A 72,089-nucleotide genomic window follows, 5' to 3' on the forward strand; every position below is an offset into this window, starting at 1 on the left:
AGGTAAGGGAGAATGTGCAATCCGTTTTCCTCTGCCTGAAGGACCACCTTTTTCTAGTTCCTTCTCTTTCTACATTCTGGAGGTTATGGTTTATGCCCAATGCTCTTGATCCTTTTGCTCTTCTTCTCTACCATTGATGGAGGCTGAGGGTGAAGGTAGAAAGAGAGTTTTAGGTGTTTAGAAGGTTGAAAGGCTAATAAGGATACTCTCTTAGGTTTTGAAAAGAGGTCTAAAATAGAATGTGAGAGATTTCCAGGTCTTGGCAAGCTTTAAAAAGAACAGGGGAGGTATTTTTTCAATTTCTGAAAAAAAAATTTAATGCCTGGTAATCGATTGCCTAAAGTGGTAATTGGCTATAGGTTCAGACAGAGAGTAAGGATTTTTGTCTTCACTAAAATAATCGATTTCCCAAGTTGGTAATCGATTGCAGATTTACCCAGAGAGCTTAGATATTGGCCTCACCTCGAAATAATCGATTACAGGAGATGCTAAATGATTATCATGCATGCTAAATCAAAATTTTCCAGAATTAAACATTCTAAAATGGTTTTTATGAATATTAAGTGCTCAAAAAATGCAAACCACATGCACAAACAAAAGATAAATGCATATGTACATGAATGAGTACTCCCTAATTGGCTTAAGTAAGATTAGACTCACTTAGAATGTCAAGTTCATTATGAAGGTGGAAGAACCTATCCCTTGATGAAGGTTTAGGGATGATATCAACTAGTTGTGAGTCCATATCAATAAACTTTATATCATGATCACCCTTGTGATTATGATCCCTAATGAAATGATGCCTAATCTCTATATGCTTTTTCTTAGAATGCATGATACGATTTTTGGTGAGACTAATGGCACTAGTGTTGTCGCATCTTAAAGGAATATGCTCTAAATGCAATCCAAAATCAAAAAGTTGTTTTTTAAGCCACAAAATTTGTGCACGACAACTCCCTTCAACATTCAGCCTCAGTCGTAGATAAGGCAACACATGCTTGCTTCTTGCTATTCCAAGATATTAGGCTATTTCCTAATAAGTGACAAGTTCCACTTGTACTCTTCCTATCTAGTTTGCATCCTGCAAAGTCTGAATCTGAGTATCCCACTAGAGAGATCTCAACACCTTTAAGGTACCATAAACCAATATCTAAGGTTCATCTAAGATATCTCACAACTCTCTTAACTGCTGAGAAATGTGACTCTTTAGGACATGATTGATTGCGAGCACTCATGCAACCACTAAACATAATATCAGGTCCACTAGCAGTCAAATAGTGTAAAGAACTAATGAAACCTCTATACTTTGTTTGGTTAATGAGTTTCCTTTTTTTCATTCACACTAAGGTAGCAATTTGTAGCTATAGGAGTTGCAACTTCCTTGCTCTTATCCATATCAAACTTCTTGAGAATTTCCTTGCAATACTTGGTTTGATGGAGAAAAGTTCCATGGTTCATTTGCTTCACTTGTAGATTGAGGAAATAATTCAACACTCCCATCATTGACATTTGAAACTCCCCCTGCATCTTATGCACAAAATCTTTACAGAGAGATTTATTAGTAGAGCCAAATATGATGTCATCTGCATAAACCTACATAAGCAAGATGTCATAAGAGGATTTCTTAATGAAAAACGGCTTATGAACTTGTTCTCTTTCAAATTTTTTATCAAGGAGAAAATTGGTAAGTATCACATAGCATTGTCTTGGTGCTTGTTTAAGTCCATAGAGAGCTTTCTTAAGCTTATACACATGAGTAGGATTTTTATGATTCTCAAAACTAGGAGGTTGAGAAACATATACTTCCTCTTCAATGTATTCATTTAGAAAAACACTTTTCACACCCGTTTGGTACATTCTAAAGTCCATAATACAAGCAAATGCAAGCAACAATCTTAGCTTCTAATCTAGCCATCAGAGCATAGGTTTCACCAAAGTCTATACCCTCTTGTTGGTTATAATCTTTGGCTACTAGCCTTGCTTTGTTCCTAGCTATTAAGCCATGTTCATCTAGCTTACTTTAGAAAACTCATTTTGTACCTATAATGTTTGTCTTACTAGGCCTAGGTACTAGTTCCCAAACTTCATTTTCTTTTAACTGATTAAGTTCATCATGCATAGCCATAACCTAATGTTCATCAACAAGCGCCTCTTCAATAATTGAAGGTTCTACCATAGACACAAATGCATTAAATTCACAAAATAGATTGAGTGAGTGTCGAGTAGAAACTCCCTTTGCAATATCACCTATGATGTTGTCAATAGATAGGTCTTTAGGTGCTTTCCACTTTTTAGGAAGATTTTTGTGTTGTAGTGGGTGCCTTTCTAGGGGTTATTGTTCATTACCTTTTTTCTTGTAGGAGAGGATTTTATAGGACTTCCTACGTCATCATCATTATCATCACCATAAAGAGGTATTTTTCCTAATCTTTGGAGGTTAGTTTCATCAAAAACTACATACGTAGAATCTTTTATTCTTAGTGTATGTTTATTAAAGACTCGATATGATTTTCTATTTGTAGAATAACCCAAGAATAAACCTTCATCATCCTTTGAATCAAACTTCCCAATTAACTCCTTACCATTATTCAAAATGAAACACTTACTACCAAAAAATTTTAGATGTGACACATTGGTTTTCTGCCCTTGTATATTTCATAAGGAGTTAATTTTAGAATGGGTCTAATCGTCGCCTTATGGAGTACATAACAGCTTGTGCCAATGGCATCGACCCAAAAGTATTTAGGAAAATTATTCTCATTAAGCATGGTCCTTGCTAGTTCCTCAAGGGACTTGTTTTTCCTCTCCACAATCTCATTTTGTTGTGGTGTTCTTGGAATGAAAAGTTATGATTAATGCCATTTTGTTCACTAAACAACTCAAAGTCATCATTTTGAAATTTTCCTCCATGGTCACTTGTCAAACTTTTAATTTTGAAATCCTTATCATTTTGAATAAGCATGGCAAGTTTTTGAAAAACTTTAAAAGCATTACTTTTAGAAGATAAGAATAAAGTGCAAGTATATCTAGAGTAATCATCTACAATAACTAAAGATAGTAATTCCCTCCAATGCTTATGGTTCTAGAAGGACCAAAAAGATCTAAATGTAAAAGCACTCTATAGGTAGAAACATCAGTTTTAGATTTGAAAGATGTTCTAGTTTGCTTTCCCTTTTGACAAGCATTACATAATCCATCCTTCTCAAATTTAAGCTTTCAGAGTCCTCTAACTAACTCCTAAGTGACTAGCTTATTTAGATGATTCATATGGATATGAGCTATTCTCCTATGCCATAGCCAAGAGAGATCATCATTACTTATTAAGCACGCCATGTTGGAATGAGATGCACTTTCTACATTAAGCCTTTAGGTATTGCCAATACTGCTACCAACAAACTTAATGTTGTTTGCCAATACGTCTTAAAAACAATTTTAAAACCCTTATCACATAGTTGGCTTATGCTTAACAGGTTATGTTTCAGCCCTTCCACATATAAGACATTCTTTATGGAAATAAGGAATTGGCACATTACCTACACCCATAATTCTCCCTTTGTTGTTATCACCATAGGATACAAAATCCTCCTTCCTTAGCTTTTAGAGACATGAAATTTGACTTTTCTCCTACCATATGCCTTCAACAGTCGCTATCAAGATGTCGTAGTGTTGGATTGAGTGGCCTCAAAATAATTAAGAAGGGGGGTTGAATTAATTATTCCTTGTAGAAGCAAAGCTTCATGGTGAATCAAAGGTGATTCAAAAGTGTTTTGATGATAACAATGATGATAACAAAAGGTGATGACAAAAAGCTCAAAGATCAAGCAAAGAACAACTCAAGTGAATCAAGAACAAGTCAAGAGTTCAAGATAAGAATCAAGAAGCATTCAAGACTCAAGAAGAAAGTCTAGAGTCAAGAATCAAGATTCAAGGTTCAAGATCTCAAGAATCAAGATCAAGATTCAAGACTCAAGATTCAAGAATAAAGAGAAGACTCAATCAAGATAAGTATTAAAAAGTTTTTCAAAACTTTGAATAGCACATGAGTTTTTGACAAAACCTTTTACCAAAGAGTTTTTACTCTCTAGTAATCGATTACCATATTGTTGTAATCGATTACCAGTAGCAAAATGAGTTTGAAAAAGTTTTCAAACTAAATTTACAACGTTCCAATTATTTTCAAAAAACTGTAATCGATTACAATGTTTTGGTAATCGATTACCAGTGCCTTTGAACGTTGAAATTCAAATTCAAATGTGAAGAGTCACATCCTTTCACTTAAAAGCCTTGTATAATCGATTACACTAATTGGTAATCGATTACCAGTGACTGTTTCTGAATAAATCAAAAGATGTAACTCTTCAAAAGGTTTTTTGACTTTTTCAAATTGGTTTTAAGTTTTTCTAAAAGTTATAACTCTTCTAAATGGTCTTCTTGACAAGACATGAAGAGTCTATAAAAGCAAGGCTTTGTTTTGCATTTCAAGAATTTTGAATACTTTTCCAATCATTTCATTACAATCCTTTACAAGCCTTGAATCTCTTTGAACTTCTTCTTCTTCTTTGTACCAAAAACTTTCTGAAGTTTTCTGGTTTTCTAAACCTTGAAAACTTGTGTTATTCATCTTTTCATTCTCTTCTCCCTTTGCCAAAAAGAATTCGCCAAGGACTAACCACCTGAATTCTTTTTGTGTCTCTCTTCTCCCTTTTCCAAAAGAACGAAGGACTAACCACCTGAATTCTTTTGTGTCTCCCTTCTCCCTTGTCAAAGAATTCAAAATGACACAGTCTGAGAATTCTTTTGATTCTTCCCATTCCCTAATACAAAAGTGTTCAAAGGACTATCCGCCTGAGAATTCTTTTGTATCCCCATTCACAAAGTATCAAAGGTTTAACAGCTTGAGATCTTTGTCTCAACACATTGGAGGGTACATCCTTTGTGGTACAAGTAGAGGGTACATCTACTTGGGTTTGACTGAGAACAAGAGAGGGTACATCTCTTGTGAATCAGTTCTAGTGGAGGGTACATCCACTAGGTTCAAAGAGAACAAGGGAGGGTACATCCCTTGTGGATCTTTGCTTATAAAAGGATTTTTACAAGGTTGAAAGAAATCTCAAGGACCGCAGGTCGCTTGGGGACTGCATGTAGGCACGGGTTGTTGTCGAACCAGTATAAAAACTCTTGTGTGTTTGTTTCCTTCTTCCCTACTCTTTTACTTTCCGTTGTGCATTTAATCTCCGCTTTTACTTTCTATGAAGTTTCTCTTCTACTCCATATTCTCTTAACAACATAAGTAAAAGCCTTAGAAGAGTAATTTTTTAATTAGTAAAGGTATAGGAATAATTAATTCAACCCCCCTTCTTAATTATTCTGAGGTCACTCGATCCAACATTCCTAAACCTTTACTAATTAAAATTACTCTTCTAAGGCTTTTACTAAATTGTTAAGAGAATAAGGAGTAGAAGAGAAACTTAACAGAAAGTAAAAGCGGAAATTAAATGCACAGCGGAAAGTAAAAGAGTAGGGAAGAAGGAAACAAACACACAAGAGTTTTTATATTGGTTCGGCAACAACTCGTGCCTACATCCAGTCCCCAAGCGACCTGCGGTCCTTGAGATTTATTTCAACCTTGTAAAAATCCTTTTACAAGCAAAGATCCACAAGGGATGTACCCTCCCTTGTTCTCTTTGAACCTAGTGGATGTACCCTCCACTAGAGCTGATCCACAAGAGATGTACCCTCTCTTGTTCTCAGTCAAACCCATGTAGATGTACCCTCTACTTGTACCACAAAGGATGTACCCTCCAATGTGATAAGACAAAGATCTCAGGCGGTTAAACCTTTGATACTTTGTGAATGGGGATACAAAAGAATTCTTAGGCGGTTAGTCCTTTGAACACTTTTGTATTAGGGAAAGGGAAGAATCAAAAGAATTCTCAGACTGTGTCGTTTTAAATTCTTTGACAAGGGAGAAAGGAGACACAAAAGAATTTAGGCGGTTAGTCCTTTGTTCTTTTGGAAAAGGGAGAAGAGAGACACAAAAAGAATTCAGACGGTTAGTCCTTGGCGAATTCTTTTTGGCAAAGGGAGAAGAGAATTAAAAGATGAATAGCACAAGTTTTCAAGGTTTAGAAAACCAGAAAACTTCAGAAAGCTTTTGGTACAAAGAAGAAGAAAAAGTTCAAAGAGATTCAAGGCTTGTAAAAGATTGATTGAATAAGTGTAAAAGTGTATTGAAAAGCAAATCAAAGCCTTGCTTTTATAGACTCTTCATGTCTGGCCAAGAGGACCATTTAGAAGAGTTATAACTTTTAGAAAAAACTTAAAACCAATTTGAAAAAGTCAAAAACCTTTTGAAGAGTTACATCTTTTGATTTATTCAGAAACAATCACTGGTAATCGATTACCAAATCAGTGTAATCGATTACACAAAGCTTTTATGTGGAAAGATATGACTCTTCACATTTGAATTTGAATTTCAACGTTCAAAGGCACTGGTAATCGATTACCAAAACATTGTAATTGATTAAGCTTTTTGAAAATAATTGGAACGTTGTAAATTCAATTTGAAAACTTTTTCTAATCCATTTTGCTACTGGTAATCGATTACAACAATATGTTAATCGATTACTAAAGAGTAAAAACTCTTTGGTAAACATGTATTGAGAAAAACCATGTGCTATTCAATTTTTGAGAAAACCTTTTCATACTTATCTTGATTAAGCCTTCTCTTGATTCTTGAATCTTGAGTCTTGAATATTGATCTTGATTCTTGAGATCTTGAATCTTGAATCTTAATTCTTGAATCTAAACTTTCTTCTGGAGTCTTGAATTCTTCTTGATTCTTATCTTGAACTCTTGAACTGTTCTTGATTCACTTGAGTTGTTCTTTGATTAATCTTTGAGCTTTTTGTCATCTCCTTTGTCATGATCTTTTGTTATCATCAAAACACCTTTGAATCACCTTTGAATCACCTTTGATTCACCTTGAAGCTTTTCTTCTACACGTAGTTGTGTATCCACTACTAGGCACACCTATAAAAGAGATTTAGAAGGTAAATTTAGGTACCTAACTTGTGTTGGGCCCTTTTTGGTTAGTAACCTTTTTAGTTCCCTTGGGAACCCACTTATATTTCTCACTTGGAACTCCATGCCTTTTTTATCATGCACATAAAAAAAGAATATCCCATGTTCATACAATAATGGCATATCGTGAAGGATGAGCTAGAAGCTTTGGTAAAGTTTATGATTTTTTTAAAGCTTTTGGCTTCTTATTGTGTGTGTAACCCAATCCAGCCTTTTCGATAGCACATTTTTGTTGTACAAGTAATGCTTCCCAATTGTCTCTCCCCATACAGAAGTTGGATAAAGTTTTCAACAAGTATTCTACCTTGAGTCCTTGACTTCTAAAACTTTACATCCTTCACAAGGGGAAGTGACATTAGTGGTGTTAGCGCAATTGCAAGAAGAGTTGTTCTTTTCTATTTCTAAAATATCATTTTTTGCTATTTCTTCCAACGACTCTTTTTAAATTTCGACTAGCTTATCTACATGCCACCTTAGTTTTCCTTTTAGAAGATTATTTGCAATGGATAACTTTTGTGCTTCTTGATGCATTTCATTGAAAGCATCTAGTAACTGATCATAGTTATCATCAACTTTTGAATCAAAAATGCACTCTTAGCTTCATTGTTTGCCATCAAGCAAAAATTTGCTTCTTCCTCTTCACTATTATCGCTGGAAGTTGTTGATTCATTATCATCCCAAGCAATATATGCCTTCTTCTTTTAGAATGAACCCTGATTCTTTTTCTCTCCTTGTTGCTTTTTTTGGTAGATGGGGTAGTCTACCTTGATGTGTCATGTCTTTCTGCACTTGAAGCAAGTTAATTTTGAGGAGGATGGTTCAACATTTTTTAGATGCTTCTTTGGCTAAAAGGTTCTGTTTCCATAGTTTTTTTTTCTTGAGGAACTTGTTGAACCTTATCAAAAGCAAGTTCAAATTTTCAGCATCTAACCCTTCCGCATTGTCATCCTCACTTTCGTCACTTGATGGAATGTTAGTCTTTGATGCTAAACCTCTGTTCTTCTTATCTATATCTTATTCTTCAGCCATTCTTGTCAGGTCCATTTCATATTCCCTCAACTTCCCAAACAATTCAGCATGTGTCATAGTAGTAAGGTCCTTTAATTCAGAAGTAGTTGTGACCTTTGGCTACCAAGTCCTATTGAGGGATTTTAGCACCTTGACACTGATCTCCTCTTCTTCAAAAGTATTTCCAAGACCCTTGAGATGGTTTTAAATATGCGTAAATCTTTTGAGCACATCCCTTATAGTTTCCTCTTACTTCATTCTAGGCGAATTCTTTTGAGCTCTCCTTACTTCTAGTGTGACTTGGATTAAATCCCACATCTCTCCGGACACCATGAAAAAATCATCAGAATTTTATAAGGAATGTATAATGTTCATTGCCTTGGAATGTATAGTGTGACCAAGATTCGTAAGGTTTCTCTACAAATTTATTATCAACTACATGGGTTGGAATAATATATCCATTGACCATTGCACTCAAAATGCCTCTATTAACATATTCCATGAAGATTTTCATTCAAACTTTACAAAAAGAGTAATTCCTACCACAAAACAATGATGGTCTGTTAATGGATGCACCTTTAGAAAATAACAATTGATTCCCAGCCATAATCTGAAACTTTTGACAAAATCTTGATTAACTTTCAAGATCCTAGCTCTAATACCAATTGTTGGATCAGGCTGGAATCTATAAAGGGGGGGGGGGTTGAATAGATTCTTTCAAAATATTTGCCAATTCGTTCTTAATATAGATTAAAAACACCCCTTTGAATCAATCAAAGTTTCTTCAAAAGATCTTTATAAAAGAAAAACTTCAGTGATTAAAACATGTGTAAAAATAGAATCTATTATGAAGACCCTTGAGATCGATTCCACTACTAAGATGAATACATGACTCAGAGTTTTAGTGAATAAGAGAATCACAAGAGTTTATACTCGTTCAGTCCAATTTGGACCTAAATCCAGTTGTTCCAAGTCCTCTTAGAACTTCCACTATATAGAGAACACAAGTACAAACACTATGCACACACAATTCTCTTATAGAAATCAAATCTTTCTCTTGAACCCTACAAGAAAAGACTCAGAATTGAAACTCTATAAATTCTCTAACATCCCAGGTAACCTTAACCAAGAACCACAATCTAAAAGAGTGAAAGATAAAGGATTGAATACACTTGAAATGTGTAGACCTTTAATATTCAACATTTCTTCACAACATGATCAATTCATAATGGTAGAATGAATGATTCTGTGATCAACTTCAATCTTCAGAATAAATGCAATGCTATTCTTTTAGAAGAATCTCTTGAAATGTTTTTCTCTAAGACTGAATGTATCAAAAGTCTCTCATAAAGAAGACACATATGGGTATTTATAATTTTTTACAGTTAAAACAGATCTAATTGATTATAAAATCCGGTAATCAATTAATTCATCAAAATCCCCTTTGTTCTACATTTTCAAAACTGGTTAATCAATTATCAAAAGGGTATTTGATTAATTCATTTACTTCGAAAATTTTGTTCCTTTTCTGTTGTCTTCATAATCAATTATCAAGTGTGGTAATCGATTATAGGATCACACAGAGAACTTTTTTTGTTTCCAAGAGCTGGGTAATCGATATCAAATGGGATAATCGATTATCTTAAGCTGCACATCCTTTCTTCTTCTGAAACTAGCTTGGGCATTCAATTACCAAGTGCGATAATCAATTAATTCGATGTTGCTAGCCAAATTTCAAGTAGAAGTAAGTTTTTAAGAAACTTAGAGAATAAGAATACTTTATTCACTTCATATTTGATCAGACTTAGACTATATCACACATATGCCTAGTCTAAAATATTCAATACAAATGCCTCATCTATTAAATATGTTGGGCATTACAAAATTATCAAACCAAAACTAAAAACTAAGGTCTTCAAGCTTTGATCTAACATTTTTTCCTATATTTTTTTTTACATTTAGTACTTGCCAATAAAAATTACTAACGATGGCTGATGTGGCTAACACTTGCTAATGTCAACAAGTGATGAGCATATAATGATGATAGCCACGATTAGTTTAGCAAAAATGTCATGTCACAAGAGCCATACCAGTACGGACTAAAATAAAAAAAATTAAATACTAACATATTTTGCATGACGAAACAATTAAATATTAAATTAAGTATTAATATAAATAAATACTTAAACATGTTATATCATTTTTAAAGTTACAAAAGTTCAACAATGATTTGTTTTCTTGTTATAGGCTAATTTTTAAGACCTAGTTTGTCTTGTTGGGGTTCTAGCTTATTCTAAAAGGTTTTTCAAGAACAAGAAATAGGACATCTTATACAAAACATGGTGAGTCGCATAAGGATAAGGAGAAACTATTTTGAAGGTTTGACTTTGCCTAATTAGAAGCCAATATACATGACATGCCTGATATAAAGGCTTTATGATGGTGACACCATGATTTATTGTTTCTCCGAATTGGAAGGTTGGTCATTTTTCTTTAATGTGTTTATCATGAACAAGGAGGAAGAAACCATGGTCCAAAATGACATGCAACAATAAAAAATTACTTAAAAGAAACTTAGTCATTTCTCCTTAGTAAATTTCTTCTATTTGCATGTCATTTTGTGTGTATTGAATTAGGGTTTTAAAAGATCTTTTTTTATATAAAAAAAGTCTTGAGCTATTCAATCAAGACTTTTAAATGGCATAAATAAGTATTGTAGTATTCAACTAGGATTTTTTTAAGGAGTGCAATGAAATATAGTGGTATTCAATTAAGATTGTTTATAACTTAAAAAAAGTTCTCCAATATTCAAAAATATAAAAAATTTGATGGATTCTTTTTTAGTATGGATTTAAATGGATTTCTAGGGATTTTTCAATAGAAAATATACATAAAAAACTCCCACAAAAAACCTTAAGACTTTCCTGGATTATTTCTTTTTCTTTTTCTCTCATTACTCATAATTCATTCTCTCTTTCCTGAAGGCAATATAGACATTCATGTGCAACCCTTCATAACCTTCAATACCCTGATAACCTTTGATAACCACATACCACTGCCTTTTTTTATTTTGCTTCGTAAAATAAATGATTATATAATAAAAAGGTACAAAGTGTACCTTTGACATTTTACATACTACAATATATCGGTTATCTACAATTGGAACTATTTGAGATTTTGGTACCCATATCTTTTTGGGTCCAACAGAGTTAGTACCCTTAGACATTTGTTTCTTCTTATGGATGCATTTGAACTTAGAATGTCCAGATTTACTATGGATGTCACACTTGTTTGAGTTAGACTGTGACTTGGATGATGATGCTCCTTTTTCCAAACCCAGGCTAGACTTATCATATGGGTGTTGATGGAATTTCAAAAGCGAGGTAAGAATGCTTAAACTTTCTAAAAATTTCCTAAAGTCTTTAGTGAAACAGGCTACTTCTTCTCTTAGTTTTTCAATTGTAGAGGATTAATCTATCTTACTTGCATGACTTAGACTCTTTTCTAAAGTCTGGATTTTCATTTTTAAATCTTCATTTGATTTTCTTAGTTCAATATTTTCACTAACATGCTTTAATTTTTTAAAACCTTTTGCACTAAAGGGAAATCATACGACAGTTCTGTAGAAGAACATCATAAGGCATATCCTCTTCATCATCTGATGAAGCACAAGAAGAAGTATCAAATTGAAAGCATGTTTTTACCTCAGTCGTATCGTCTACATCTGCCATGAGATAAATGTTGGCTTGTTGATCGTTTGAGTCATGTGACCATCAAAATTTTCTTTTTCTTGTCTCCATAGTATCTTTTATTCTTTAACTGGGGATATTCATCCTTCATGTGTCCAATTTTTCTACACTCAAAGTAGATTATCTCTTTATTCTCCTCTTTGTTTTTCTTTTTGAATCTTGAATCTTTTCTTCTGGAGGAGTGTTGGAACTTTCCTTTCTTCTTCATCATTTGTTTGAACTTTCTGGACATGAGGGCTACCTCATCATTTGTGGATCCATCAAATTCATGCAAATGCACTTTAAGAGCTTTGGATAGGCTCTTCCTTTCTTCTCTTCTGAATTTGTTTTATCGGACTTGAGAGCATCAAAATTCTTCTTTAGCAAATGATTCCTATTCTGAAGGTGAACTTCATGGACTCTTAGAATACCAACCACATCATCTCATGCAAGATTTTTTAGGTCTCTTGCTTCTTGGGTGACTATGATCTTTGGTTCCCACGCCTTGGGAAAGTTGTCACTATTACAAAAATCGCTTTCAAAGATAAGTTCTTTGAGGCTTTCCTCAAAAATTTTCAACCATCTTTGAATTTATCATCATGGTAAGTCAACACTTTCCACAACGATTTTTAAACCGTCTTAAAATCATAGTTTCTACATCAGTTCTTTTCAAAACCATCTTAGAATGAGTTTTTTTTTGTTTTGAAAATGTTAAAAAACCTCTTAGAAAGTACAAATTCTAAGACATTTTTTCTAAACTGATGTTGTTTAATTTTTTTAATGTTTATTTTGTTTTAGCCCAAACCCAACCTGCAATTTCAGGTGTGTGTGCTCAAATAACTATCAGTAAATTATTAAGTGATTATAATGCGGTGCAAGCAGACCACATTTAACTAAATTTCTATTGTGCAAGAGGCTAAGCATCCGAGCTTCTACAAAGAATTCACGGTCCTCTCTTTTGAGAATTTTCATTGCCACATCCTAGCCATCATCTAGGTTGCCTTTATAAACAAGTCCGAAGCCTCCTTTTCCTAATATTCTTGAAGAATTAAAGTTATTTGTTGCTTTCTCTATTTCATTCAAAGTAAATATTTTAGCTGATCCTGTGTATATTATTGTTCCTAAGATATCTACTCCCAAATGCTTCACATTTGTCATTCTCTGCATAAACATACGAAGAATCATATATCAAATTTACAACGAACTAAGCAAAAGAAAGACCAAATTAAATATTCAATATCAGTTAAAACAAGATAAAACATATAACAAAAGTTTGCTTCAATCATCAAAAGATAATGCAAAATAGTAAACTGAGTAAACAAGAAATTAACAATGTGATCAAAACAGAAATTATATATGGGCATATTTTTGGAGGCTCCAATAATAATTGATGGCTTGCTCCTTAGTTTTGCTATCTTTGCTTTGGCTTGCTGAAGATGATCTTCTGCATAATTAACAAATTCAAATGCATTCATAATCATAAAAATATCAAACACAACAAGACATAGAAGATAAACCTGAACCCAAAATTGGACCATGAATTAAATAAGGTCAAAGAACCTTTTCTTTATTTTCTTGTATTCTTGCATACGATATGGAGACAATCAAGTTTCTTATTCTCTGCAAACAGATTAGAAGAATTAATTATATATCAAACTTACAAATGAACTAACAAAAAAATTTGCAAGTTAAAAGACAAGTGTCATTGAATAATAAGTTATCTAAGAGAAGATAAACATAACAAATATATGTATCAATCATCTTAATTAAGAAGATACAAAAATACTAAACTTAGAGTAAACAAGAATTAATGTGTTATAAACAGTAACTATAATCAGTAATGGTTCAATATGCACGCCCAATTATAATGCTATCTACTTTTTTATGCTTAAGAGTCAAAATTACAAACTATTAGGCCACTTTGAAATGATAGGAGGATCAACATTATTTTAACTGATAGTTGTAGGTCTGTTTGGAGGTTTTAATCCAAAAAGAGAGAAATCATGTGGCATTGGTTCTGACTCATTCTTGCCCATATTATCAAGCATAATTTTCCACTTTGTTTTATTAAAAAAAACATTTTTTTGTAAGGTAGCACTCTTTTTTCATTTTTAGATTTTTTTATCATTATTTACCTTCTTTCTTTTATTTTTATTGTTTTATTGATTGGAAGATAATAAGAATAACTCAAAACTTTTCTTTTGTTTCTCCTAATTTTACATTAAATAGGATGAATGATTTTTCATTATTATATTTTTCTTACTCTATTACAATATTGCTCTCTTTTCAAAATCTAAGGAAATATTGTTTTGTGATAAATTGATATTTGATGAATGTATCTGCATGTTTGTTGGAGATATTGCAATAAAAAATACATGAAAATATTGAAACCTTGGAATATTAGATAGAGATTATCATAAACTTTATTTTGCATATTTTATTTTGTAAATATTATTTTTATTCGAATTTCAATGTATTTTGAAGGAAACAATAGCAAAATGATTACAATTAACCTAAGCATGAAAACACTAGAAATGGTATCCCATATACAAGGAAAGAAAATCCAAGGTTGGTATATGGAAGCCTAGCGTCCCACGCAAGAATTAACATTAGAAGTAAAGCATCAGCTGTAGGAGTACCAACATTCATTACCAGAAAAAATTTCTACACTTTTTGTTAAATCGACAGTACAATTATAATGATAATATTAAGTGCTTAATGCAGTTGTAATCTCAGTCCTCATATATGATCTAGCTCTGCCCCCGGGGCATGTAACATTACTCTATTTCCAGGCAAAAAACAGAGACATCTACCCCAAAGGGTGCTAGAAGAGAAACTTTATTAAAGTTGCTAGAATTGTTCAGTCCTGTTAACTGCCTTAGATGTATGGGCTAATCTATAAACTAATAAAGAACTAGAGCAATCATGTTTGACTAACCACCTCAATCCAGTGCTGCAGAGCCAGCTTTTGAGCTTTATCATCTTTCAACTTCTAAGGAATTTTAACTTCACAACTGCACAAATAAATTAGGTGGATTCTGAACCTGCAATAGAGTTTCTATTATTCTGAACCTACACAAAATTTGACTCTGCACATGCATTATGTTTCTTGCGTTATTTCTTTATTTAATTAAGATTTGTAGTCTTACTGTATTAGGGAGTTTGGAGTTTGGGCTTGTACTAGTAATACTACACTATGACTTGATCCAATTATGAGTAAAACTATAAGCACCAGAGTAGTATTTTATATCATATCATAACAAACTATATATCAATCACACATCCTATTATTCATAATCTGTATTCTTAGCTTCATATTCTTCGAGAAATGGCTTATACATTGAGTAGAATAGATCAAACTACCCAGTAACAATCTTTTTCACTTGGACAGATTATGAAAAAAGGAACCTCAGTAAAAACATAAAGCAATAGGACACATATATGATCAATCTAGCTTCCTTCACAAAGAATATGCCACAAAGACAAAAGACTTTCCAACAGGTGTCTGCCATTCCCTAAGGGAACAAAAGGAATACAAGGAAGAAAGGAATATATGCAAATTTTTTTTGGCTAGTTTCAGCATGAGCCAGAATTTGTGACCAAACTGACATAAAACCTCTAAAGACATATGCTCCTCACATGGGAATCAAGTAAACACGGAGAATTTATATGTATCACAATTTAAAAGACATTAACATCTCCACACCACATCCTACTTAAGTAATAACCAAGGAATACCTTGTTTTTTCAACTATCTCTCTTTCTCCCCTCAAACACAGCCACCTCCCCTTCCATCCCCTTCTTTGTAATTGCAATGCCTTTCTGTTTTCTTTTTTCTGTCCTCCTCTAAATTAAATGCTCGGGAAGGTGAGTTTGCTAAAACTAAACTAAGGGTCTGATTCACACACTACACCACTGAGTCATAAGGCTATCAAATATCAATACCTTTCCATTCCAAGTAACAAAAGGGTTGAAATGCACTCCCACACCAATTCTATCAGCAACTCTAGTGATCTTACATGTCACATCAAAATACAGTATGAGATATGATCATCATCTAGTAAAACATCAGAGACCAAAAAACCAAAGGAAAAAAAACTAAATTTGAGCAAGTACTAGGCTTTTGCGACCAAGGTGCACCATCCATGACACATATTGATGCTTGTTCGATTTCAGATTCTTGATTGAAGCCATTGCAACTGCAAAATTACAGAATAAAGAGCAAAACAAAAAAAATCCTTCAAACTAAAAAGGAAAAATGAACCTGAGAAAAGAGGAACGCCCATCTCAACTCCCATCTGGACAAGTACATTCTGAATTTCACTCTAGCTGATTTAGGTTGGCACTGCCATCTTCTCCATTGACTACAAAAATTCCACTACTAGTTATCTCCTTCATCTTATAATCCAAACAAGGATTTGTGGAAATTCCTCACTAGATGATTTCAGATGCCACAGAATATATAGACAAAGCAAAATTGAAAGATAACTGACCGGCTTTGACAGACGCATCAGCCTGAGCGACATTCCTGGCCATGGCTGCAAGGAGCATCATTATGTGCTTGGCAACATCGATGGTGTTTGAGGTGGGTGTATTGACAACCAAGCAGTTGTGCTTGGTGGTGGCGGGAAGATCCACTTTATTGATTCCGACGATGCAGAGCTCCTCGATGCTGAGATTTTTGCAGGTTGGAAAGGGGCCATCGCCGTCTCTTTCCAACAAATTTGGGCTTCGTTCAAATATGCACTTCAACAGTTCCATCATCACCCCACCATTCTGTGAATGTATGTATATAGGTTTTGATGATGCCAAAGTATTTCACTTGATAAGCTTCGATTGATTGAAGGTCAAGCAAACAAGATCAAAAAAAGATAAGGCCTTAGTCAATTAGTTAAAAGAATCTCATATTGATTGTTATAAGTTTTGGCCTCAAAGTTTGTTTTTAAACTATTTTCACTAAATATTGATCAGTTCAAAATAAGTATTTTTTTGAACTAGTAATCGATTATCAAATTATGTAATCGATTACCAGAGACAAAATGCACATGGCTTTTCGAAATTTTGAATTTTGAATTTTTGAATCCTGTGATCAATTACCAAGTTTTCAATAATCGATTACCAGCAATGAGACTTTAGAAAATCCTTTGAAAAGTCATGACTCTTCAAAATATAACTGTGTAATCGATTGCCAGAATGCTGTAATCGATTACCAGTAGAAAAAATTTTAAAAATATTTTGAAAAGACACATCTCTTCAAATTGTTTTTGAACAGCCACCAAAGGGCCTATATATATGTGTATCTTTACTTCGAAAACATTAAGAGATTTTACAAAAACAGAACCTAATTGTCAAATTCTCTCAAAACTACAATTTGGCCAAACACTTGCTAAAGGAGAGAAATCTTTTTGTGCATTTCATCAACACAATTGTTATCAAGAGACTGTTCGTCTCTTGGCTTGTGATGATTTTGAACACGGGTGAGAAATCCCAAGGTGTGTTCAAAGGTTGTAAAGAATTTACAAGGATAGTGAAAAATCTCAAGTGGGTTGCTTAAGGACTGAACGTAGGCACAAGAAATGGTCGAACTAGTATAAACCGACTTTGCAATTCTCTCCTCCCTTATCTCATTTATTTATTGCAATTTATTTTGTCTTGCACGTTTAAAGAACATTGATTAATTTAATTGTTGCTTCTTCTTCTTCTACATTCTGAATCTATCACAAAAACGATGTTGAAAATCTTTTTCTAAGATGGTTTTTCAAAAACCGTCTTAAAAGAGTATGCATTATTTTCAAAAATGTCACCGCATTTTTTTCTATGATGGTTTTGGTATAAATGACATGGAAATGACATTGTTAAAACACTTTTTTGTAGTAGTTTGTCCAACACCTTCAAGTATATCTAAACCTTGGAATATGTCTATCCAAGGGCTTCCAGATTGTTCATAAGAACTTGAAGTCTGCCAAATGTGTCGTCCATAGACTCTTCATCCATTATGGTGAAGCTTTCTTAGTCTAATATCCCGAGTGCCTTCGTAGTTTATGCTTAATGAGTCTCATATCCCTTTGGCAATTTTTAATATGCAAATCTTGTTGTACTCATTTTTTTGATAAAGCACATGTCAGGGTGTATCTAGCTTTTGTATTAAGCTTCATAATGATTAGATCATTATGATGCAATCCTATCCCCCAAGGGCATTGGATAGAAGACTCCAAGAAGATTGGGCCAGAGATGTAGGAGAAGGCCCTAGGGTTCTCAAGAGCCTTAGGATAGATTTTGGGCCCATGGGTTTAGTATGAGACCACTTATCTTTGTACATATTAGATTAAGGTTTCATTATTTTTGGGCCTTGTATTTAGGGTTCCATAGTGTAGGGAGGCTACCCTGGTAATATAGGATTTTTTAGCCCTTGTAATTTAGGGCACCTAGACTAGTTTTTGTATTAGGGGTAGTTTTGTAATTTTACATGCATTAAGTGCACTATTTGATGTGTGTGTGTTGGGAGATAAATTTAATTGAATTGGGAGAAGCCCAATCCAATTAAATTTTGGACCATCTTAAGAGGGAGGTGAGCATTTGTTTGCTACACCACATTGTCACATCATATAGTCACACTTTGTGCATGTCCTTCATACTTTACATGTCTCATGACACCTAAGCACACTTAGTGGAGAATCTTGGACTTGATCTTGGATTAGTGGGCTGAACCATAACTAAAATTGACTAATCATAATTAGTGAAATTTTTTCTCCAAATTCGGCTCCACCAATTCAAATTCAAGTGAAATTTGAATAAAAATTCAATTTTTCCTCCAATTTTGTGTGACACTTAGGCTATAAATAGATGCCTTATGTGGGCATTTCAGACCTCATTTGAGGCATAAATTTTGTGCCCCTTCTCTCCCTCTCCCTCCACTCATCTTCTCCTACCTTCAAGCTCTTATCCATGGCTTCCTATGGTGGTGAACTTGTTCTTGACTCATCTTCTCCTTGAAGTGGCATCTCCAATCACCTTTCCTCCTTCTCCATTCCGCTGCCATTGCTCTTCAAGAAGCAAAGGACTCCATTGGTGAAGAAGATCCAATGCCCACAAGCTCTACTTGGAGCTACATCACGTGGTATCAAGAGCATCTTCATCTAGGTGATGTTATTTTGCTTCCTATATCTTTTTGTTTGGTCAATTCACTTTAATTCCTTGTTCTTCTTCTTCTTCTCCATGTATCTCCTCCATTGTCTTGTGGTTTGGTGTTGTTTAGAGTAGATTCAAAAAATAAACCGATTAAATCTTAGATCTACACTTGTTCTTGCATTTCTATGGTTCAAATTTTATAGATCTACTCTTCAATCATGTTTTTGTATTGATTTTAGGTTCTATCATTTTTCAGTCATAATCTTCTTGTGCTAAACCTTTAGATCTCATTTTTTTGTAAAATATTGATTAGAAAAGAAAACAAAAAAAATCTTAGTGTAAATCACTTCATTCATGTTGTCTTAGAGTCATGTTTAGTCATAATAATTGTCACATTATGTTCTAAGTTTGTGTTGAATTTAAATTTGTTGATTGAATTCTAGATACATTAGTTCATGTATTCTTGCAATTCTTAGCCTATCATTTGAATTTTGAGTCAAATCTTGCATGTTAATTGTTGCAAGGAAGGAAAACGGTTGCGAAGGGCGATGCGAAGGCTCACGGGTGCGTCTTCCAAGGAAGGAAAACGTGCGAAGTCGCCATCAACGTTTATTTGAGGAAAACGTTAGACAAACCAAAAGTGGGTCTACAAACTTTAAGTATGAGAGGTTTGGGAGTTGTTTACGCACGATGAAGGTATTTGCACCCCATGCGTCTGTCACAAGGGATGACAGCCTCTAATCAAATATGCAAATCATGACTTCAATATTACTTATTTTCCCTTTTATCTTTGTGTTTTTTTTTTATGTTTTCTTACTTTTTTGTGGTCGACAAGGGTGTTTTCCTCGCTCCTACGTATCCTCAATTGCGATGAGAAAATCATACCTACATAGTTCTTTGTAAGAACTTAACGTTGGCTAAGTTGTGTTGATCTTTTTTTGCAAGATTGATTTTAACCGCACAAAAGTTATTTAAGGAGTTGGACCTTTAAACGATCTTTTGATTTTGGAAAAAAGAGAATCGTTTAAGGCACTGGCCCTTTTGAAGGATCTCTTGATTTTTGGAACGAGAGAAACGTTAAGGCGTTGGACCTTTAACGATCTCATGGGGTCGACAAAAGTGGGGCTTTTGCTCCTACGTATCCTCAATTGTGATGAGGAAATCAGACCTACGTAGTTCTTCGCGACCGTTTAAGGCATTGGACCTTGAAACGGTTTTTAAATGACCTTGAAACGGGAAAAGCTTGATTTGTGAGTTGATTTTAGCCTTAGTTTCACTTGATTATTATCAACTCATTTAAAGGAACTTTCAAAGTAAAATGTCCGATTGAGGCTTTTTTATTATTTTATTATTTTTTTTAGATATTTTGATTATTTTATTATTATTTTGGTTTTTTTTTATTTAACTGAGGTTACGACATGAACGATCGGTTGGATTTTGTTTTAATAGAGATAAAACGAGATTATAACACAAATGATCGGTTGAAATTCATTTTATCAATTATTAAACGAGATAACGGCTTAAATGATCGGTCAAAACTCGTTAAAAACGAAAGAAAAGAATACCGAAAGTAAACGAAGTAAGAATGAAAGCATATAAAGCAAGAATGGACCACTAGGGGTGCATAGAATGAATTGAAAGCTTTGAAATTGAGAACTTTCCGGTTGAAGATTGAAGAACGAATGAAGAACGACGAAGAACTTCCACGGAATCACTTAAGGAAACGTCTCGAAAGCGATACGGAAGCACCTCAGCTTGGATTTTTTTCCCTTCTTTCTCTTATCCTCACTAATTCAAGTGAAAACTCAGTGCAAGAAATGTTGAACCCCTTAAACTCAGCCCCCCTCCCCTATTTATAGCGAAAAAATAGGGTTGCTTAGTGATGAAGTTTTCCTGAGCGCACCCCAATTGATAAGTTCACCCCCCCCTCTAGAGTGTTCTAGATGAAGTTTCCTGATTTTGATAAGTGCAGCTCCATTTTTATGTTTTAGGCTGATTTCTTTCCGAAATATCGTGAAACTTTACGGATTACACGGTGATGGTTGTTAAGCGTCTCAAAGTGATCAACCAAGGTCCGCACACCGACAACAATTTTCCCCGGACGAAATTACGAATGCCAGTTGCCCTTCTTTACTTATCTTTTATTGGAGATAAAAGGAAAGTAAAGATAAGACACTAATTTCGTTCGAGCTAAATCTTCACCCGACCGACTAATAGCTCAATTAGTGAAACCTGTCAATCAGAAAGAGCATAAAAGACATCAGGTGCACAACAAAAAGCCTTGGTGCTTTAAGTGATAAAAAAACAAATAATCATAACGGTCTCTGCATGCTATTGGACTCGTGAATCTCTAGATAGCAAAAGAGAATCTTTGTGCGTCATAGGACTTGACTGTCTCTGGATGACAAAGGAACTCCAACAATCTCAAAAACAATTAGAAACGGACGACCATCATTGTCCCCACATACCACCAGACTCGTTTGTCTCTGGATGGAAAAGGGACTTTGATAGTCTCAAAACAACGAAAGCAAGTGACATCGGACTTGCCGTCTCTGGACAACAAGGTTTGGATAACCGTAATATACTACCAGACTCTCGGGTTGCTGGATAGCAAAAGGTGAGACTAGATATTCTCAACTGGAAGACGCTGACATCTCTAGGAAGGGTGCAGATGACCACACTGGTCTCTGCGTGTCATCAGACTTGGGGTCTCTGAATGACGAGGTGCGGATAATTGTAAGGTGTCTTCGAATGCCACTGGATTCTCGGGTCGCTAGATAGCAAAAAGTGAGAGTAAATAGTCTTAGCTGGAAGATGCTGACATTTGCGGGAAGGGTGCAGATGACCACATTGGTCTCTGCGTGTCATCAGACTTGGGGTCTCCGAATGACAAGGTGCAGATAATCGTAAGGTGTCTTTGCATGCTACCAGACTCTCGGGTTGTTGGATAGCAAAAGGTGAGACTAAATAGTCTCGACCGGAAGACACTGACATCTCTGGGAAGGGTGCAGATGACTACATTGGTCTCTGCATGTCATCAGACTCAGGGTCTCCGAATGACGAGGTGCGGATAACCGTAAGGTGCCTTCGCATGCCACCGGACTCTCGGGTCGCTGGATAACAAAAAGTGAGACTAAATAGTCTCAGTCGGAACATTCTGACATCTTCGGGAAGGGTGCAGATGACCACATTGGTCTCTACGTGTCATCGGACTTGGGGTCTCCGAATAATGAGGTATGGATAACCGTAAGGTGTCTCCGCATGTCATCGGATTTGTCATCACTGGATGACTAGGTGCAGATAACCGTAAGGTGTCTCCACATGTCATCGGACTTGTCGTCTCCGGATGATAAGGGTGCGGATAACCGTGAGGTGTCTCTGTGTGTCATCAGACTTGCCGTCTCCGGATGACAAAGGTGTGGATAACCGTCAGGTGTCTCCACATGTCATCGGACTTGTCATCTCCTGATGACGAAGGTGCGGATAACCATAAGAAGTCTCTGCGTGTCATTGGACTTGCCATCTCCGGATGACGAAGGTGTGGATAATAATGAGGTGTCTCCACGTGCCATTGGACTCGCCATCTCTAGATGACAAAGGTGAGACTTTTTTATAGTCTCGGTCGATAGACATCCAGTCTTCCACAAAGGAAACAGATGACCATATTAGTCTCTACGTGACAACAAGCTCGCTTGTCTCTGATTGATGAAAGGTGCGGATAACCATGAGGTATCTCTGCGTGTCATCGGACTTGCCATCTTCGGATGACGAGGGTGAGACTAAAGTAGTCTTGGTCGAAAGACACTGAGGTCTCCGACAAAGGGAGCAGATGACCACATTGTGTTGGATCGAGTGGCCTCAGAATAATTAAGAAGGGGGGGTTGAATTAATTATTCCTAAACCTTTACCAATTAAAAAATTACTCTTTTAAGGCTTTTACTAAATTGTTAAGAGAATGAGGAGTAGAAGAGAAACTTAACAGAAAGTAAAAGTAGAAATTAAATGCCCAGCGGAAAGTAAAAGAGTAGGGAAGAACGAAACAAACACACAAGAGTTTTTATACTGGTTCGACAACAACCCGTGCCTACCTCCAGTCCCCAAGCGACCTGCGGTCCTTGAGATTAATTTCAACCTTGTAAAAATCCATTTACAAGCAGAGATCCACAAGGGATGTACCCTCCCTTGTTCTCTTTGAACCTAGTGGATGTGCCCTCCACTAGAACTGATCCACAAGAGATGTACCCTCTCTTGTTCTCAGTCAAACCCAAGTAGATGTACCCTCTACTTGTACCACAAAGGATGTACCCTCCAATGTGTTAAGACAAAGATCTCAGGCTGTTAAACCTTTAATACTTTGTGAATGGGGATACAAAAGAATTCTCAGGCGGTTAGTCCTTTGAACACTTTTGTATTTGGGAATGGGAAGAATCAAAAGAATTCTCAGACTATGTCGTTTTGAATTCTTTGACAAGGGAGAAGGGAGACACAAAAGAATTCAAGCGGTTAGTCCTTTGTTCTTTTGGAAAAGGGAGAAGAGAGACACAAAAAGAATTCAGGCGGTTAGTCCTTGGCGAATTCTTTTTGGCAAAGGGAGAAGAGAATGAAAAGATGAATAGCACAAGTTTTCAAGGTTTGGAAAACCAAAAAACTTCAGAAAGCTTTTGGTACAAAGATGAAGAAGAAGTTCAAAGAGAGTCAAGGCTTGTAAAGGATTGATTGGAAAATTAAAGTATTCAAGATTGCTGTTAGAAAGATTGATTGAAAATGCAAAACAAAGCCTTGCTTTTATAGACTCTTCATGTCTGGTCAAGAAGGCCATTCAGAAGAGTTATAACTTTTAGAAAAACTTAAAACCCATTTGAAAAAGTCAAAACCTTTTTGAAGAGTTACATCTTGAGATTTTTCAGAAACAAACACTGGTAATCGATTACCAAATTAGTGTAATCGATTACACAAGGCTTTTAAGTGAAAGGATGTGACTCTTCACATTTGAATTTGAATTCCAACGTTCAAGGACACTGGTAATCGATTACCAAAACATTGTAATCGATTATAGCCTTTTGAAAATATTTGAAACGTTGTAAATTCAGTTTGAAAACTTTTTCAAACTCATTTTGCTACTGGTAATCGATTACAACAATATGGTAATTGATTACCAGAGAGTAAAAACTCTTTGGTAAAGGTTTTGTCAAAGACTCATGTGCTATTCAAAGTTTTGAAAAAACTTTTTAATACTTATCTTGATTGAGTCTTTTCTTCATTCTTGAATCTTGAGTCTTGAATCTTGATCTTGATTCTTGAGATCTTGAATCTTGAATCTTGATTCTTGATTGTAGACTTTCTTCTTGAGTCTTGAATTCTTCTTGATTCTTGAACTCTTGACTTGTTCTTGATTCACTTGAGTTGTTCTTTGATCTTTTGAGATTTTTGTTCATCACCTTTGTCATCATCTTTTGTTGTCATCATTGTTATCATCAAAACACCTTTGAATCATTTTTGATTCATCATGAAGCTTTGGTTCCACAATCTCCCCCTTTTTGATGATGACAACTTCTAAAATCAAGAAACACACACACACTTTTTCCTAGTCGATCACTCTTATAAATGCTCCCCCTTTGTTTTTGAATTTATGCTTATCTTGAAATTAAATTGATTACTCATGTGAGTTCTTGATTTATCCCCATTTCTCTCCCCCTTTGGCATCAACAAAAAGCCAAAGTGCGTATCAAAATTTAAGTATGCAAATATAACTAAATATTCATACAGCATTCATGAAAAACCATCAATCAAATCATGAAGTAAGAACCATGAAGCAACAATCATAAATAGATTAACTATAAAATCCACATAGCCAAATAACATATTTGTTCAACCATACCATGCAAATAAGGAAATAGTAAATTGTTCAAATACCATAATAATATAGCCAAAATACATGAGAATAGAAAACAATCAAACAAGATATCATAACCATTCATCACACTTAGAAAGATAATACTTCATAGAATGTCATATAATCCAGAAAGTCATTCATAATATTCAAATAAAACATATATGAATCATTAAAAAAAATATAAAACACAATATCAAATGTAAGTACATACCACTAGTCATATATTATTAAAGTAATTAAGTTTAAAACACACAATCATAAACAACCAAGAGCAAGTCAATAATTATCATGTTCAGTCATACTAAGCAAGTATTAAAAGAAATACTAAGTGTTCAAATGTCATAAAAACATAGCCAAATACAAGGTTTTCAAAAACAAAATATAATTATAACCTAAATCTATTATCAGAGAATCAAAACTTAATTCTAAGTAACAAAAATTAGTTATGAACACATACATGGTAACTCATTACTTATCTCAATTATTTTAGCATATTAATATAATTTTGACAAAAATCTAATCATGTCAAATTATATAAAAATGAATAAACATACAATAAATGTATTCATACAAGAGAGAAAAACTTATAAAAATCAAACAAGATAATAAATCATTCTCACATTATAATAGAAGCATATGTGCATAAATAACAAATAAGTCATAAGTCATCAAAACACAAATCATTTGTCTAAGTTACTTGCATCTAGAAATCATAATTCTCTTCTAATGGTGTAGAAAGAGTCTTTAGTTAGTGGTTTTGTGAAGATGTCTACAAGTTGGTTTTTAGTATCTACAAATTTTAAAACACAGTCACCTTTTTCCTAAGACTAAGTGCTAATTGACTATCAACACATACCAAGATGAGTTCTTTTTAACATAGATTGTTTCATCACATCAAAATAATTTTATTTGAAATAAAATATAATAGTTTTGAAAAGCATAAAAAATATTTTGAACAATCAATCAAGTAATTCAAACATATCAAACAAGAATTATACAAGGATTGAAGGATATAGATCACAGGAATCATCAAACATTCAGATTTGTTAAAGAAAATTTAAAAACTTAGAAAATTCAAAGAACTCAGTCAATCATGTAATCATTATTTTCTATGAAACCTACATGCTCAATATCTTTATCATGCTCATGCTTGATAACACATTTTTCAGAATCAAAAAGATACTTTATATATGAAAATTCTTATAAGAATAAATAAATATAACATAATGGATTTTAAAAACTTTATGAATGAACCTTAGCAATTCATTCACATGTCATATTAAAAATTATGCAAGAATCATACAAGAGATATAAAACCATACATAACCATTCATAAATGACTAATCACATATCACATCAAAAATCATGCATAATCATTTTAAAAATATATATTATCAAAATAATAAACATAACTTTTAAGCACAATCAATCATCAAACATTTCAAATTAATTAAATTTAATTAATAATCAACTAACTGTGCACAATACTTTTTAAAAAAATTCAAATATAAAAAATTTTAAATTTCAATTTCAAATTTCAAATTTCAAATTTTAAATTTTAAATTTTAAATTTCAACTTCCAGTAACTTCCTTTTTCAACTTCCAACTTCCACTTTCATTTTCAACTTTCAACTTCCATTAACTTCCAAATTTTAATTTTGAAACTTCCAATAACTTCCAAATTTTAATTTTCAAACATCCAACTACTTGGACACAATTACCAAAGACAAAAAATCAATCATGTACATTGAAATTATTTAAACTAAATATAGTTAATTAATCATAATAAATTTTAACATAATCAAATAATTTTGAACTTATCTTCAATTTATAGAACTAAGTCTATTCTATTGTAATCGATTACACATAGTGGTAATTGATTACCAAAGAATTAAACACTGAAATTTAAGTATCAAATAACAATTATTAACACATATTATGGTAATTATTTACTTAATTCAATTATCCTATCATGTCAAAACAAACAAAACATAAGCAATTCAAGCATTAAACAAAATTCAATTAATCATATATATTCAAAATTAAAACTAAATATAGTTAATTAAACATTGTAAACACAATCAAACAATTTCAACAATTATTTTCTATTAGCCACAAAAATAAATTAACTGAAAATACTACTCATACCTTAATTCATAGATATGGCTTAGATGTTACCTCTTTTGATATTTTACTAATATTGTTGTCGTCGTATGTAACATGTCCACTTTTCTTGGGAGAAATAGTTGTTAATTTGGATACATCACTCATCATTTGCTTGGAACATCCACTGTTTATGTACCATTTCTTCCTTACAGAATCTTCTTTGTTATTCTCATCAGATTTTGTCATGAGACACAAATTGACTTGGTCTTCATCATGATCTTGGAATAACCTGTTCCTGAAAATACTTTTGAAAGACAAAGAATCTAAAGAGGCCATTAATCTTGAAGTTGTTAGACTTTCTACAAGAAACCTGCTCTGATACCACTTGTTGGATCGAGTGGCCTCAGAAAAATTAAGAAGGAGGGGTTGAATTAATTATTCCTAAACCTTTACCAATTAAAAAATTACTCTTTTAAGGCTTTTACTAAATTGTTAAGAGAATGAGGAGTAGAAGAGAAACTTAACAGAAAGTAAAAGCAGAAATTAAATGCCCAGCGGAAAATAAAAGAGTAGGGAAGAAGGAAACAAACACACAAGAGTTTTTATACTAGTTCGGCAACAACTCGTGCCTACCTCCAGTCCCCAAGCGACCTGCGGTCCTTGAGATTTCTTTCAACCTTGTAAAAATCCATTTACAAGCAGAGATCCACAAGGGATGTACCCTCCCTTATTCTCTTTGAACCTAGTGGATGTACCCTCCACTAGAACTGATCCACAAGAGATGTACCCTCTCTTGTTCTCAGTCAAACTCTAGTAGATGTACCCTCTACTTGTACCACAAAGGATGTACCCTCCAATGTGTTAAGACAAAGATCTCAGGCTGTTAAACCTTTGATACTTTGTGAATGGGGATACAAAAGAATTCTCAGGCGGTTAGTCCTTTGAATACTTTTGTATTAGGGAATGGGAAGAATTAAAAGAATTCTCAGACTGTGTCATTTTGAATTCTTTGACACGGGAGAAAGGAGACACAAAAGAATTCAGGCGGTTAGTCTTTTGTTCTTTTGGAAAAGGGAGAAGAGAGACACAAAAAGAATTCAGGCGGTTAGTCCTTGGCGAATTATTTTTGGCAAAGGGAGAAGAGAATGAAAAGATGAATAGCACAAGTTTTCAAGGTTCGGAAAACCAGAAAACTTGAGAAAGCTTTTGGTACAAAGAAGAAGAAGAAGTTCAAAGAGAGTCAAGGCTTGTAAAGGATGACGAGGGTGCGGATAACCATGAGGTGTCTTGGCGTGTCATCAGACTTGTCATCTCTGGATGACGAGGGTGAGACTAAAGTAGTCTCGATCGAATGGCACTGAGGTCTCCGACAAATGGAGCAGATGACCACATTGGTCTCTTCTTTTCACAATCTCTTGTTTTTTGGGAGGAGAGAAACGTTAAGGCATTGGACCATTAACGATCTCTTCTTTTTTGGAAGGAGAGAAACGTTAAGGTGTTGGACCTTTATCGATCTCATGGGGTCGACAAAAGCAGGACTTTTGCTCCTACGTATCCTCAATTGCGATGAGGAAATCATACCAATGCAGTTCTTCGTGACCATTTAAGGCATTGGACCTTGAAACGGTTTTCAAATGACCTTTTTGCGGGCAAAGCTTGATTTGTGAGTTGATTTTAGCCTTAGTTTCACTTGATTATTATCAACTCATTTAAAGGAACTTTCAAAGTAAAATGTCCGATTGAGGCTTTTTTATTATTTTATTATTTTATTATTTTTGATTATTTTATTATTATTTTTGCTTTTTTTTTATTTAACCGAGGTTACGACATGAACTATCGGTTGGATTTTGTTTTAACAGAGATTAAACGAGATTACAACACAGATGATCGGTTGAAATTCATTTTATCAATTATTAAATGAGATAATGGCTTAAATGATCAGTCGAAACTCGTTAAAATCGGAAGAAAAAAATACCGAATGTAAACGAAGTAAGAATGAAAGCATACAAAACAAGAATGGACCACTAAGGATGCATAGAATGAATTGAAAGCTTCGAAATCAAGAACTTACTGGTGGAAGATCAAATAATGAATGAAGAACGGCGAAGGACGACGAAGAACTTCCACGGAATCGCTTACGGAAATGTCTCGGAAGCGTTACAGAACCACCTCGACTTGGATTTTTTTCCCTTCTTTCTCTTATCCTCACTAATTTCAAGTGAAAACTCAGTGCAAGAAATGCTGAACCCCTTAAACTCAGGCCCCCCCCCCCTCCCCTATTTATAGAAAAAAAAATATGGTTGCTTAGTGATGAAGTTTTCCTAAGCGCACCCCCAATTGATCAGTTCACCCCCATCTAGTGTGTTCTAGATGAAGTTTCATGAGCACACACCCCAATTTGATGACTACACCCCCCTTCCAGGTTTTTTAGTGAGGAAGTTTCCTGAGCGTAGCCCCCAATAAGATGAGTGCACCCCCCCTCAGGTTGCTTAGTGATGGAGTTTCCTGAGCGCACCCCCCATTTGATGAGTGCACCCCCTTCTAGGTTGCTTATGAAGTTTCCTAAGGGCACCCCCCAATTTAATGAGTGCACCCCTCATCCAGAGTGTTCTAGATGGTCCCCGATGGACCCAATGCTAGTTACACCCCTCTGTTTGATAAGTGCAGCCCCATTTTTGTGTTTTTGGTTGATTTCTTTTCGAAACATCGTGGAACTTTACCGATTACGCGACGATGGGTGTTAAGCATCTCAAAGTTATCAACCAAGGTCCGCACACCAACAACAATTTTCCCTGGACGAAATTAGGGTATGACAGTTGACCCTCTTTATTTATCTTTTATTGGACATAAAAGGGAAGTAAAGATAAGACACTAATTTCGTTCAACCTGAATCTTCACCCGACCGACTAATAGCTCAATCAGCGAAACCTGTCAATCAGAAAGAGCATAAAAGACATCAGGTGCACAACAAAAAGCCTTGTTTTGATCATTTTTCACAAGATTGATTTTAACTGCACAAAAGTCGTTTAAGGCGTTGAACCTTTAAATGATCTTTTGATTTTCGAAAATAGAGAATTGTTTTAAGGTGCTGGACCCTTTTGAATGATCTCTTGATTTTTGGGAGAGAAACGTTAAGGCGTTGGACATTTAACGATCTCATGAGGTCGAAAAAAATGGGGTTTTTGCTCCTACGTATCCTCAATTGTGATGAGGAAATTAGACCTACGTAGTTCTTCGCGACCATTTAAGGTATTGGACATTGAAACGGTTTTCAAATGACCTTTTCGCGGGCAAAGCTTGATTTGTGAGTTGATTTTAGCCTTAGTTTCACTTGATTATTATCAACTCATTTAAAGGAACTTTCAAAGTAAAATGTTCGATTGAGGCTTTTTTTATTATTTTATTATTATTTTTAGATATTTTGATTATTTTATTATTATTTTTGCTTTTTTTATTTAATCGAGGTTACGGCATGAACGATCGGTTGGATTTTGTTTTAACAGAGATTAAACGAGATTACAACACAAATGATCGGTTGAAATTCATTTTATCAATTATTAAACGAGATAACGACTAAAATGATCGGTCGAAACTCGTTAAAAATGAAAGAAAAAAATACTGAAAGTAAACGAAGTAAGAATGAAAGCATACAAAACAAGAATGGACCACTGAGGGTGCATAGAATGAATTGAAAGCTTTGAATTTGAGAACTTACCGGTTGAAGATCGAAGAACGATGAAGAACGAACGAAGAACGACAAAGAACTTCCACAGAATCGCTTATGAAAATGTCTCGAAAGCGTTACAGAAGCACCTCGACTTGGATTTTTTCCCTTCTTTCTCTTATCCTCACCAATTTCAAGTGAAAACTCAGTGCAAGAAATACTGAACCCCTTAAACTCAGCCCCCCTCCCCTATTTATAGCAAAAAACTAGGGTTGCTTAGTGATGAAGTTTCCTTGAGCGCACCACCAATTGATTACTTCACCCCCCTCTAGAGTGTTTTAGATGAAGTTTCCTGAGCGCACACCCCAATTTGATTAGTACACCCCCCTTTCAGGTTGCTTAGTGACGAAGTTTCCCTAGCGCAACCCCAATTTGATGAGTGCACCCCCCTCCAAAGTGTTCTAGATGGTTCAGATGTACCCAATGCTAGTTACACCCCTCTGTTTGATAAGTGCAACCCCAGTTTTGTGTTTTTGACTGATTTCTTTTCGAAACGTCGTGGAACTTTATGGTTTACGCGGCAATGGGTGTTAAGCGTCTCAAAGTGATCAACCAAGGTCCGCACGCCGACAGCAATTGTCCCTGAACTAAATTTGGGTATGACATTAATTTGTCCTTAACATGTTCATGCAAAATTCTTAGCGAGTCTTTGATTGTGAATCTTTTCTTGAACTTTTAGGTTTCCTTATGCTCGTGTCTATTGTGAATTTTAGTTTTGGTGATTGAATTGTTGTATGAAATTTTGATCCTAAGTGAATATTGAACTTCTAAAAGTGTGGTAAACAAGCCTAGTGAGTTCAACATACATAGGAAGGTTTAAAGTAAGCCTTAGAGTACCTTTGGATAAAGAATTTTAATTGTGGAAAGTTATTTATCAGAGAATTTAAATTTCTATAATCTAAAATTCATTGTTTGGATGTTTTGTTATGAAGAATTTAAATTTTGGAATTTTAAAACATAATTTTAAACAACTAAAAATGTGGAATTTCAATTTCCTTCTAAAAAGTGAGAAATTGAAATTCTCTTCTTGATAGAAGAATCTTTCAAAACATTCGCGTATTTTCTTTATATTTCTCCTCTCTTTCACCTGAAAGTTTCTTAAATCCTATTCTCAAACTTGCGACTCTTCCCTCACATCGATGATCCTCTTCTTCATGAAACATCATCTAAGCTTGTAGAGCATCGATCGGGTGTGGGTGTAGGGGGGCACGTAGAACTGCACCTGCTAGTCAGGGGAGCATCCGTTGCTACCCATCACGTGGCGGAGGTGCTTGCCGGCGTGGAGGGCCTGAGCCACCATGCCTTGCATTGTTGATTGAATGTTATGGTTGGGTGTGGTGGTGCACGTCACCGTGTCTTGGTGTCCCTGCAACTTCATGTGTTGCATTAATATTCTTCTCTTTGGAAGCACACCAACCATATGTTCTCTTTTCTTTGCATTCATTTTCTTTCACCCTCACAATTTTAATTTTTTTTATCCAAACATAAAATTTTGAAAACAAAAGAATTTCAATTGAAGTATTTAAAATTCTTAGAATTTTAAATTTCTTAGAATTTTAAATTTCCTCATCCAAACACACCCTAAGGCAATCAATATACCATGCTTAAAAAATTCGAAGTCTGAAATCGCTAGTGCTGGCAGCTTGAACATATGAACTTGTAAAAATTACTGGGAATTCACCACTGCGAATTTTGAGCAGAAATTTTTACTGAATTTTCTAGACATCTAGAAAAAAATTAGAAAAAAAAATGAACAAGTGACTTGGAAAAAATAAGAAAAATCACACAAGTTGGTAGGAAAATCAGTGTCCAGGAAAAAAAGGTGAAAGAAAAGTGTGCTTGTTGTTTTGGCTCAAAATTTGTTCTATAATTGGTGCCTATTTTATAACAATCTTAATTCTGATATTTCAATTGAAAAGTAGTGTGAAAACAAGTGCCAAAACTAGAGGTTTCTTAAGTCTTTTTTTTAATAGTTTTTCTACTCTACTCTAGAGCCATTCTAGGTTTCTCTTTAAGTCTTAGCTTGCTTTTATGTGTTTTTCATTGCTTTAATTGTTGAATAATCCTTGAAAATTTGTCTTGTTAAAACTCTATTGGTTTAGCTTTCATTTCATTTTTTTGGTCTTTGGTTATTGCTTGTCTCTTTGTTTCCTTGTTTGTGAATTGCCATATAGGAAATTGGAAAAGAGGATTGGTGCCATCCCTTGAAGAATTAGAGTCAAGAAGCAAGGGGCCAACCACCTTAAGAGCTATTGGACTAAGAAGCACTCCAAATTGAGTGAATCACCAATGAAAGAAAAACCATCAAAATTGAGGACCTTTTTGTAATTGGCAATTTACTTACCTTCATTGCTTTCAAATTTTGTAACAAAAAGACCTTTCATTGGAAGTGTGTTGGGAGCCTCCAATAGGTTACCAAACTTCTATTTATATGTAATAATTTTAGGCAATTTTCCCTTAGGATAGTGAGTGTTTTGTTGGGAACCTTAACTGTGGTCATCCAAACACTCTTAGGATCCGCCTAGTTTACATGCACTTTAATTTCTTGCTTACTTTCATAGCTTATTTTCTTTACTAGTCACGCCTAGTTTATCTTGTTATTACAAAATACTTTCTTCTTGCTTATCATGCTTATCTTGAGTTTTTTTGAACCCTAGCTTTTACCTTTTACAAACCCCCAACAAGAAAGAACCACAACTTAGGAACCAACATGAGTCATCATTCATCTAGTGTTAATGGTGAGGGTACTAGTCATAAGGACCATCTATCTAGAATCTTAGATGAGTTAAGTTCCCTCAAGTCATGGAAAGGAAAGAAAGCCTCAAGAGGCTAACATTAACCTCCCATACTTCCATGGAAAGGACAATGTAGAGGCTTACTTAGATTGGGAAATATGGGTAGAGCAACAACTTAAAAGGAAGTCTACTTCAAAATCTTATGGCTCTCACTCTTATCCAAAGAAAGACCAAGGTCAAGGCATCTTAGGGGCGGCACTTTCTAAGCCCAAAGATGATAAGGGGAAGACAATAGAAAAACAACCCCCTAAGGCTAGTATGCAAGAGAAGACTAGCTCTATAAAGTACTTTAAATGTCTTGGAAGAGAACAAATTACTTCTCAATGCCCCACCAAGAAAACTATGATTATGAGGGGCCAAGAAATTTATAGTAGCCAATATGAAGCTACTACTTCACCTTCCTCTAGTGAAAGTTAAGAAGCAAAAGTGGAAGAATCTAGTGAAGAAATCTACCCCCAAGAATAAGGACAAGCTTTAATGGTTAAAGAGGAGGATAAGGAGGTAAGTGTCTCCTCCAAGAGGTTAGCTAAGAAGGAAAGTCATTTTTCAATAAAGACAAACATTAAAGAAACTTCCTCTCTTAGACAACCTCCACATCTTCTCCTTTGTAAAAAGACACTTGTTAGCATTGCCACACCTATTGGGCTTGAGGTTATTCCTCAAGTAAAGGAGTTATTGGACGAAGGTTTGGTTTGTAAGAGCTTAAATCATTGTGCTCTGCTGGTGCCCAAAATAGGTATTATTAGGCACCAAATCCCTAAAATAGATGATATGATGAATGTGTTGAGTGGTGCAACCCTCTTTTGTAAAATCATTCATGCACCCAACATCTTTATGATTCGTGTACATAGGGACTCATTAATTAGGTTTGTTCTTATTTTTGGTTTCAATACAAACCTAGGTGCTCATATGGGACACCTTAGGTTTGTCGTACTTTTTTAAATAGTGATCAAGGGGTTCTCACGGACCCTAAGAGAATAAAGTTCATTCCTGAGTGGCCCACTTCACCAAGTATAAGGAAAATTTGGGGCTTCCATGACTTAACAAACTTTAACAAAAGGTTTGTCCCATATTTTTCTATACTCGTAGCACCACTCATTGAGTTGGTGAGGAACCATGTTCCTTCATGGGAAGATGCTTAGAAAGGGGTTTTCAGACCTTACCCTACTCCAACATACCAAACACCACTAATATATATGTTTTTATTCTTTTTACAGGTGTTGAGGGAAGAAGCCCAGAGTTTCAAAAACCTCTAGATTTGAGGTCAAATTGTTTTCAAGGGGGAGGGAATCATGCAATCCTACCCCCTAAGGGCATTGGATAGAAGACTCCAAGAAGATTGGGCCAGAGATGCAGGAGAAGGCCCTAGGGTTCTCATGAGCCTTAGGGTAGATTTTGGGGCCATGGGCTCAGTATGAGCCCACTTGTCTTTGTACATAGTAGATTAAGGTTTCATTATTTTTGGGCCTTGTATTTTGTGTTCCATAATGTTGGGAGGGTACCATAGTAATGTAGGATTTTTCAACCCTTGTAATTTAGGGCACCTAGACTAGTTTTTGTATTATGGGTAGTTTTGTAATTTCATATGCATTAAGTGCACTATTTGATGTGTGTGTGTGTTGGGAGATAAATTTAATTGAATTGGGAGAAGCCCAATCCAATTAAATTTTAGAGGGGGAGGTGAGCATTTGCTTGCTACACCCCATTGTCAGATCATATAGTCACACTTTGTGCATGTCCTTCATGCTTTACATGCCTCATGACACCTAAGCACACTTAGTGGAGAATCTTGGACTTGATCTAGGATTAGTGGGCTGAACCATAGCTAAAATTCACTAATCATAATTAGTGAAATTTTGGCTCCAAAATTTGGCTCCACAAATTCAATTTCAAATTCAAGTGAAATTTGAATAGAAATTCAAATTTCCCTCCAATTTTGAGTGACACTTAGGCTATAAATAGAGGTCATGTGTGTGCATTTTTTTGAAACTTTGACATTAAACTTCAGATTTCCGAGCTCTTTTAGAGCATAAAATTTCGTGCTCTTCTCTTCCTCTCCCTTCATTCATCTCTTTCTTCCTCCAAGGTCTTATCAATTGCCTCCTATGGTGGTGAGCTTCTTCTAGACTCATCTTCTCCTTGAAGTGGCGTCTCCTCTCTCTCTTCCTTCTCCATTCTATTGTCATTCATCTTCCAAGAAGCAAAAGAATCCATTGATGAAGAAGATCCTAGGCCTACAAGCTCCAATGGAGCTTACATCACAAGTCTTGCTTTGAATCTATCCTTTTCACCTCTTTGAACACCTTATTTCATTTTGAATATCCATTTGCACCCTACCACACTCTGATTTCTTGGTAGATCAACTAGAATCTAGGTTTTTTTTCTCAAGAGAAAGAATTTCTTCTTCCATGTCTGTGATCCATTCTTCACTTTCCTTGTTGTTCAAGACTTCTCTAAAGTTTGTAGGTTTAGTAGCTTAAATCTCTTTAGTAACTGTCAAGGAAAAGTAGATTAGATCAAATTTTCCATACCTCCTAAGGGGCACAATGTTTCTTCTAACTCTGTCTCTAGCTAAGTTGTAATCATTAGCTACAGGTTCAGGTTTTTGATCATTATCAGTGCCCTTGACTTGAACACTTTGTGTTGGTAGCTCCACTTCAACTTCAATAATGTCTAAGTTTTTGCCTTGATTGATAGCCTGTTGTTGATCCTTAACCTGCATAGCCATTTTGGTTTCATCAAAGATTACACTTATGTTGATGATACACTTTGGTTCACCCGGTTCCATTCTCCAGAGCTTGTACCCCTTGATTCCAGGTGGATATCCTATATAGGCACATCTGATAGCTCTAGCCCCAAGCTTGTCTTGCTTGATATATGCAAAAGCCAAAGCCCTAAACACTCTCAAATTTGAGTAATCTACTGGTTTTCCACTCCAAAGTTCCATTGGGGCTTTAAAACCTAATGCAGAAAAAGGACATCTATTGATTAGGTTGGAAGTAGTTGTAACAGCTTCTCCCTAAAAAGTTTTTGGTAAACCCACACTTAGTAACATGCATTTGACCCTTTCTAGGATGGTTATGTTCACCCTTTCTGCCAAGCCATTCTGTTGAGGGGTGTTAGCCACTATTTTATGCCGTTGAACTCCTAATATCCTACAAAACTCATTTAATTGCTCTGAAACAAACTCCAGGTCAATGTTAGTTCTCAAACGTTTAACCTTGGTTTCCATTTGAGTTTGTATCTAAGTATACCATTCCTTAAATTTTCCAAAAGTGTCACTTTTATTTTTAATGACAAAGATCCAAACTCTTCTAGAATAATCATCAATGATAGACAAAAAATAATAGCAACCACCATGAGTCATGGTCCTTATAGGACCCCAAAGATTAGAATGAACATATTCAATAGGTCTACGTGTAGCATACAAGCCTATTCCAAAACTGGCCCTTTTAGTTTTTCCTAAGATGCAATAATCACATCGATGCAGTTTTTCTATTATATCACCATTCAGAAAGATTTTGTTTTGCTAGTTTAAGTAAACTTTTTTCACTGACATGTCCAAACCTCATATGCCATAAATTGGTTTTATCATGTTGGTTTTGAATACCAACAACAACTTGTGCTATAACCGTAGAACCATCTAGGATATACAAACCGTTCATTTTAATTCCCTTAGCAATCATCACAAAACTTTTAAGGATTTTCATCATGCCATGCTCAATTTGTGAATTTTATCCTAAAGCATCAAACATACTGATAGAAATCAAGTTTCTTTTAAGTTCAGGTACATACCTTACACCTGTCAAGAGTGTTTCTTGACCATTCAACATTTTTAGTCGAATTGAACCCATACCTTGGACTTTACATGGTTTGTTGTTTCCTAGCATCACTACTTCACGTTTATTCAAAATTAGGGATTCAAAGTAGTCACACCTTTGACACACATGGAAGGTACAACCGGAATCCATAACCCAATCCTTCTTAATCTCAGAATTTGAGACAACTAGAACATCAATAGTTTCATTACTTGCTTGCGCAATGTCCACATCTCTTGGTTCTTGAGATTTCTTTAAATCTTTTCCTCTCATCTTAGGGCAATCCTTCTTGTAGTGTCCCTTCTTATGACAGTGAAAACATTTGAACTTGTTTTGAGATTGACTTCTGGATTTTGATCTGTGCTTGCTTAACTTTGAGCTCCTCTTCTCTGATCTACCCCTCATCACATTCAATCCTTTTGCATTGTTGTCAACCCTTGATTCCTATTTCCTTCGCATTTCCTTGGTTCCAATTGATGACTGCACTTCTTCAAGGGTAATGGTTTGATCCCTTCCAAACAACTTATCATCCTTAAAATGCTCATAACTCCTTGGAAGTCCATTGAGCAATATTAGAGCTTTGTCTTCATCCCTCGTCTTCACTTCAAGATTCTTAAGATCATCAAGGATCTTGTTAAAGTCAGTAATTTGATCTGACAACATTCTTTTGTCTGTCATATTGAAAGAATAGAGTTGTTGTTTCAAGAAAAATTGATTTGCCACTGACTTTGTCATGTAGAGAGATTCCAGCTTCAACCATATTGTTGCAGTTGTTGGTTCCCTTGCTACTTTCCTCAAAGCCTTGTCTCTAAGAAACAAGATTATTGTGCTCTTTGCCTTTTCAATTAAATCTTTCTTTTCTTTTTCTGAAATTGTTGCAGGGAAAGAAGATTCACCTTTCAAAGCATCACCCAATCCTTGGTGTATCAAGACTACTTGCATCTTGATTCTCCACAAGCCAAAATCATTGGACCTTGAGAACTTTTCAATATTGAACTTCGTTAAGCCCATGGTTGATCTTCTTCTCTTTTCTCCCCACAGACGGTGCCAGTTGTTATGGTTCGAAACCTGCAACTGAGTAACAAAACCAGCAAATAGAACAACACAACAGCGAGCATACAAAAGCTAATAAAAGAAAAGAAATTGAATCAAACAAAGATAATGAATAGAAGATGAACACGAGCACTTACGTGGTTCAACCACAAAAGACCTACATCCAAGGGGAAAAAGCGAAACCAATCTACTATGGTGCAAGAGTTACAAATATCTTTGTGTACAAATAAAATCTTGTTTGGTCATTTCACTGTTGAGATAACAACATCAAGGATCCCCAAGTTTCACTCTATCTCTCTTACACACTCCAATCTTCCTCTCATTTTGATTACATCAATGGGACATCACTGCTGCAACATAACTATAAGGAAATACTCTTATCTTTAAATAGCACTCAAGAAGACAAACTATCAAAATGAAAACTACCAAAATAGAAAAACTGAAAAACAGTTAGTTGTTGGCCACCAACTAACTTATCAGAAAACTATTTCTAACTAACTTGACCGCTAGCAAACTGATATTAGAGACATATCTTCACAGAATGCGTAGATATGAACTAATGAGCACAAAAATTTATAAGTCTAGTTGTTCAATCATTACACCATACAACTTGAGGGAAACAAAGATAAAAAAAAACATCTAGTAGGAGACATGCTTTACACAATAATTGAACAACAAAACATTGACAAAGCAAATTGAAAGGCAATACCGAATCAAAGTCTGCCTTCTATTAAGATTTCAATGCCCAAATACAAGCTAGTTTATTCTTTAAGAAGAGAAAATTACAACAAGTTCTTTTTTCCTCCTAATTCCCTTTTCCCTCTTTACATAAAAACTCTAGGAAACCCCTTTTTTAGTAGTAGAAAGAAATCGTCCCCCATATTTCTGTGAAGTCCAACCCCCCCCCCCCAATGGTTTTCTTTGAATGGCTCCCTTTTATTGTTGGTGCCTTTCCCTTCTCAAACCAACTGCAAAAGTTTACCTCAAGACCCAAGAATCTTCATGTGTTGTAGCTTCTATTTAGCCCTCAGTCTTTTCATTTTCCATTTTTGAGACCTCTTTGGTTCATCCCAGACTAGGCTCATTCCATTTTGGGTTCACCACCATTTTCATCTTCGAGGGAAACCATGAGTGGAATGTGTGTGGCAGAGCTCGCATGGAAGTTGTTTGCGTGTAGGAGTATCTGGGGCAACGAATATACACAAAGGATGGAAGAAGGGTGTGTGTGTGTGTTGTCATGACAGAGGGAGGCTATAGTTGTTAGTGTTTATTTTTGTCTTGGATGAATATGAACTGGGTTCAAAATGGGTTTGGATTGTGTGTGTGGGTTAATGGGCCAATAACTTGATTTACCTGGGTTTGCCAACAATTGAAAATTAGAAAGTTGTGTAACTTTCTCTCTCTCTCTTTCTTTTCTTAGTGATCTTTTTCTCTTTCCTTTCTTTATCATCATTTTTTTCTTCATTTTTTCTCATTTTTTGGTAAAATAATAAATAATCCAAACAAAATTGGGCGTTCCCTCTTTACTTAAGTTTTGCTAGACATATGAATAACTGAAGTTTTATCGTGGTAAAAGGCAATTGTGACACCTCCACTGGGACAACTCTCCTTTCCAACCTAACAATGATAACACCACCCTCCTTTTCACGAATTTGGAAATCAAAAACCACCCTCATTTCCCAAATAATAAAAAAAACACCCCTTTATCAAATCTACAAAAGAAATGCATTCAACACAAGCCAAAAAACCTTCATTCCATTTGTTTTTCTTGTTCATTTGTTCACTTTTTTTCTGTTTCTTCTTGTTTCTCATAGTGACATGGATGACATTTGAGAATGGAGTGACTGCGTATATGCTTGTTGGCTTATATGCTCTCATTTTTCTTTTAATTAACAATAAGAAAAAAATTGAATTGTTGAATCTTCAAAATTTTTATTCTAATAGGAAGTGGATTGTCGACAATGGAAGAAGGGTTTGAGCAAAATTGGGAAAGGGAAGAAAAAAGGAAAATAAACAAAGACAAATCAATGAAAGAAAGGGAGAAAGAGAAAAGAAAAAAAAAGAAAAGAAGAAACATTATTTACTATCGATTCAAAATATAACCAATCTAACGGTCCTAAATTTCTTTCCCATGATAAGAAACTTGATGAACTTCCCCATGCTAGAATCTGTCACCAAAGAAAATAAACATATAATGTTACAATATAGTAGTACTATATTTAACACACATCATATATGTAAATATTAAGTAACCGTACTCCCCTCTAACGTCTTCTTTACACTTGTTTGTCTTTTTTTTACCTATTTCTCTTTTGAAGCTACTCCTTTACATTCTCACTTCCATTTTGCAAGTTGTCAATATTTGCACCTCTCTACTTTTGTAATAGACCCAAGGTGCAGACCTTGGTACACTTCTGACACCTTCATTTAACTTCTGGTCATTGCCCGTTGTGAAAAATTTTGAATTTTTCACCATCTCCCCTCTTCTATCTCTTCTCTCCAATTGACATTTCCAGCATCACTTACATAGTACCTTGACTTTTGCAGCATGTAGAAGATCTTTATCACTGTCCTTCATCCTTCATCCTCCATTTGTTCTTCCCATCTTTCATTGAAGCATTCCTGAATTGTGAGGCCAAGACCTGGACTTCATCACTATCTCACACCGCCACGACATAAACACCTCTTCCTCGTCTTCCAAAGCAACCATGTTTTTTCCCACACCCTCACTAAACACCACCAATTCAAAACCACCTAAAATATCCTCTCACAAACCCTCTATTCACACCCTCACTAACACCCTCTTCGAAGCATTATTATTCTCCTACCTGTAACCCTCCTCATTGTCAACTTCTCGATGGCTTGCACTCTATGGCACTTCACAGGGTAACACTTTACTTAGCATCCTTGTCGGTCAAAATCCTCCATCAATCAAAATCAATCATAGGTAACCCTTTCTGAGACATCAACAACCAACTCTAACACTGCTCAATTGCTCTCAAGATCAATGACTATCCTTACAAACTAAAATAAGACTTTTCAATGTGCTTTCGCCCACTCACACGCTTTCTGAGAAACTTCCTAGAAGCTCACCTATTCCATAATTGCTCCAAGTCAAACACGCTTCACTGTGGAGTTCTTAAGTGGTTACCAAAAAATAGATGCATCTTGCTGGTATAGATAATATTAATTATTTCCTTTAAGTCATTATCAACTGTACAATCTCATACTTACACAACCTCTGATTCCTCTTATTCTAGTGTGATTCATTTGGGGTTTTAAATGCCCACTAACTTTCACCTGGTTCATCCTCGAACCACACCATAATGAAAGTGAGGTATGCTTTGATACCATTTGTAATGCCCCTGAGTGTCAACTTCTCAATGGCTTGCACTCTACAACACTTTATACGGTGACACTTCACTCAACGTCTTGGTCAGTCAGAATCCTTCACCAGTCAAAACCTTTCATAGGTAGTCTTTTCTGAGACATCAACAACCAACTCTGACATTACTCAACTACTCTCAAGATCAATGAATGTCCCGATAAACCAATGCAAGACTTTTCAACGTGCTTTGGCCTCACTCATATGATTTTTGGGAAACTTCCTAGAAGGTTACTCATCCCATAATTGCTCCAATTCAAGCACACTTGACTATAGAGTTCTTAAGTGATGAGCTACCAAAAAGTATATACATCTTATCGGTATAGGTAGTACCAATCAATTCCTTTAAATCATCCTCAACTGTAAAGTCTCATACCTTCACAATCTCTTGATTCCTCTTATTCTAGAGTGATTCGTCCAGGATATTACAATATTGAATCTACAACAACTCTTCCCCTCTCAACACCAACATCTTCTGCCATGTCACCCACATTTACATCCTAGTGAAACACCATGACTTCTACCCCATTGTCGAATCTTGTAATGCTTTTCTAAGTTCTCACCTTCTCCATCCCTTTATCCTTGTGAACCCCCTGTGAAAGAGTTACTCTTACTCTCATACTATCCCAAAAACCATCTTAGAATTGGAAAAACCGTCTTAGAATGTCTATTTTAAAAAAAAATTAAAAAAAAATTGAGGATTCTAAAACAGTTTTATGAAAAATCATCTTAGAATGTCTTATTTTGGAGAACCATCTTAGAATGCCTTTTTTTAAAAAAAATTAAAAAAAAATTGTGAAAGAAACTAAGACACAAAATGATCATGTAACTGCTATCTTTTTTTATTTACCATGTGCTTTGACAAGAACAATATCATCAAAGAATCAATCCATAGGAATGTTCTGGCATTTTAGTACGAAAATTTGCATTTTCATTAGGATAAGCTATAATTAATTAAGCTAATTATGGCATTGCATGTGCTTACAATCAAAGGAGTAAATGCTAGCAAATAATAATAGGAATACCAAGCTCTCCATATAGCAGCCGCTCCGACAATTTGGCAATTCCACTTGTACCTTTTGAACTTGTATAATAAAATACTTGTGTTATTTAATATTTACTATAAATAATGATTCAACCAATAGACAATTGTAAACAATCCCAATAAATGTAAATGACTATAATCACAATTACTTTGTTGATTTTTTATTTGGTCAAAAAATACCTTTTTCTTTTTACATTCTTTCTACCAAAAGTAAAAACGAGACAAATGAAAAAAAAAATCATGTTAAGACAACATTGAATTTGACAATTATCAATTACAAGCTAAAATCTTTAATTTTAAAAAAAAATAATCTTTAGTGATTAAGAAGCAAAGACCAACATGTTATCGCCAATAAATACCATATAAAGTGGAGTGTGCAATTAGATAGTGGGTTACATGCACTACTAGAAAAAGGTAATTTTATGACATTGATTTAACATCGGTTGAGAAAAAACTGTCTTAGAAAGAAACACGGTAGCATTTTTGTAAATGAATACAACAATTCTAAGGCAGTGGTGCAAAAGCCTTCTTAGAATCTAACAGTCTAAGATAGTTTTTACAAAACCATCTTAAAAGGTTTTCTGCTATTTTTAATAGTCTCCATCTATTCTCTTGCGCTCTTTGTATTCTCACACTCCCTCTCACTCTTTGACTCCCCCTCCAGGGTTCCCAAAATGGTCTTGCAATTCCTCATTGTCATCGAAGGCTGGTGGCGATGGTGAGGATCCCATACCTCCTTCTTTTTCTCTTCTAGTGTGAGAGTGCAAAACGTTAATTATATAGAAGTGCATGTGCTTTATAGGTTTTGATTTGGTGTTGCTGTTGCAGAGACTACACATCCAAGATGAGGTCCATCGACATTTTCAAGTTCTGGCCATTTGCATCCACCTCCTCATATGACGTATCATGTGAAGAGGTTCAGTTGTGGCTTCCGCTGATGAACCCGTGCCCTAGATCTGACGATCCCAATGACCATCGCGCTTAAAATCTGGAGATTTCGCCTTCTTCTGTGAAAGTTTCTATAACCAATGGAGAGAACAACGACAGAGATTGTAGCAAAGAGGAATCTGTAGAATTTATGGAATCCGAGAAATTTGCAACTCCTTTCGACTCCCCCATGGCAAACAACAACAACAACGAAGGCGAGAAAATGGAGATGGGTTTCTTTAGTGTGCCACAAAAAATAGAATCATAAGCAACATCGACAACATGGAGCCTCGAAAAACACACAGACTTTCGAAGAAGCTCATAAACAGGAACAACCTAAGTGCCAAGATTGAGGTCGCGAAGGAGATAAGGAAGATGGTTCAAAAATTGTCATTGCTGTTGAAAAAGCATGCGAAGCTTGCCACATCGAGTGTGATCGAGCTGCTCGTTCTCTCTTCTTCCAACCTCGATGCTCGCCAATCCTCTCTCCTCAACCTCGTTATTCACAACGAAGGTACCCCTCTTCTCCCAAGATGCATGCTTTTTTGTGAATTATGAAATGGGTCTGTGAATTTGGCTTCTGGGTCTAATAGCAGTTTGTATGACTATTGCAGTTTTTTTTATGTGGTAGTGTCGCATATGCATAGTTGTTGAATAAATCCTTTTTTTCTTATAGAAAAGAATTTTCTTTGTCCTTGTGAAATGAACAGAATGTGGGTTGGATTGGTAGCAAGCTAATAAGATTATACCATGGTCATTTTCAATTTGATAGTGGTTAAAAATTAAACTATGTGTGAACAGTTGGCCTCCCACATCAATGGAAACCATGTCGGGATCTAGCTTTGGAACCCAATTGGTTCGAAGTCGACAAAAGGTGGAATTTTTCCTATAACTTCTTGATTGTTCTTTCTTTCATTTGATATTTGAATTCAAGAAAAGAGAGAAGAGAAAAGTTTGTGGTGTTATAGTAGTGGTTGGGAAATGGGGGTTGTTGTGATGATGAAGAGAGGTGAGAGGCTTTTATATATAGGAGTCTTTGTCATATGTGACAGGTGAGAAAAAGGGTGGTTTTTTGGTTGGTTTTGTTATGCCATGACCATGAGTGTAGGTTCTTGAGAAGGTGTCGTGCAATGCACAAAAGTGTCGGATTTGGTCAATGCAAGGTTGGTCCAGCCTTCTAGAGTATTATTCACAACATGATTTTCTTTTTCTCTTTCCAAAAAAAATGAAATGTTATATTAGCCGTCCGAGATGGGCCACATTGAGAATTAACTAAAATAAAATATGTTTATAGATTTTCTTTTGTAACTAATTATAGTCATATAGTCAACAGATCAAATGTTACAAACTTATGTCAAAAAACAATTATGTATGTAATCTGTGTTAAGCCAATATCAATTGAATAAATAGTCATGTGCATGATCAGCTGACTTTGCAATAAAGAATTAGCACCTTTGCCAACAATAAGTGTAATTATTGTAAAGTTAAATACAATACCTATAAAATGATATAATCTGCTTGTTGTTTTGCATAATAATGCTCAGATGGATGGAGTCTGCCAATTATGGGCATTAGTTCAACATTTGACAAGTATCTGCAAAGATCAAGATGATAACCCAAAATCAAAAGATGTATGCTATTAGGAGAATACCATAATGATTCAAAGAAAGTAGACTAACAATGATAGAAAGGGTGAATACCCGTCCCTATCCATGTCAAGTAGAGCAAACAATACTCTAGCTGGAGCATCCATTGAATTATTAGAATTATGTGTATCATTGTGACTTTCTTCATCATAGTTCCTTACCAAATCAAATAGCCTATGGAAAAATTCTTTAAAGTTGATCTTCCCATCTCTGTTTGTATCTCTTTCCCTATAAAAAAGAAATGGGTATATCAAACAATACTAAACCAAGCTAGTGATATAAATAAGCCTATTCCATATAAACTGAAGAATCCATTCACTTCAGACAATAAAATTAGCTATAAATATTGTCCCTATTTCTAATATATGGCACAATAGTCAATGAAAAAACTATACAAATATTGAAACTTCTCCTAGAGGAGGCAAATGACTGCAAGGAAAAATTCATTTTCAAGAATAAAAAACCAACCATATATCCATCACTTACAAGAAATCAATTGGGATATAGCTAAACAATGGATTGAGGCTACTGACTATTGTTGCTTAGAGAGTGCCGAGTGAGAGAAATTCAGATTGAGAATATACCTTTGCAAAAAAAATAAAGGGCCTCATTTCATTTCCCCGCCCACAACAAATCAAAAAAGCATTCCCTTTTCCCATTCTTTCTTACACTACTCCATTGAGATTTGAAAATTAAAAGAAAAGAAAAAAAGGGAAAGAAAAAGAAAAAGGTTCCTTCTACGGTAGTTGGTTGCAAATAATGGAGGAAGAAGAAGACTAGCGGAAGCTTCCAGATTTGGTGACAGCACATGTCCACCACCTACTCTCCCAAAATCTCCCCCAAATTTCCCTCCTCTAAACCCTAACTCTCTTGAATTCCACAACTTCCTCTGCTACGCCCTTCACATCCTCTCCAATCATCTCACCCCCTTCGTTGCCCCCAACGCCGCTGCCACCACTGACTCCATCAAGCGCCACCTCGCCTCCACGGCCATTCCTCCCAAACCCTCTCCTTCGCCAACCTCTTCTCCAAATTCAAGTACTTGAGTTCTTTTTCCTTCATTTCTTGCATGTGTGTAGGTGAGAATGTCGACAGGGTTGGAAATGATGAGGAGAATAGCGTTGGGGGAGTAACGAACGAGAGGCAGAATGGTGGTGCCGAAGAGGGAGAGGTTCCTCTAGAGGAGGTTGAGGCGTGACTCATCAGTGATCTGGCGGGCGCCAGTAGTGAAAATGCAGAGGTCAGAGTCAGCGGTGACAGAGGAATCAGCAGAGGCATTGATCTTGGTGCAGGGGAGGAAGGTGGTGGTGTGTTGGAGGTCGAGCATCTTGTCGGGGTTGGTATTGAAAGGGACAAGCTCGTCGGTGAAAAGATGATTAAATTTGTTGTTGCTGCAAAAGTAGAAAAGAAAAAAAGATGAGGATTTCACAATAGAGAGAGAGAGGGCCAACCATTGCCTAATAAGAGAGACAAAAAGCTTGAATTTGAAAAGGCAAAACCATTCAAAGACGGTTTTGTAAAACAGAAATCGTCATTGTTATTTTGTAAAACCGTCTTTGTATTGGTTTCAATTACGAAGGTTTTTTCAATAAATATTCTTAAATTTACAATTTCAAGATGGTTATTTAAAAATCGTCATTGTTATTAATGAACTTAATTACAAGATTGCCACCGCATTGTCTTCAAAGACAATTTCCGTCAACCGTCTTTATTGGCATGTCATAATAAATAATTTTTGTTGTAGTGAGGGTGGCCATGCCCCCTGCCCGAGGCACCTCCGTAAACGTTGAGTCCTTTTTCCTCCTCATTGGAAAAGAACCACTGACTAAACCTACATTCTCAAATCTATTGGTTATTTCATAAGTCTGAGCTTTACGAATCGTTAAATTTGATTATTTTTAGTGGGAAGTTGCTAATTAATTTTTGTAATAAATGTAGATAGCATTGATCATTTCTTCTAATGACACTTTAAAGCCGACAATGATTATATAATGTTATATAAAAATATATTAAGAATTGAATAATATTATAAGAGTCTTACCTACAACAAATAATTATAAATAGAAATTTATTTGAGTTTTACCTACACTAAATTATGTGTAAAAGCGACCGTACATTAATTTTTCTTGTAGTGAAACAAAAATATATTATGTATAATTTATGATTAGAAATCTAAAAAAACTGTTTTTGGTATATAACAGATAAGTAGTTATTATTTCCCCCTCTTATTTTATATTTTGTTCAAAGTAATATAAGCATATTAAGAAAAAAATTAATTGTATGCAATTTGCATAACAAATTAATCTCCTCTGACTAAAATACTTTTATTAACTAATTTGTATAGTCAACTATATATTTATGAGTTTTGAGAATATTATTAGAAAAAATAAGTAATATATTTGGTATTTTGAAATGACAAATAATTTGAAATAAAAATTTCTCAAAGTGACAAATAAAATTAAAACCGATAGAGTATTATACTTAATTAAATTTAACTTCTAAAATTTAGAATTTGAAATGTACATGGACAATCAGTTGGACCAATTCATTTTTCCTGAATGCATCCCAATCATTTATTACATGTCAATATATAATTAATGTTCAAGTTCATCATAGTGAATATCTTCTCATGTGACATGCATTTTTTATTAATAAAATCTCAATTTTAAATTAAAAGCAGGAGAGAGAATTTAAATTAAATGCAGTGAGATATATAGGATTGTGATGATAGAGATTTTTACATGAGAAAATTAAAGTGAAAAACTTGGAAAATTCATACCTCTATAAAATTCCAATCTCTTTGTCTCCCTTTCAGTTACACTTTCATTGTCTACCTCTCCTTACTCTTTTTTTTTCCTATTCATAAGAATTGAATAGGATATTAAATTTTTTTCTCTTATTCTAATAATGATAAACGATAAAGAAGTGTACAATGTTATGGCAGCTCTTGTGCCCCTATATGTGCCAATGATATTGGCCTATTACTCCGTGCGGTGGTGGAAGATATTCACTCCGGAACAGTGCTCCGGCATAAACCGCTTCGTGGCAATATTTGCAATTCCTTTCCTTACATTCCATTTCCTATCCTCCAACAGCCCTTACACTATGAACATTTTGTTCATAGCCGCAGACACTCTTCAAAAAGTTGTGATTTTGGGTGCCCTATTTCTATGGACTGCCTTCGCAAAGCGTGGTGGCGGTCTCGACTGGACCATCACACTCTTCTCTCTTTCCACCCTACCAAACACACTCATCGTCGGTGTCCCGCTTCTGACAGCTATGTATGGAGACTCATCAGCCAGTCTCATGAGCCAACTTGTGTTCATGCAAGGTGTCTTGTGGTTTACCCTAATGTTGTTCTTGTACGAATATCAAGGCGCTATGCACCTCTTTTTGAATCGGATACCTGATAGTGGAGATTCCATCATCACCACATTCACCGTTGATCCTGATGTTAACACTCTCAATGGCAACGAGCCGCTACTAGTTGACCTAGAAAAGAAAGAAAATGGAGAACTTCATGTCATGGTAAGAAGTTCTTCATTAAAAATCTTTAACCGTTCAACCGAGATGTGTTGTGCCCATTTACCAAAGCGAAGAGCTTCAAGTTTTAGTACAATTCTTGATCTCCAAAGTGAGGGTTTTGAAGAGATGCCGAAGATCCATGAGGAGAAAATGTGCAAGAGGGACGCTTTTAAGTATCTTTTGAATTCAGGTTTGCTTTCTTCTTAATTAATGTCTCTTAAATCAATAGTTGCAATATGGATTTAACTCTAAAGTGAGTGAAGTCATTCACAAGAAAAAACGTGCATTGGAACATATAGATACACGTATAAAGTGACAATTCTTTTTACTATGGTAAGTAAAAATTATAAATTTAAATTATAGAATTATACTGATTAAAATTAAAAATTAAATATTAGTCAAATGATCACTTAAAAAACTCATGCATCTTTTTTTTGTTAAATTTTGACTATTCATTTACTACAATCTAATGATTTATGTTTTTAATTTCCATCCTTAATATATATAAAAAAAAATCTTATTTGATACCTTATGAACTTCCGCCGAATTCATAGACAAATTGTTTTGCTGGAAATATAATGTTCAGGTATTTAATTAAAGTAAGACTAAACTTTACAGTTTTATTATAATCTTCAATCTTATATATGTTGACTTATCTTAGCGATGACTTTATGATATGTCAATATTATGGTAAGGTAGAAAATAATATTTCAACAATTAAAAATAATTTTATAAATTAAAATTAAAAAATAAATAAAAATAAATGTATACAAGGTTGAAGATTAAATCAAAATGATTATTTTTTAAATTTTGGGTATTAAAATCGCAAGGAAGAAAAAGAAGATAAAAATCCCAAATAAAACTAAAAAAAATAAAATTGTAACTTAGCCTTAAAATAATAATAATAATAATTCCCTAACTTTTATATATAAAAAGATTTGTTTAAAATAAGGAAATTGATAAAATCACAAATGTTTTTCTAGAATGTTTCAAGAATCACACTTATAAATTATCTATTATCATTAAGGGTGAAAGTAGGTCGGGTCGCCTATTTAAAACCTAGCTCGATCCGACTCATTTATCCAAAAAGTCATGTTCAAATTTTTTGAAAAGCTTGTTTAGTCAAAAAGGTAGGTCGTGTGCCTTAAGAAAAGTTTATTATGCTTGATGGCCCGGCTCATTTAGCAACAATGTTTTTTTAATAAAAATAGTATTAATAATAAGATATATAATATTATAATTATTTTATTTAAATTATAAAATTATTATAGTGGTTTGATGATTTAAATTATTTTAATTAATTTTTAAAATATGTTAATTCCTATAAACCTAGATGAGTAGCATAAATATTGACTATTTTTTTTTTGGTGGATTTAAAAGACTTTGCTATCATGTTACATGTAATATTTGTATGTAAGTTTTGTCCATATCTTATGATTTAAAATTGTTTTATTATTTTAATGAAAATCTTTGATTTTGTTAAAAAAATTATACAACTATTAATATAAAATATGCCTTAAAATAAACTAACAGATCAAACTTATACAAACATTAGAGTTAGACCTAAAAATTAAGGTTGTGATGAATAACAGACACATGCTTATACTATACATATAAAATAAGTTAGACTAAACTTTGATAGAACATGACCAGTCCAACCCAACCCATTTTCAACCCTACTCATCATTCATGTATTAACACTTTTGAATTGAACCACATTTTATTAATATAGAGTTTTTAAATTGAACGCAATTATGTGTCCAATTTAACCCGCCAGTTAAAAAAGCAACAACATAAACAAACCCATTCCGCACAGCGCATAGGATATTGTTATTTCCGGCATGCACAATTCCCTATTTTTTTTGTTGTCGAGAGAGTTCAAACATCCGATCTCTTTTTTATTTTATTTTTCCTTCATTATTAAATTAATCGTATATCTCTAATTTTATTGAGTACTTGTATTTTAGACCCTTAATGTATCATATTTGAATCTTTACTACTCCTCAATTTCTCATTTTCTTTCAAATATTTGATTTGAAAATAAAATTTAATTTTATGTTTTATCCAATAACAACAGCTACTAACTATCTTCTTTGCCCCTACTTGCCTGAGATCCTAAATTCGATCGATACCTGCTATATAAGCAGCCACTATTGTGCATACTCCAGTACCCAACAGGCCTTTGAGATAATCATATCTTTGGTCTAAGTGTGCCTTCCGCAAAAGTGTCACTTCCGCCATTTCCATATGTGTACTCCCTATGGTTCATGTTTTTATGTTAACGATCAATTTTTGTTAAAAATAATCAGACACGGATAATCTTTAATAGAATCTCTTTTTTTTATTATATTTTTTTATTTATAAAATTCGAAACCAATATTTTACTTAAAAAACCAAAATTAGTTTATCAATTTCTCTTGAATCAAGACTTATTTATTGCTAGCCCTACCCCTTTAATTTCCCCATATCTCCATCCAAAATTTCCTTTACGAGATTCAACTTCCAGCCTCTTTTCCTGATCACTGTAACCCCATCCAGTCCAGAATTTTCGTGTAATATGCACTAAAGGCACACGCTCTAGGGGTCATTATATGCATCCTGAATAAAGATATATGTAACTATGTAAGTCCTTCCAGCATTGTTCTATATAGCCATGAACAATTTTTTTAAGGTTTCAATGAGTTGGTCTTCATCTGTTTGATTTAAATATCCAAAAGAAGTTGCAGGCCAACCTGTTTCGTATTTAATTTTGTGAATATATATTCGTATGAAACGGGTACAAAGCATTTTTTATCTTGATTTAAATATATTTTTGGTTACTGTAATTAAACATTTTTTTTTCATTTTCGTCACTACAATATTATTATTTTTTATTTTAATCCTTATAAAATATATTTATTTTATTTTTATCCTTAATGTTTTAGATAATATTTTTTACTGTTCAAAACACTTATTTTACTGTTCAAACTATTTTCTAAAATATTTTAAGAGCGAAAAATAGAATAATACATCTTATAATAATTAAACCGAAAAAAAGACAATGAAAAAAAAATTCTAAATTACAAAGATAAAGATAAAAAATATATTTGAATGTTTTATGATTAAGATAAAATTAGTTTTACTGTAATTATGACAATTGTAGTCTAATGCAATTATTGAGCATCTCATCTTACTGTAGTGAAACATGAATCAATCATTGACACGAGTTCGAGTCCCAAAGTAATAGAGGACAAGGAGGTCAAGATTGTGCATGGGATCCAATATCCCTTAAGCAAGGGCCCAAAAGAGGTAAAAATTGAAGAAAAAGATGCATATAAAAAACAACAAATGCCACGTGCTAGTGTCATGGTAAGGCTCACTCTCTCCATGGTTTGGCGGAATCTCGTGAGAAACCCTAATACATACGCGAGTTTTTTTGGATTAGTATGGTCTCTCATATCATTTAGGTATTTTTCAAGAATCTTGGCATCTATTCTTCCTTTCTAGGACCCCCTGTCAATCGAGAGAAAAAAACATCTTTTTACTAATATTTGTTTTTTCATGCATCAATTTCTGGTTGTGTGGATGGGCAGGTGGAACATCAAAATGCCATCCATTATAAATGGTTCCATTTTAATACTATCACAAACTGCAACGGGAATAGCCATGTTTAGTATGGGTAACATTTTTTTCTCTCCTTTCAGCTAGTGTCAACTAATTTAGGTTATGTACGCTTGATTCTCAGAAAGAACATTTTAACAAGTTACATCTTACATGAATCTATTTTAAGAAAATTAAATGATAATTAACTTAATATTTTTTTAATATTTCAATGTACAATAGCAAATCTTCCTATATATAATTTGGTGTAATCCTATATTATAGTCAACTTAAAATTTGCCATATACGTAACAAACATGCATGTTGGTGGTGTATTCCTATATCAATATTTATTTATGTCCTCTTGCCTTTGTTGTGTGGTTCTTAATTAGGTCTATTCATGGCATTACAACCCAAGATCATAGCTTGTGGAAAAACTTCGGCAGCAATGTCTATCGTAGCTCGATGTTTGGTTGGTCCTGCAGTAATTGGTGTAACCTCTATAGTCATCGGTATTCGAGGAGTTCTTCTACGTGTTGCAATTGTTCAGGTAAACAAAACCCACTTGCAAATTCCTCAAATTAACCAAGGAGGTCTAATTCAATGGGTTGAATAGAGTATGAGTGTTATAAACTTTTCTAATATTATGTTGAATACCTACGGATCAATTTTTTTTATTTTCAAATTAATCATAGAATGAATAATACTTTCTTCCTTCTTACAGGTTTTGAAAACTAGCTGAGCCTTGTTCTTGTCCATAAACTACACTCTTGCCTAAACTTTATTAAACTCTCATAGAAATGCTAATGAAATATCTTCCTTAACTCAAATTAAATAATGAGGAAGAAAGAAGTTATAATAGTCCGCTGGAGAGACTTAAAAAAGAGTTCAAGACTTATATCTATTTTTGAAACCTGAAAGGAGATTACTGTTATATACTACCCTTAAATTATAATGCCATATATATTCAAATTCATATAACTATTTTTGTCACCTTGTTTAATTTTGCAGGCTGCTATACCTCAATCTATTGTTGCCTTTGTATTTGCCAAAGAATACAATATCCACGCAGATATACTTAGCACCGCGTAAATGTCTATATTTTTAAAATTTACAGCTATTAAAGTATGCTCTGCCTTGCTAATGTAATTGATCAACATAAATTCTAAAAGATTTCACAAAAATTTGCAGGGTTATCTTCGGAACGGCGATTTCATTGCCCGCAACAATAATGTACTTTGTGCTTCTTGGACTCTAATTAACAAGTTTGAAGGTTTTATAAATTTGAGATTTTATCTTAAAATATTAAATGTATGTCCAAGCAATCTTGTGATAGCTTGTAAAGTTAGTTGTAAAGTTAGTTAAATGTGGCTTATGTTAAGAAAAAGTTAGTATTTTTTTTAAGCAAGGTATTCTAAGGGTCAAAAGTCATGAGACTAATCCTTGATATGTAAAGATCATCATAGTAGATTTTGTCTCTCCCAATAAAACTTTAGTTGTAAGCTAATGGTGTTTACTTGTAGTCTAATCATTAGTGCTTTTTTTTTTTAGTCGAATCAAAGACTTCATAATTTTTCTATTTAATCACAGTTACACTTCATTTATATGCAAAAGTGATTACAATAATTGAGTATACAAGAGATCAATCTTTTACTCATTTTCTCTTTTATATGTATTTGTGTGAGGCCACATATATATAATTGTCCAACATTAATTTTGCTTTGTCCAATCAATACTAGAAAAATTTAACATTGGTTATTTTGAACCTTTAACATCAAGTAGGTCATTTTTACATTACTATAAATATATCCTTTTACGACACGTATTATATGATGGTTCTTTGTGAAATCGCCTTAAAAAATGAAACAGTGACATTTTTATAATGAAAAATGTCTTTTAAGACACACATTTTAAGACGGTTATTGAAAACTACCTTAGAATGATGCTATGTCTAATAAAATTTACAATGAATTTTGATGAAAAACCCTCTTAATTCTGAAAACAAATTAAAAGCCTATGCCTCTTTGAAAATAAAAAATATGTTAAAAGGGATTAGTGATAAGAGGAAACGCTGCCTCCTCTCACTCCATCATTTCTTTCACGCAAACACCACACTCACTGTAACTTCCTTGTTCACGATTCCATTGTTCATGTGGAGGCACGACGGAGGGCGACGGACGCGGTCTTTTCTGGTGCGATCTTTCCCTCACTCCTGAGTCTTCTCTCTCCTTTTTCTGATACGGTCTTTTCTGGCACGGTCTCTCTACAGTCTTCACTCTCCCTTTCATGGTATTGTCCGAGGCGGTTTCACTTCTCTCACCATTTTTTGACGAGGTCACCACTGTTTCTGCATATTTCGGTGAGGTATGTACTCTCCATGTTTTCGCGTTTGATTTCTCCGCAGTTTATCTATTATGTTTTTTGAAATTTGATTTCTTTCTTATTTTTGATATTTGATATAAAAATTGATGTTGTGTTATGTTTTTGGATGTATGTCATGACCTTTTCAATTTTTCATTTGTGCCTACTGACTCTAGCTTTTTCTCGCCTACTTTCTCACTTGGTTCTCAAACTCTCTTTTTGCACTCCCAAATTGAATCGCAAATTCAAGGGTTAAGGTTCATCGTGCCTTACTCATCGCAGATGTAGGGTTTATCGCGCCTCACTCATTGTGGTTTGTTATCCACTCATCGGTTTTAATTCTCAATCTGTACTCTCTCTTCTTTTTCTTATATTATTTTTAAAATTTGAATCAATTCAATGATCTCTCTTTACTGAGCTTTGTCAATTTCTCCATGCTTTAATTGTTTTGGTTTCTTCTTTTCCCTATTATTCCATGCTTTAATTGTTAAGGTTATTTGCTCTGGCCATGTTTGATGGCGCTAGTGAAATTGACAGAGGAGCAGAATGATTTTTTTTTTTTTCTAAACTGGAAATAATCAATGTCTTTGGAATAAATATTAAGAAATATTTATCACCAAGACAATGGTGTGACCGATTTCACTAGAATAGTAGCAATTGAATTGAAACCTTAGGATTCCCTGTTAACATAGAGAAACACAATTCTCTTAAATTAATTTAAGAGATTTGTGTTTGAAGACAAGAGCTTAAAAGTTATAAATGTTGGTCAGTATATGCCTTAAAAAATTGATATGTTACCATATGGCTGCAACCTAATTAATAATATTTTTATAAAATAAAAACTAAATAGGAGTTGTCAGTAACAGAGGTCAACTAATGACATTAATAGTAAAGATTATCATGGAGAGATGTAGGCAAGAAGGAAATTGGAAGAGAGGCATGGGGACACAAATCTTATTATATTTGAATATTCTAATTTGTGAGAATATTTGATTTGATGTGCGATGAATAAAAGTATTTTAGGCTTAATTTTCCTTACATTCCAACCAGTCCCACTTTCTAACAATGCACCCTGAGCTGCTATAGAAAGGAACCTTACCTCGCAGCTAGTCATCTCTCTCTGTGCAAGTATATAGGGTTTTTCCTTTCATCAACATATATTGGATCCATGAACACCACAAAGGGTTCAAATAGTACTTCTCTTGCAGCACTAGATATGCTTCAATCAACCTCTTCTGCTTTTGATCAGTTGCAAAACTGATTTAGGGTCTCCAAAGAAATTGGCTTTGTTGGATCTTGGAAACAAGCTTTGTCTTCTGTTGAATCATTTGTGGTGGTTTTGTTTGATCGCAGATATCTTGGAAGGGATACTTAAGGCTGTTATTAAGCTTCATCATCGCCAATGGTTTGCACAAAATTACTTGTATCTCTCTATCTCTATCCTTCTTAATTTCTCTTTTGCACCTTATGAGCGTCAATTCAAATTGCTTATTCTTCCCATCTTCATGTTTTTTAATGATATAACATTTACTTAATTTTTTAGGAATAATAACTTCTATTTGGCTTCAAGTCACTTTTCTTAGTTTTGGATCTCATTCATCTATAGCTAGCACTTGAATTTAGAAAGGATATAATTTGCTTTCAGAATTCTTATATCATGTAGTTAATCGTGGATGTTTAAGTGAGTCTTGGACATTTGTCACATTCCCTCAATTTCCAAATAGAAAAAAAAAGCAAGAAAAAAAGGAGCTCCTATTTATACGAAAAATAATAAGTAAAAAGGAATCTTAAGCACAAACAAATTAATATTCACATTAAAACTAAAACTATATAGATCACGTACTAGACTTACACTTATAGGTCTATTGTAGGTGATGAGGTTTTTTTATATATGTCACAGTTTTCAAATTTTAGGTTATTGGTTAGTGTGGAATTCCAAGACCTAGGAACAAGCAAAGACTTGCAATAAATTTATGATACAAATGTAAGAAGACAGCGAATTCTTCTAAAGCATCAATATACAGAACCTTTTAATAGGTTAAAGTTACCAGTTAGTGTGGGATTCAAGTTTATGATTGCTTTAAGCACTAGTATTCTTTTAGGTCTCTCTTAATTTGGAGAAAGTAGATAGAGAGAAATTGCTTAACAGAATTACAATTAAGAGAAAGGAAATTTGAAGTGGGAATGAGAGAATTTGGGTTATCTCTATATATGTAATAATCTGTCCATCCAGGGATTACATGGCTTATTCTGCTATTTGCATTTCCCGCCTCTTGAATTCTTTTGCTTCATATATTTTTTTAATGCTCGCTGTATTTTTTTTCTCATGCAAATGCACGGGATATTGTATCTAGTGTGGTCACAAACCACTTCAAATTTGAAAGCATAACATATGGTTGTTGAATACAGCATGTTAAGGGTAAGGGCTATTTATACCAGATTAAGTAAATAGTACGAAGCCCAGTCCAGAATTCAATCCTATCATGCTAGTCATGGGACTACTTAATTCAATGAGAACTACATTACTCAGTTAGTAATTGTGCTATATATTTTTGTGGTGCTTTCTTTCAAAATTTTCTTTTGCTTTATATTCGTATTTTGTTAGTTGTGAAATGATTGCATTATTAGATAGTAATAATGGTGTACTTTCATATTTTCTCAATAACTGTAGGCAGGTGCTCTGGTTCAAGTCTATACAGATGGAACTATTTTAGTTACCCATGGGGGTGTCGAAATGGGGCAAGGTTTGCATACCAAAGTTGCCCAAATTGCTGCTTCAGCTTTTCATATCCCTCTTTGTTCAATGAAAGAAGTTCTAATCAATCTATTTAAAGTGTTCATACCCAATCAAGATCACACAAGTAGTCCAATTAAAACTTATATGGGATAGCAAATGGATATTTATTATTTACTTAAATGGCTAGTATACCTCACAGTCTCACACCTGATAAAATGACCTAAAAAATGATACTTTCAACTTCAAAAAAGATAGCTCAGCTTCCTTCATGTATATGCATATCTTCTCTCTATACAATTTAACATTTCTCATCTCAATGAACATGCAGAACACGGTTTAGCTTCTACCATTATATTTTTTTAAGTCAGCTTTTAATAAATAAATAAAGACTTCCCAAAATCCCTATCCCAAGAGTACCAACAATGAAAAAAAACTATAACATATATTTCAGTCTACATACAAAATATCTCAAAAGAGCCAAAGTATCGAAATTCTCTTCACCTGTAAATTTCAAAGAAAACCAATCAGAACCATAATACCTCAAATGGAAAAGTGAAATATCTCAGAAATTCATCAAATGTGCCATGCATTTAGTGCATTACATAAGTACCCTACTCCCAAGTAATGTACCATTCTTATCTATCACTTTATCGACAAGGCATGGTAGGAATCCCATTCCGATAAAGAATGCTCGTAGTTTGCCTCCATTTGAACTTGCAATAATATTGTCTTGGTAATCATGAAGGAAGAGTTGAACATAAGCAAACAAATAAAAATGAAAATTTAATGAAGATAACTATTTCTATATGTGTGTATATATATTGTTATTATATTATAATTTATACATAGTGAACAAGTAGAAATAATGCCTTGCCATGTTAAAATGTATGTAAAAAGTTGTAAATGGAGAGAATTCATAAAAATGCCACGATAGGCTTAAAGCGAACAAAACACCTTTAGTCCAGTCATTCAATCTAAACTATTGAAATAGTGCATTGAATTGCTTTCTCAGAATAATTGCATTAGTGTCATGAACTTGAATTTTTTTTCTTGGTTATGACTTGTGGCATCACAAACTCCACTCTTAAATCTACATATTTATAAAAATGATCTAAAGACTAAATATTTATAAAACTCCACTTTTAAGCTTCTTCTGACATGAAATATTTCTACTTTTCTTTGCCACTTTAAACAAGCCCTAAAAGTTTTCTCTAAAAGATCTAGAGATTAAATGGGTAATTAAACATATTTAATTTGATGTATAAAAAAGGTTTTGTTATCCAATTTAATCCCTATAATTTTTAAACTTATCCTTTTTAGTTCTCATAGAATTATTATGTATCTAATTACCTATTTTGCAATCATTTTCCTTATATAAATAACCCAAATCATTTGGTCATTCCAATGAGTTGACTTTATATTAACTTAAAAAGACAGTCAATTCATTTATCAGCATCTTAGAATTTCAATCATATTCATGCTGATCAAGAAGCGTAACTTAAAAAATCTTATATTTGGAATAATAATTAACTTACTTTTGCTTGGACTAGTACCATAGTCATGACGCTATAGAAAATGTGAAAAATTGCAAGGACAAATATAAATATATGCAACTGGTGCACCCCAGACTGAGAGATCAAAGGCACTTACTGAGAGAAATTAACAATACATATAATTAAGAGTTATTAATTAATGGAGAAAGAGGTAGTATTAGTATGAGAGATAATTAACTAAGGATCTTGACTTTTTGTGAGCAATAGTCACCCCTAGCTGCAGTTGCTAAAACTCAACGCCATTCCATGTTGTCAAAAAAAAAAAAGTAGCTTCCTTCTGTCATTTGAGTCATCATCTGAATTTGAAACTTCCACCTTCTTGCATGGAAGCATTATGTCACCAGTTGACACAGGGATGCATATCTTCGCAATATATTGTGTACCTAAAGTTATTATTAGGGATATGAATCCTAATAACATTAATTTTGCAAAAACAAAAACCATATACATATATGTAATTAAAATTTGAAGCGAGTTTTAAAAAAAAAAGAACAAAAAAAACTTTGCCTCGTTCCGATTTTGCTGCTTAACCGATTTGATTTTCTCCAAGGCTTCATTCTTGGCCTTCTTATGTCATTTTTGAAACCACTATAATTAGAAAGTGTGTGTGGAAGGAAATTGATTAAATTTAGTTACTACAAGTAATAAAACAAAAATAAAGGATGAAACACCTAGTACGTACCTTTCCAAGTGAATGGATTCCGTGTTCAATTAATACAGAGATGATGACGAACACTGAGCAAACAGCAACTACTGCCCATATGGGTGTTTCCTTTAAGCTTCTTTCTGCAGTAGCACCACCACCAACCATGTTAATTAATTTGCTCTCAAACAACCAATATCTCTAGCCTTGACATCGGTACAAGCTTAATTAGTATATTAAGAATGATATTATTATTGTTGTAACAATAGTTTATGGCAAACCGAAAAAATTATTGGCTGAGTCGTGGACAATGTCGCTTTCTCTAAGACGTTTCGTGGCACTGCCAAAAAATTGTGCAAGCAGACAATCAACCACGAAGTCCCCAGGATAAAACAGTCCAGATCATTGTATAAGATTCCCCCTGCACTGAGGGAACCTTTTCTAGAATTACACCCTCTTGTATGACTTGAAAAGTCACTCTAAAGCCACCCGAAAATATGACTTGAAAAGTCACTCTAATAGTCAACCGAAAAATATGACTTGAAAAGTCACTATTATAGCCAACCGAAAATATGACTTAAAAAGTCACTCTTATAACCAACAGAAAAATATGACTTAAAAAGTCACTCTTATAGTCAACCAAAAATATGACTTTAAAAAGTCACTCTTATAGCTAACCGAAATTTTAGAGCGACAGAAAGAAAGAGGGAGAAGCTTGCCGGAAATGCATCGGCTGAAATATGGGAGGGAGAAAGAAAAGTTGAGGAAATGCTTCTCAACTGGGGCAAGGAAAAATGAAGAAATGAGCTCTCTATATATAGGGAGTGAAACACTATTCAAGTGTTTATCCTGAGCGATATGGGACTTGGAGCCTTTTTTATTTTCTTTCTTTTTTTTTCAAACTTTCATCCTTTGTTCTAACAATTCCCCACTTGAAATTTGAAAAGAAGATTTTCGAGGATTTCATTAAATTATGCATAAACAAAGGTGTCATACAACTTGAACCTTTGCATAGTGAGTAAGATTCAGATTTTACTAGAGTGACTCGAAGTCTTGAACTCTATCTCCGACATCAAACCACACACAACCTTTTCATAGGTGTATTCTATAAAGCCCATGCGTTAAAGGCTATGCACGTATATCCCGGTATAGTGAATGCTCTAGAAATGTTTTGCCCAAAATTTCATATGATGCGGCCCCCACTTCAACATTCACATAGGTGAGTCTATCAAGAGTACTCCTGTAGCCTAGGTACTCCACTCAACGTAGAGTATAGATCTCATTAAGAATTATGAATTTTTTTCATAACTCATCCTCTTGTTACTTCAGGAATCATGCTGCTTTCACATATAACAGCATGTTCATCTCATATCACTTCATAACTTGTTATTACCCATTGAACCTAGTTCTTGGGATCTCCAGTCATTTAGGTCGGGTTACCATCATGAATGATCATCGCAGTAAGGGCAATAGTCCCATTCTTTTAGAAGTGTTATGGACTTTCTCTCTAGCTAATCCTTTCATCAAAGGATCTGCTAAATTATCATCAGTGCGTACATGATCCACTCTAACAGCTCCTGTTGAGAGTAATTCTCTAACAGTGCTATGCTTACGATGTATCTGTCGTTTCTTACCATTGTAATAACGGTTCTCAATTTTTGCAATAGCCGCGGTACTATCGCAATGGATCAACACAACTGGTATCGGCCTTTCCCATAAAGGAATCTCTGCAAGTAAGCTTCTCAGCCAACTTGCTTCCTCACTAGCAGTTGCTAGTGCTATCATCTCAGATTCCATAATGGACTAAGCTAAGATAGTCTGTTTCTTTGACTTCCAAGAAACAGCCCCACCAGCTATGCTAAATATATAGCCGTTGGTTGCTTTGGAATCATCTGAAAGAGTGTTCCAATCTGCATCGATGTATCCGTCAAGTACAGCGGGAAACCTTTTATAATGTAATCCAAGGTTTATGGTTCTTTTAAGGTACCTCAGTACCCTTTCAATAGCGTGCCAGTGCTCCATACTAGGTCTACTGGTAAACCTGCATAATAATCCCACAACATAGGCTATGTCGGGTCTAGTACAATCAGTGGCATACCTAAGGCTGCCAATGATACTTGCGTACTCAGTTTGTCGTATACCTTCACCAGTGTTCTTAAACAGTTTTACACTTGGATCATATGGTGTATTAGCAGGTTTACAGTTAAAGTAGTCATATTTCTTTAAGATCTTCTCAATGTAGTGAGATTGATCCAGAGAAATTCCCTCTTTTGACCTAGTAATCTTAATACCAAGGATTACACTTGCTTCTCCGAGGTCTTTCATATTAATGCTGTTACACAACAATGATTTCACATCATTCACTACATGAATATTTGAACCAAATATGAGAAGGTCATCGACATATACACATATGATAGTGCAAATATTATTTACAGATTTGTAGTAAATGCATTTGTCACTTTCATTCACCTTAAACCCATTCGAGACTATTAAGTTATCAAACTTTTCATGCCACTGCTTAGGTGCTTGTTTTAGACCATACAAATATTTATCTAACTTGCAGAGTTTATCATCTTGTCCATGAATCACAAACCCTTCAGGTTGTTCCATATAGATTTCCTCTTCCAATTCACCATTTAAAAAAGCAGTTTTAACATCTATTTGGTGTACCACTACACTGTGAATAGCAGCAAGAGATATTAGCACCCGAATAGATGTTATTCTAGTGACTGGTGAAAAGGTGTCGAAGAAATCCACATTCTCTCTTTGCCTAAAACCCTTGGCTACAAGGCGAGCCTTGTATTTATCCACAGTACCATCAGGTTTTAGTTTCTTTTTCAAGATCCATTTACAACCAATTGTTTTGCAACCAGGAGGCAAGTCTACTAAATGCCATGTCTTGTTAGATTCTAAAGAATCCATCTCATCATTAATGGCTTCTTGCCACAAGTCAGCATCCAAAGAACACAAAGCTTCTTGGAGGTTTGATGGATCCTCCTCTAATGTATAGGCCATATAATCGGGCCCATAATCTTTAGCAATTCTTGCTCTCTTACCTCTTCGAGGCTCTATATTTGGTTCTGGTTGTGCAAGATTTTCACTACTAATAGCAGGAAGATAACTGGATGAAGTACCCCCACTATCCCTTAATTTAAAAGGAAATTTATTTTCATAAAAATCAGCATCATTTGACTCTATGATCACTTTTGCGTTTAGGTCATAAAACCTATACGCTTTGCTATTAATAGCATAACCAATGAACACACATTCATAGGATCTACTTGCAAGTTTAACCCTCTTAGGGTCTGGGATCCTTACATAGGTCAGACATCCCCAAGTTCTCAAATAAGACAAATTTGGTTGTCTTTTCTTTAATATCTCATAAGGAGATGTCTTGCTTTTTGATTTGGGGATTCTATTTAGCACATAACAGACAGTTAACAAATTTTCACCCCACCAAAAAGATGTTGCACTAGAACTCAACATAGTAGCTACAACTAATTCTGTAAAAGTTATGTTCTTTCTTTCAGCTTTACCGTTCATTTTAGGTGAATATGGAGCATTCGTCTCATGTATGATTCCATGCAAATTATAAAACTCATTAAACAAACTGGAATCATACTCTATGCCTCTATCACTTCAAAGTTTCTTAATTTTCTTATAGAATTGATTTTCAATTTCTGTTACAAATAACTTAAACATGTCAAGCACTTCACTTTTATTTTTCATAAGATATACATATGTGTAATCAGAGCAGTCATCAATAAAAGTGATAAAATATCGTTTTCCATTTCTGGTCAACGTTCCATCAAATTCACATATATCAGAATGTATTAAATCCAATGGCTCAGATTCTTTAACTACTGATTTATGTGATTTCTTAGTTATTTTAGATTGACTGCAAAAAACACATTTTTCAAAGTGATTTGAAGATATCTTTGGAATAAAACCTAAATTACTCATGTTAGATATGCAACGACTATTTATATGACAAAGTCTAGAATGCCAGATATTAAAATCACACAACATGTAAGCAGAAGGAGAAACTTTATTAATATCAAGATTCAATTTGAACATGCCATCTGTGGCATACCCTTTCCCTACAAATACCCCATTCTTGGTCAAAGTAAATAAATCTGCACCTATGGTCTGAGTAAACCCAGCCTTGTTTAAAAGAAAACCAGAAACCAGATTCTTTCTCATCTCTGGAGTATGCATCACATCTTTGAGAATCAAAGTCTTTCCAGAGGTAAACTTCAGTTCAACATCTCCAGTTCCAGCAATAGTAGTGGTGTAAAAATCACCCAGCAACACTTTCTTATTTTCAACATTCGTGTATGTTTTAAACATAGCACGATCATAGCAGACATGGCGGGAGGCGCCAGTGTCTACCCACTATCCATTTGATCCTCCAATCATATTGATCTCAGTTATCACAACTATGTATGACTCTTGAGCAATTTTCTGTATCTCATGGGATTGAGACTCTACTGATTTATCATCAGCCATTTGATACTTGAGGTAGCGGCTAACATCATACTTTTTAGTCCCAGCTTCCTCAGTATCATACTTCTCTTCCAGAGCCAGCCAAACTAATTTGGCAGACTTATATGGGCTATAATAATCATAGAGATCATCAGCTAACCAATTCAGAATGAAATTCTTGCATAGGTAATAATTTTCATTCCAAAGAGCTAATTCCATAGTCTTTTTATCCTTCACTTCCTTCTCAGCATCCTCAGGTACCACCGGAATATCAATGTTAAAAACATAGGCAACTTTTCTCATAGAAAACATCATCTTTTGTTGCCAACGTTTGAAATGATACCCTTCAAACCTAAAAGGTTTGTTGAGGTCATTGTTGTTCGAGCCAGTAATATCTACGGTAGCCATAGCAGAGCCGAATGCGTCTTAAAATTGTTGTAACAATAGTTTATGGCAAACCGAAAAAATTACTGGCTGAGTCGCGGACAATGTCGCTTTCTTTAAGACGTTTCGTGGCACTGCCAAAAAATTGTGCAAGCAGACTATTAACCACAAAGTCCCCAGGATAAAACAGCCCAGATCACTGTATAAGATTCCCACTGCACTGAGGGAACCTTTTCTAGAATTACACCCTCTTGTATGACTTGAAAAGTCACTCTAAAGCCACCCGAAAATATGACTTGAAAAGTCACTCTAACAGCCAACTGAAAATAGGACTTGAAAAGTCACTCTAATAGCCAACCGAAAAATATGACTTGAAAAGTCACTATTATAGCCAACCGAAAATATGACTTAAAAAGTCACTATTATTGCCAATTGAAAATATGACTTAAAAAGTCACTCTTATAACCAACCAAAAAATATGACTTAAAAAGTCACTCTTATAGCCAACCAAAAATATGACTTTAAAAAGTCACTCTTATAGCCAACCGAAATTTTAGAGCGACAGAAAGAAAGAGGGAAAAGGTTGTCGAAAATGCATCGGCTGAAATATGGGAGGGAGAAAGAAAAGTTGAGGAAATGCTTCTCAACTAGGGCAAGGAAAAATGAAGAAATGAGCTCTCTATATATAGGGAGTGAAATACTATTCAAGTGTTTATCCTGAGCGATGTGGGACTTGAAGCCTTTTTATTTTCTTTCTTTTTTTTTCAAACTTTCATCCTTTGTTCTGACAATTATTAATATATATTTAGTTCTATAGAGAATGATGTTTTGTCATAAGCTTACTTTCAGATCCTAATTTCGTCCGGGGACTATCATTCATTGATGTTTTGATTCTCGTTAGCCGAACTGTGTTGTTCGACACCAGTTACCACACAAGACGAAAGATTGTTTGATGTTTTGGTCAAGGATGTGAAAGATACCAAAAGGGAGAGGCAAAAGGGTCTTTTCAGTGAGTTTTCAAGACCCTAGCTTGCCCAGGCTAGCCTCTAGCTCGCACTAGCCTCTGGCTCGCCTAGGTCCCCAAATTGCTTAGGGTTGAAGGAACCAGCTCGCCCTGGGTGAGCCAGTTACTTCAGGATGAAGCATCAGCTCGCCTGGGGCGAGCTCCCATGGTCCCAAATGCCATTTTTTGCTATAAATAAGCGTGAAGGGGGGCTGAGGAAGGAATTCCAGCATTGAGTATTGAAGCAATTGAGAGAAATGAGAGAGAAGAAGAAGAAGAAAGAAGAGGAAAAATAGGTCGAGACGCTGTCGAATCACGATTGTGATCAATTCCTACGCCGTTTCTCGCTCCGTGTTCTTCGTTCGTCATTCGGTTAGTGTTATTTGAATATGATCTATGCACCCTTAGAGGTCCTCTTTGTTGTTTTTGTGCATATTCATCTCCTTCTTCTACCATCAATAATCTTTTTTCTTTTGTAAAGTAAATTTTAACCGATCATTAGTGTCGTAAGTCATCTTTTAAAGAGATTGAAAGTTAATAAACGAAATTGAGATATGTCGCAACGTGCCCTTCGCGGGCGAGCGAGGGCGAGGCTCACGGGTGCGCTTTCCAAAGGAGGAAAGATGCGCGGAGTCGCCACCAACGTTTATTTGTGGAAAACGTCGGAAAAACCGAAGGAAACCGGTCAAAATGAAAATTCTAAGTTCGGGAGTTGTATTTACGCTTGAGGAAGGTATTAACACCTCTCACGTTTGTCTCAAAGGACATCAGTCTATTTTTTAGAATTGTGGAATTGTGTTATCTTAACTTTTATTTCTTTTTATTTTTTGAGGTCGACAAAAGCGGGGCTTTTGCTCCTACGTACCCTCCTTTGGAGAGGAAATCAGACCTACGTAGTTCTTTCTTATGCGTGAATCAAGTGATTCTTTTTACTTGACGGGTGATCATTTTAAGGCGTTGGACCTTAAAAATGATCCATTTTACTTGGTAAGAAACTGAAATGATAAACTTTCAAAAAAACCTATTTTTGTGGACGAGCTTGACTAGGCGAGTTTGATTTTAGCTTTAGTTTCACTTTAGTTATTAATCAATTCAATTAAGAATGAGAAAAAAAAGAGAAAACGTCCGATTGATTTTTCGCTTTACTTTACTAAAAGGTATTTTTTGATTATTATATTATTATTTTACCTCTTTTTTGATTTCCAACGTGGTTACGGCACGACTGAACCGTCAGAATTCATTTTAACAGAAATTAATGAATACTACAATTCAAACGATTGGTGGAAATTTATTTTATTTTTTAGATTAAGCGAGAAATGACTTAAATAAATGGCTTAAGCACGTCAAAAGGGGGTATAAAAAGTAAGTGAAAACGAGAATAAAAATACATGAAACAAAATGTGGACCACCACGGGTACATAGAATGAATTGAAAAGCTTGGTTTGAGGTACTTACCCGTTGAAGACTGAAGAAAAACGAAGAACGAACGATGAATCTTGAAGAACGGTCGAGAATCTTCGCGTAATTACTCACGGAAAACGTTACGGAAACATTACGGAAACGCCTCGGCTTGAATTTTCTTCACGGAACTAATTTTCCTCAGCAATTTTGAGGGAGAGAGAAGTGCCAAAGGGGCTGAACCCTTTTCTTCTTCACTTCTTCCCCTATTTATAGCAAAATAGGGGAGAAGCTTGCCGCCCAGCTCGCTCAAGCAAGCAAGGTTGCTTCCTCCAGAAGCAACAGCCTTCTGGAGGAATCTTCTAGAGGGCCAGGTGGGCCTAGTTGCTATTCACACCCCCCTTTTTACTAAATGCACCCCTTCTATTTTTTTGGTAATTCTTTTTCCGTAACGTTACGAAACTTTACGAATTTCGTAACGATACTTATTTTCCTTCCGCAAGGTTACGAATCCTTACGGATTATGTATTTACCCTTTTTTAGCTTTCGAAGAAGTTACAGAAACTTATGGATTGCGCAAAAACACCTCTTTTCGATTTCCGTCACATTACGGAATTTCACGGATTGCGCCAGCCCGCTTCCTTTTGATTTCTGACACGTCTCGGGACTTCATTCATTGTGCAACCAAGGACGCCAAGTGTCTCGAAGCGACCAATCAAAGGTTGTATATCATCAAATAATAATCCCTGGACGAAATTAGGGTATGACAAGATACAATCAACATATAACTGAATTTCTCTCCATTTAAGCCACTTGAGATCGTTTAAGGTCCAATGCCTTAACAACATCTCTTTACTTAGGGTATGACAGTTGCCCCTCTTTACTTACCTCTCATCGGAGATAAGTGGAAAGCAAAGATAGGACACTGATTTCGTCCGTCCTGCCTTTTCCGTGATGACGACTCTCGTCTCTACTCCTTCTCTTTTTCTTCTGCACAAAACAAAATACAAACAACAACCAGAACAACGAATATAATATACATATACACATATACACATATCTGGTGAAAGAACCGATCCGGAAAAACAACAGAATAACGTGTTTCCCAGTCACCAGAGGCTTCACGCTTGATAATGGAGGACACATGAACAGCGCTAGGCAATAACATTCATGGGGCTCCGAAAAAGGAGAGAATGGAGGATTGCCTTGAGGGTCCGCACTTAGGCAATCATGGAACACAACTCCAAACTCGAAAATGGAGGACACATGAAAAACCCTAAGCAATAACATTCATGTGGCTCCGAAAAAGGGTGAGAATGGAGGATTGCCTTGAGGGTCCTCACTTAGGCAATTATGGAACACAGCTCCAAACTCGAAAATGGAGGACACATGAATAGCCCTAAGCAATAACATTCATGTGGCTCCGAAAAAGGGTGAGAATGGAGGATTGCCTTGAGGGTCCTCACTTAGGCAATCATGGAACACAACTCCAAACTCGAAAATGGAGGACACATGAACAACCCTAAGCAATAAAATTCATGTGGCTTCGAAAAAGGGTGAGAATGGAGGATTGCCTTGAGGGTCCTCACTTAGGCAATCATGGAACACAGCTCCAAACTCGAAAATGGAGAACACATGAACAGCCCTAAGCAATAACATTCATGTGGCTCCGAAAAAGGGCGAGAATGGAGGATTGCCTTGAGGGTCCTCACTTAGGCAATCATGGAACACAGCTCCAAACTCGAAAATGGGGAACACATGAACAGCCCTAAGCAATAACATTCATGTGGCTCCGAAAAAAGGTGATAATGGAGGATTGCCTTGAGGGTCCTCACTTAGGCAATCATGAAACTCAACTCCAAACTCGAAAATGGAGGACACATGAACAGCCCTAAGCAATAACATTCACGTGGCTCCGAAAAAGGGTGAGAATGGAGGATTGCCTTGAGGGTCCTCACTTAGGCAATCATGGAACACAGCTCGAAACTCAAAAATGGAGAACACATGAACAGCCCTAAGCAATAACATTCATGTGGCTCCGAAAAAGGGCGAGAATGGAGGATTGCCTTGAGGGTCCTCACTTAGGCAATCATGGAACACAGCTCCAAACTCGAAAATGGGGAACACATGAACAGCCCTAAGCAATAACATTCATGTGGCTCCGAAAAAAGGTGATAATGGAGGATTGCCTTGAGGGTCCTCACTTAGGCAATCATGAAACTCAACTCCAAACTCGAAAATGGAGGACACATGAACAGCCCTAAGCAATAACATTCACGTGGCTCCGAAAAAGGGTGAGAATGGAGGATTGCCTTGAGGGTCCTCACTTAGGCAATCATGGAACACAGCTCGAAACTCAAAAATGGAGAACACATGAACAGCCCTAAGCAATAACATTCATGTGGCTCCGAAAAAGGGTGAGAATGGAGGATTGCCTTGAGGGTCCTCACTTAGGCAATCATGAAACTCAGCTCCAAACTCGAAAGTGGAGGTCACATGAACAACCCTAAGCAATAACATTCATGTGGCTCCGAAAAAAGGGTGAGAATGGAGGATTGCCTTGAGGGTCCTCACTTAGGCAATCATGAAACTCAGCTCCAAACTCGAAAGTGGAGGTCACATGAACAGCCCTAAGCAATAACATTCATGTGGCTCCGAAAAAGGGTGAGAATGGAGGATTGCCTTGAGGGTCCTCACTTAGGCAATCATGGAACACATCTCCAAACTCGAAAATGGAGAACACATGAACAGCCCTAAGCAATAACATTCATGTGGCTCCGAAAAAGGGTGAGAATGGAGGATTGCCTTGAGGGTCCTCACTTAGGCAATCATGAAACTCAGCTCCAAACTCGAAAGTGGAGGACACATGAATAGCCCTAAGCAATAACATTCATGTGGCTCCTAAAAAGGGTGTTGGCGGGACCGAACGGTCCACCGGGTTTTTCCACCTAAAAGGATAACACGCTTTTTGTAAAGAAATATAAATCATTCGCGAGAGCACCACATCTTAGAGAAACAATATACTTGTGCCAAGGGTAATCTTCCTTGTAACCGAGAATGAAGGGTAGGATGTCAACTTCTAGCTTTCAAATGAACATGCAGGGGAAACATCGGGCTAAGCTGAAAATAAATCACTCATAGTGTATAAAACTCACAAGGCAAGTGTTTTATCCTATTCCCAAACCATAACTGCACCATTGCTTCATTTTGCATACGATTTCCTATCGAATCAAAGATCAAACGTATGATCACGGACCAATAGGATTTTCTCGAGGATAGTGTTTTTTGGAGAGGAAGCTGGGTGTTTCGGTCTTTTCCTCTTTGTTCATGTGGGGTGGGATATTGCCAGTCAAGAATGATTCTGAGTGGCAATCTGGTTTTGAAGAATTTCTGTCCTCTTTCTTTCATTAATTGAGAATTGCTTCTTTTCCCTTTTCACTTCCCTTCGACCTTTGACCGGGAATCTTCCCTCTTCTTTTTTGTTCTTTTCTTTATTTTCATCTTTTTTCTTTTTCTTTCTTTCCTTTTCTTCCTTTTCTTTCTTTTCATTTCTTCTTTTTCTTTCTTTTCACTTTTCCTTTTTCATAGGCCAAGGTTCAAAAAGGTCTAAGGTTGTCTTTCAATGGGGTCTTTTATCGTGTGAACCCAATCTTGATATCTGGGGCGAAACAAATTTGGGTGTCAAGGTGTCGATCTTAGGACGAGCTTCCATATTGTTCCATAAGGCACGCGTGACAATGATGATTTGAAAACAACGTGCAAAATTAGTCATGGCTACAGCCAGGTGAGCACTCAAGCATCCTATTTATGGCATTGTGATACTACGGTTGGGAATTTACACAAACAGACCCAACGTTTCCAAGTTATGTTCTTTCATCAGTTCAATGAATTCATCCATCTTTATCTCGGTTCATTCCGGAAAATACACTCTTAGCATCAGTCCCTTGTTTCCAGAAGATGCGTTTGCTCTTTACGAATGATTTATACTTCTTAAATATAACATGTCGACCTTCGCGGTCTTTCTTTCTCTTTACTTTTTGTTTCATTTTTTATATATTCACTAAAACTATACACTGTGGTCCTTTATGAGGAAAACCTTTCTTTGTACATCTATATTTTTATACATGACAAAATTTTTCTGTACACGCATTGGAACTCTTTCTCTTTACGTCACACGGTCTATATACAAACCCTATTTACGTTCAAATATTTTTTCATTTTTCTCCAACACACACCTATGGTTTATACAAAGGTTTCTTTATATACACTCGTTGTTCACACACACAAGAATTTCTCTACACGTATTTTTTATACACAAAGACCTTCTATACACATTTTCTTTTTACATACATGTATAGATAAAAACCTTTTTCTTTTCTTTATGAACATGACTTTTATTCACAATGCTTCTTTCTTTTTATTAGGATTTTTGGTTCATTTTACTTTTAGGACGACGTCCCTAAATGAAAATACTCTACACGGTTCCGGAATTTCAACAAACATTATTGACAACAACGAAACAAGTACCGACGTAACAACTCAAACAAAATATATGCACAAAACAAATGACAATCGCAAAAACAAACATTAGTCCCTCAAGATAACATACGAATGATAAATGATGGAACATACGGATTTGGGGATCCCACGGTCATGTAGCTCCGCATGCCACCGGACTCTTGGGACACGGTAACAAAAAATTGGGTGGTCGACAAAAGTAGGGCTTTTGCTCCTACGTATCCTCAATTTGTGATGAGGAACTTAGACCTATGTAGTTCTTGACAACTGTGAGACTAAAAATAGTCTCGGTGTTTTCTTCACCAAAATGCAAACATGCTTTAGTAAAGAGACAAAACTTCCAACTGATCAGAGCAACATATGCTTTTTGGATGAAAAACAATGTGTCTATCGGGGAAGGAGAGTATGCTGATGAAATTTTCTCATAACCGTAAATGAGATTTTGGATGTTAGCATTTCGTTTCTAAACGACCATTTAGAGGAAACACGGGGTCTAACAAAGATAGGAGAAAATCACTCAAAGTGTATCAATCTCACACAAGTAAGTGTTTTATCCTAATT

The 72,089-nt window shown here is 35.0% G+C and overlaps 2 protein-coding genes across 3 annotated transcripts; both read left to right on the plus strand.

The window, feature by feature from the left end:
• The first annotated feature begins 48,246 nt into the window (after positions 1–48,246).
• LOC114366941 (auxin efflux carrier component 2-like) lies at positions 48,247–53,701 on the plus strand. The gene is made up of 6 exons (XM_028323984.1): positions 48,247–49,054; positions 52,043–52,310; positions 52,437–52,522; positions 52,836–52,993; positions 53,455–53,531; positions 53,635–53,701. The coding sequence occupies exons 1-6, from the start codon at positions 48,247–48,249 to the stop codon at positions 53,699–53,701; spliced, it is 1,464 nt and encodes a 487-aa protein (XP_028179785.1).
• Positions 53,702–54,506: 805 nt separating this feature from the next.
• On the plus strand, positions 54,507–57,887 carry LOC114366942. 2 transcript variants are annotated; one of them, XR_003657088.1, is made up of 4 exons: positions 54,507–54,807; positions 55,055–55,153; positions 56,158–56,227; positions 57,476–57,887. XR_003657088.1 is itself a non-coding variant. In XM_028323985.1 (3 exons), the coding sequence occupies exons 1-3, from the start codon at positions 54,730–54,732 to the stop codon at positions 57,634–57,636; spliced, it is 309 nt and encodes a 102-aa protein (XP_028179786.1). In that variant the 5' UTR covers positions 54,507–54,729; the 3' UTR covers positions 57,637–57,887. The 2 variants fall into 2 exon arrangements, 1 of the variants encoding a protein (XP_028179786.1); XM_028323985.1 differs by lacking the exon at positions 55,055–55,153.
• Positions 57,888–72,089: the final 14,202 nt, after the last annotated feature.

This window comes from Glycine soja, chromosome 9 (assembly GCF_004193775.1).
Source record: "Glycine soja cultivar W05 chromosome 9, ASM419377v2, whole genome shotgun sequence".
Lineage (NCBI taxonomy): Eukaryota > Viridiplantae > Streptophyta > Magnoliopsida > Fabales > Fabaceae > Glycine > Glycine soja.

What these genes read in the sequence shown, in the direction of transcription:
- LOC114366941 (XM_028323984.1), top strand. Translation starts at nt 48,247, where the DNA reads ATGATAAACGATAAAGAAGTGTACAATGTTATGGCAGCTCTTGTGCCC. An exon ending in TGGTCTCTCATATCATTTAG is followed by an intron (nt 52,311 to 52,436) that starts GTATTTTTCAAG and finishes GTGGATGGGCAG; the next exon opens with GTGGAACATCAAAATGCCAT. An exon ending in TACGTGTTGCAATTGTTCAG is followed by an intron (nt 52,994 to 53,454) that starts GTAAACAAAACC and finishes TTAATTTTGCAG; the next exon opens with GCTGCTATACCTCAATCTAT.
- LOC114366942 (XM_028323985.1), top strand. Translation starts at nt 54,730, where the DNA reads ATGGTATTGTCCGAGGCGGTTTCACTTCTCTCACCATTTTTTGACGAG. An exon ending in TTTCTGCATATTTCGGTGAG is followed by an intron (nt 54,808 to 56,157) that starts GTATGTACTCTC and finishes GTTTGATCGCAG; the next exon opens with ATATCTTGGAAGGGATACTT. An exon ending in TGGTTTGCACAAAATTACTT is followed by an intron (nt 56,228 to 57,475) that starts GTATCTCTCTAT and finishes CAATAACTGTAG; the next exon opens with GCAGGTGCTCTGGTTCAAGT.